The following is a 72,089-nucleotide window of genomic DNA, read 5'->3' as shown; positions in this document are numbered from 1 at the left end:
TTTTTTTTTTTTTTTTTTTTTTTTTTTGTAATCTAAAAAATATAACATGTTACGTGATTATTAGTGTTTGTGTTCCCACTGTATCATGGCATAAGAGGGGGACGCCATGTAAATGGTGTCTATAAACAACAAGAAATGTGTGAGAGAAGTCGATGGTGACATGATAAATTAATAAACATGAGCTTACGATGTATATAATTTGGAGTTGAAATCAAGTTTAGAAGATCAAGCAACCATCTTTTAAGTATGGAAGATCACGTGGTAAGCAATTTTCAAATCTAAAACTCAAGTTTGAGTTAATTAAGGGTTCTTGAATTGTAGTTAAATTGAAACTTGATAGGAAACACAAAACCCGCATTTATGTATAAACAGGCATTATAGAGTTACATAATAAGATGTGGCAAAATGCTAGAAATAATGATGTTTTGATGTTTGTAGATTAAAATGATGTTATAGGTTGATCCTTATGCATTTTTGATGTAAAAGTCGGGATCTTTACGTTGAACAAGCCAACATCTAAACTTATCCACCATTGACATATTTTAAGGTTTAAGCACGCGATACTTTGATGATACAAAATCTGGTACTTTTCAAATGTACATCTCATATTTCGTCCAATAGCTTTCACATGATTAGTTAACACGAAAAGTAAACTTATCATCTAAAAAGTCGAAAGAAATGCACGACACACAAAATGTTAGTAATTAGTTAGCGAAACATGTGGTGTTGAATGTAAGATATTATAAAGTATATAATCTTGATGGAATTCAGAAAACCATGAGATGCATTACATGAACATTTGTGGAAAGAAAAATACGTAACTTAATTTCAATATTTCACTCTTTATTGAGTCTTAAAATTACAAATGTCACAGTTTTTATGTCTTAGAGATCCGATAAAATTCTCACAATTCTAAGCTATTTAAAGGTAACTAATAGTTTTCAATGATATTAAGGGGGTGTTTGGTGTTGCGTTTTCAAAACTGCATTTTGAAAAAGCATGTAGGTACATGCTTCTCCAAAACTGCGTTTTGGAGGCAGATAATCACTTTTTCATCCAACACTTTTTTAGATTATTTATGTTTTACAAACGCAATAATCAAATAATCACTTCAAAACGTAATCTCAAACACCCTCTAAAAAGTTCGAGATACCGCTAAAAAATACAATTCTAATACCCGAAATATCTAAATTGTTTTTTTTTTTTTTAAGTTTCTAAAACAAAAGCCGACCAACTTTTGTTGTCTCCTTGACGATTATATGGATTGGTTCTTACATTAAAGCTTATACATAGCAAATGAATTTTAATTAATTTAAAAGACAAGAAAAATAAAGGACAATCTTAGCAAGTGGAGAGGGAATCACTCCTAGAAGATAGTCAGATAAACTATTATAGACGTTAAAAATATAGATGATTCGTATTGTTCCAACACAACATGAGGAGCCATTTGTTGTCAAAATCAAAAGAATATATTTCCTTCTTGTCGATTAGATATCTAGCAAGGCAATTAACGGATGTGGCGATTAGTGGTCGTGGTGACAGTGATGATCCGATCAATCGTTTTATTTGGTAGATATGATTACACTTTCTAAATATAGACTCAGGTTTATCTTGTTCCCACCTTTGATGGATTATACTTTTTTAAAACTTGAAAATATAAATATAACACACAAAAATTACTTGTCCACAAATTGCTAGGGGTCATTTATATGACACAATACATGTATGTGGACTTAGTTTACACACGTTTATTGATGGGTTTTGAGGAGGGTACGTTCTAAACTATTTGTTTGACATAGTAGATATACTTTAGAATTTTTATATAGTGATAACATTGTAATTAATTGCTATAATTATAAGTTATAGTACTTGTTTTATATAAAATCATAAATTATGTATGATTATTATTTACAATAAACTTATGAATCATGAATGCATGATATTGCCAAGAATCCAAGTGTTACTAGTGATATGAGATGATAAGAATGAGAGGTTTAGACCATGTTTAGTAAGATTGAAGTTCAAGCCTCTTCTTTGGGCATTATACGACACGTGATATTCTAGTCAGTAAAGGGTATTATGGGACTTGAAGTTTAAAATTGGTGTGCATGGGTCGGTTATGGCCAAAAACCATAACCATATCCACGATTTCAGTTAATGGATAATCATTACCATAACCGATCGGTTATGACGGTTTTGGTTATAATCGGTTTTGAATGTTATTACGGGTCGGTAATGGGCGGTTAACCATGAATTTACGTCTTGCTAAAAATAACTCATTTTTTTGCCACTGAGTAAATTGTTATTATACCTTTGTATATATTAATATATTATATATTAAAAAACATATATAATCTATAATACTAATACCAATTATTTATGAATATTCAAACAAAACGATATGATAAAATCCAGAAATTCTAACACACATTTAATCAACATCAATTATTGAAAAATGATGAAAGGTCCAAAATCAAACAAAAAGTTTACTTCATGTTGATTCGGTTCATTATGTTGGGCATGAAAACATTGATAACCATAACCGACCCGCTACTTTCGGTTTTCAAAAAACAATTGACTGACCCATCAGTTTTTTATTTGGTTCGGTTTTATTAGTCAATTCAGTTTTTTCTCACCCCAACAATTATTATTTTTTAGAAAAATAAAACAAAAGCAGCCCTTGCCCCATGATCCTACGGTTGTTTTGTTTTGTGTTTTTTTTTAACCAACAACAAAAGCAGTGTTTTAATGGTAACGCCGGGAGCCAAAATTCGAAAATCACGTCGCGGGAGACGGTGGTTGGGCATTATGGGACATGAAGTTGGCCTCTTCACACCACTTCATTTTCCCACTACACATGATGTACTGATAGAGACTCAAGTTTCAAACTATAATGGGTATTAAAACATAACCCAATCATAACAAATGACGAAAGTACAACAATTTATTCATGTCCATAATTTAAATAATGATCATTAACAACGTGTTCAAATTCAAATTAAGGTAGCTCGTTTGTTGACTTCTTGAATAAATTAATATACCAATTTTGAGACTTTCAGAACACGGAAAAACAAACCAAACCATAAAAAGTTAAAAACTAAACAAAAAATAGGCAAGTCATCGAGTCACAAGTTAATTCAAGTTAAAAATGAACTGAATACAATCTAAACTTCTTGCTCGAATTAGAGATTATGAGCTAAGCTAATATTAAGGGTCGTCTACGAAAATCACCAAAAAGATTTTGGCTCTGTACGAGATAAAAAATTTGGACCCTATTCGAAAAATTTCTATGTATTATAAACTTATCAATTATTCAATCACTAAAATTTATGTGGAAGTAATTTAAATAGTTGTTTTTAGCTAAGTTTAAGTAGTAATTTATTAATTAAATAGAAAGATATAGTTGATAAAATTACGCATTAAATGCCATATGCAACTAACAAAAAAACCAAAAAATGAAGCTAAAATAGAGAATTTGGAGACGCTAGGATTAGAATTCACATCTCCTGGCCCATTTAGAACCTGTCCTGATCGAAGGCACCTGTCCTAAGGTTTGTGATGTGGTTGCAAATATTAAGTCTTGGTCGTTTTTATGGTTGAAAAGTAGGTCTAGATTCACAGACCTTCTTTGGAAGGAATGGGTGGTTGATCCGTTGTATATGTGTCTCTGTTAGTGTTGGCGGTCCTCGCTTTGAGGGCGCATCGTTTTTTAATGAAGTTAACCGTTCAAAAAAAGAATTCACATCTCCTTGTTGTTTAAGCAAGGCAGTAACCACCCCAACAAGATCTTGTTTATGTCATCTATGGATTCAGTGCATATAAATTATAGCTTATATAACGTAAATTTTATACAAAATTAAAAAGATTTGGGCCCCTGGAAGGTTTGGGCCCTGTGTCGTCGCCTACCTTGCACCCCCTCCAGGCCGGCCATGCTAATATTACTATGAACTAAACTTGGATGTAACAGTCAAGTTTCGTTGAACAACCTTATATTTTGCAAACTTGTATATCTAATTATAATATAAATTTGCTTCGCTCAACATTAAGAAAACAGAGGTTTTTTGGCTGACATGCGACAGGTGGAAAGGTCAGAACGAGCTTTTCGCGAGAGGGATTGGTAGACCAGAGAGGGGGGTTAAGCTCCTTGGTGGAGCCGTAAGCCGTGATCCTAGCTTTATTAGGGAGTTGGCAGGGCGGCGGGCCTCGGGGGCGGTTGACCTCATGAAACTCTTGCCTTGCCTTAGGGATCCCCAATGTGAACTACTTCTACTAAGGTCGTGCATGAGGGTTGCTAAGTTACTTTTTGGACGCGGACTTGTCAACCCCATTTGATGGGGGATGCGATATCTCGGTTTGATGATGGCCTCAGAGAGATTATAGAAGACATAGTCGTAGGTGCCGACCCCTTCTTTGGTGACCTCCAGTGGCGTCTGACATCTTTGCCAATCCGTCTAGGTGGTTTGAGCCTCCTCTTAGCTCGAGATGTTGGGGCTTATGCCTTTGTGGCGCCTAGAGCTCAGTCTTGGAGACTACAGGATCATATCCTTCGAAACAGTGGGGTCGTCGGGCTTGACCCGGACTATCAGCAGGCGCTCGAACGCTTAAATATCTCTCACCCAGACTTGTATATTAGCTGTTTCTCTAATAAGGACACCGCCCCTTCGAAGCCACAAAAAACTTTGGCGAATGATTTGTTTAGCAAAATCGCTCAAAGCCTGAGAGAAGTTTTTGTTTTGTCATCCCGCCGGAAGGCGGTGTTTGAGTGCCTGAAGGGTCCCCATGCTCAGGATTTTTTGACCGTTATCCCGATTGAGGGGTTGGGACAATGCATGTCTGCAATAGAATACATAACCATTCTCAAATACCGGTTGATGATCCCTATGTAATCGGAAGATGAAACCTGCCCGATATGTCGTAAAGCTTGTATGGATAAATACGGGGAACACGCAATTCATTGTAAAGAGCTCACTGGGTTCAAATATTGGCATGACTGGGTGCGGGATGTTTTGTGGGACATCTTGAGAAGAGCTGGGATCTCTGCTAAGAAAGAGGTCCCTGTGAATTTCTTCACGAATCCTATGAAAGGGAGATCTACTCTGCGACCGGCGGATCTGCTCGTCTTTGGCTGGGCTGGAGGGGAGGGGGGGGGGACATGCTTGTGTGGACCTCACAAGGGTTATCCCTTTGGTTGGTTTAAGGGAAAACAGGTTTGTAGCTGGATAAACAACAAGAAATGCAGAATCAAAGAAAGTGGATAAGCACGCTAAAGCTTGCGCAAAGAACCAACACGTCTTTGTCCCTTTTGCCTTTGATACATTTGACTCCCTAGGGGCAGAAGCTATCCACTTCTTGACCAGAGTCCAACCGGTCATCCACAGCAATTGTTCAACTCCAGGGGGCGGGGGCAGGGGTTTGTCTTTGGAATGTTAGAGTTTGCAATTCAGAAAGGAGTGGTGGCACTGCTTATTGTCCGTCTACCTTTTGTTTTGATGTAACTTGACAACTTTTTTGGTGAAATATATTAATCTTTTACGTAAAAAAAATTGCTAATCAAAATTAGCCTCACGTTATCTCAAAATTGAGTTTTTTAAGTAGTTTTTCTCGAGTACAGCTACAAGTTGAGACTTGAGCTTTATGAATCGGTGAAATTCCAAGATCAGATTCTGAGCTCCAATTTCTTAGAAGGAATCCGATTATTGAATATTATGCTAACGCCACCTTGCTATTGGATGCTCAATTAGGGACTTTTATGTCTGCTCGCCACCTGTTCGATGAAATGCCACATTCAGCTTTTATTTTTATTTATTTGTGATAGTTGATTACAAACAACACACCACCAGGTTGGTTGAAATGCCAAATTCCATTTTTATTTCCTTTCTAATAGTTTATTACAAACGTGTGTATGCTTCTTTTTCTATTAAACAAACATATTTTTGCATCATCAATAGACAAAAAGAAAGATTGGTCACAAAGCCCTATTTTAACCTTTTTTTCTTTGCATTATGTTGATTTACATTTATATAAACATCTATAAAAGAAATACGTTAAAATATATAGAATCTAAAATTGCTTTTATTGTTTGAAGTTTATATATTCGTTGAAGCGTAAAACCGTCACATCAGGGTTTCGGATTGTTAAGCACTCACGCCGAATAACGATGTTTACATTTTTTGAATGAGAATAATGAGTATATACATACTTATTGTTGGGGTGGCATTGAGTTACTGTCATCTATAGTGTAACTGCGAAGCAATATCATGTAATTGCCGAGTCATTTTGATAGTGGTCATCATGGAGCATTAAAGTGGGATGCGGGCGTCCTGACTTAATACCGAGACGCATTCCATATCCCATGTTGCTAATGTGTTCTAACTCAGGGTGAATAATAAATGTTATGCGGTTTGTTGGTCTGGAGACCTTAGTTTGGTATGGAAACTATTCATGGAGACAGTGGAGTCGTACCTTAGTTAATGATGAATTAGTGATGATGGGATGATTCGGGTTTCTAATCCACGGGTCAGATTCGGCTATATAAAATTTGGATGTTATCTCTTAAATTGAATGATAAATGTTGTGTGTTTTTAATGAATATGATCATTCTAAGAAATAGATCGATATATCACATAAAAAATACATCCTTGCATAACGTATGTAAAACTTAACACTACAATGGATAAGATGAAAAGAGTGTAGCATGCTATAGCGAAGCATAAATCAAGAACCCTTCAAACTGTTCTCACGGGACGTAGTGAGATGGTAAGGTGCATCCTTTTATTCAATACGTGAAGGGTTCAAATCCTACAATGTGCAGATGTAAAATTATTAAAAAATATGTTAGTTTGTCGCAAAAAGAAAAAAAAAAAAAAAAACTTAAACTGGTGAAGTAAAAATCAAAAGTAAATGGAGTGTGAGAAATGGTTATGTCATGGATGGGTGTATCTATTGAAATGAGTAAATTGACTTAAATAGGTTAATGCAAACGGTAAATATATCATTTAGTTTTTTTTTATTATATTATAATTAGTTTGCTTGGGTTGTATCAAATCCAATGTATGTGTTTTTAAGATAATTAGTGGTTTGCTTGGGTTGTATCAAATTCAATGTTTGTGTTTTTAACAAAATTCGATGCACACAACTTTAAATCATAATATCAAATAATAACTAGTATAAAATTACACATCCAAATGCCTCATAACACCCGGTGCAACGTTAGTCACAACAATGCTTGAACTAATTTTACATACATATGCATTGTTTGAATTTTTAATAAAATAATTGCGAAGCTTAAAACTTATTAGATAGACTGTATATCATGTCACCATGCATGTTTGTTTTACGATAATATGAAGTGAGATCTGATCATCATCGTCCCTCCCTAGTGTATGTTCAACGATAATATTACTTTCTTCGTTCCTCAGTATTTCAACACGAGTCTCAAGTATTTGTATCTTAATCCACGTCGTATGAAGTCCCAACAGCATCACACTTTGAGTTACAGTTACCTAAAAGGGAATACAATTATTGAATATTATGCTAACACCACTTTGCAATTTGATGCTCAATTAGAGAATTTTGTGTCTGCGCCTGTTAGATGAAATGCCATATTCAACTTTTATTTCTTCTTTAGCCGTTGATTACAAACAACACACAACCACTTGTTCAATGAAATGCCAAATTCAATTTTTATATGTTTTCTTATAGTTGATTACAATGTGTGTATGCTTCTTTTTCTAGCAAAGATACACATTTGCATCATCAATTAAAAAATGGATGCATGGTACCAAATCATATTCGCCGATTCTTTTTCTTGCATTACACTATTATAGAATCAAATAAAATCTATATACAAATATGTTAAATAGATCAGTGGCGGACCCAGGAATTTTTCCATGGGGGTGCGGAACATTTTTTAAAATTTTAGGCCCATAGGTATATAAGTAAAAAAACGGTTCGTATCGGGTCGGTTCGGGTCGTGTCGGGTCGGGTCATGTAAAACAAAAGAAATCACGCCATAACGTCCCTACTCATGGTTCCTATCACAAACAAATTGATCCATAAGTTAATCGCTCCATAACATAATGTTTCAATTTTAATTTTCAACCCTAGAAATCGTGTGTAGTCACCCTAAAAATCATCTAAACAACCGTAAATAACGTCAAAACACATGAAATTTCAAACTTATTTAAGAATTTTGTTACTCTTTGGTGTCGGACGGCGGTGGTTCGCGGCTGCTGATGACGTGCTGTTGTGGTTGCTATTGTGTTCGATGATCGCTGGCAGGAGACGACCCAAGAGAGGGAGGGCGGGAGGAATTCTAAGGGATTATTGGGCTTATTTTAATTATTATAGTTTGAACTTAGGTTGAGTTTGGTTAATGGGCTAGTAATTAGTGGGCTAATTATGTTTAATGAAATAGTGGGTTAAGGTATTGGGTATTTGGGTTAAGTTGGGTGGTATAAGTTTATATAATTTAGGTTGTTTTTTTTTAATTAGAGTTTACTAAAAAATTTAAAATATAAATCGATAACATTTTTTACCTAAAGTGTGTGGACGAAAAATTTCAAGGGGTGCGGATGAAAAAATCCAAGGGGTGCGGACGGGATTTTCAACGAAAATTAGCATTAAATTTTTTTTCCCGGGGGTGCGCCCGCCCACCTTAGGGCCCACCTTGGGTTAGGGGTAAGTCCGCCCCTGAAATAGATATAAAATCTGAAAAGGTTTCTATTGTTGGAAGTTTTTTTATAATCGAACATCAAAGTTTTTAACGAATATTATATTTCTAAGAAATAAACAGACATAAAGAATAAATAAAAAGTTATACATCACTATATAATGTGTAAGAAAGTTAACACTATTATATATTGTTGTTCGTTTACCTACCGTTATTACGTAATTTCCTACTTATTTAATGAAATACATAATTAACGATTAAATCCTTATAGAGATGAAAATAGATTATTGTTTGTGATTTTAGTGGTGTTAATTGCAAGTTTGTTCGAGATTATTGTGATTTCTAGCTTCTAGGAACCTCCGTGGTTCAATGGGACTAAGCCCCTCGTACCATGAGAGTTCCAAGAGAAAAAACCCCTTGGCGAGGTTCTGGGTAATGACCTTGCGGAGTTTAAGGGGCAAAGATTTTATATTACCTTATTGAATAACTCAACTTACCCGAGGACAAAAAAAACTGATCTTTTTACGAATTCAAATCACAAGATCAAATCATTAAAATTGCGCATCCAGAAAACTATCCAGGGCAACATTAGTCACAACAGTTCTTGAACCAACTTCACATCCATTGTATCCGTATACGTAGATGTGAAGACAGTTTTGACCCATGATATTCAATCCGTGTAATACACAAATTTTTAAAATATAACTTTTTTTTATTATTTAGTATGTAAATTATATTTATTTAACCCATACAATACACTGGTTCTTAAAGATATATTTTTTTATTATTTAATATATTAAATTATATTCATTCAACCTGTGTAATAAATAAGGTTTTTAAAAATATATTGTTTTATTATTTAGTATATAAAAATAGAATTATTCAACTTGTGTAATGTAATACACGGGTTCTAACCTAGTTATGTTATCTTAGGGGCTGTTTGTTTACCTCTTAATGAGGCTCTTAATGGTTCAAATCTCTTACTGGTTCAACACTTAATGGTTCAGACTGTTTGTTTTACGAGCAGATGTCTGAATGGTTCAGACATTTGCCTCTGAATGGTTAAGCATTATACAGAGTCTGAATGGTTAAGACCTCTAATCTGAATTTATCAGATATTTGCCTTTGAACGGTTAAACATTATACAGACTCTTAATGGTTCGGACCTCTTACTGGCTCAACACTTAACGGTTCATCACTCTTACTGGTTCATCACTTAATCATTCAGATGTTGCCAAATAACACCTTAATGTATAATTCACAAATGAATCGTAATAATAGTCTATAATATTAAATCCGGCTTTTCTCGGTTTGAACCTACACATGCTTTATTATTTGTTTTTCACGAGTAGGATTTGAGTGGTGTTTGATGGCTGTGGAGTGCGGCCTGTGGGTTAGACTTTTGGGCCTGGTCTAAAAAGTCTGTCTATATTCTAAAGCACTTGATGAGGCCCATTACGAAATTGGGAAGAACCCACGTGGGGCTTTTGAGTGGAAGTTTATACCCAGAATATACCGTTTCTTTAAATACTCGTGCTTCATAGCGGCGCCCTTTTCCAAACATTTATCATACCTATTTTTGACTTTTTTATATTTAGTCAACCTTTTCCATGTTCCTTCAACCTAGGGTCAAACGTCTCAAACACAACAATGGGCTCACAGTTTCTTTTTTTTAGTGGGTGATATACTAATGCTCAATGTTTTAAAAACCGGTTTAAACCGGCCGGTTGTACCGGTTGAACCGTCCGGTAGAACCGGTTGAACCGTCCGGTAAAACTGGTTAAACCGTCCGGTACATCCAGTTAAACCGTTTTTGAACCAAATTCGGTACGGTATAAAAACCGGATTTTAAAACATTGCTAATGCTTACAAACAATATTGACGGATATCAAAAGAACTTGGTTTAATTTGAACTTTATGAGCTCTCAATCTTGACTCGTAGAATGATAGCCCACGATTTCTGTAATCTTTGTCTAGCATCTTGCTAGTTGTTTATACTTTATAAAATCTCTGTTATTAAAAATACTATATTAAATTAAAATCACCTTCATAAACTCATATGGAGTTACGCACCAAATAAAAAAATTATAGATCTGCACTCTAAAACCTAAACATAGCCGGTGACCTGACTCAATCCATCGAAATAAATTTGGTAATCCAACTGGTAAAATATTATATGAAGACTGAAAAATCACTACCTCGATAAAAAAATCTAACTCCACCGATGCATCTTTCTATACTAATAAATGAAAATCTTTTTTGAACATGTGTCACTTTCTGGTGTTTTCTCATCTTACTTTTCTATTTATCTCTCATATTAAATAATAATTTTAAACAAAAAATTAGATAAGGATTAACATTTGTTTAATAATAATTTTAAACAAAAAATTAGATAAGAATAAATATTTGTTTTGCTATAAATAATTTTAAATAAAAATTTAGATAAGGATAAAATGTTGTTTTTATTATAAGTGTGTGTGTGTACACATACCCTTTGGAGTTTGGTAATTGAAATTATTGTAAATTAGGAATCAAAGGTTTTCGTTTGATACTTTGATGTATACTTAATAATTGTATTATTGTTTCTTTTTTTCCACTAGAATTGAATAATTCTTCTAGGTTTGATACTTAGATAAGGATTAACATATGCTTCTATCAAATTACAAGTGTTTTTAGACGCATCGCTATAATGATTTGGGCTCACCATTATAATCGCACAATTATTTCAAGTGTCAAATCTAGACAACTTAGTTTCACCTTTGTAATGTTAGGCGTAGTGTTATGATTGGTTTAAACACATCTTTTATCGCACATTGCATCAACATTTATAAAGAACATCATATTTAAATATAACAATTCTAGACTCTATTCAAAGAGAATTTAATTATCGATTTTACGGTATAATTCATAAAAAAGAATGAAATGTATAAAAACGTGGGTATCGATCTTCAATTATTTGTAATGTAAACTCTCTTGAATACAAATTTGAGATGAATGTTTTATGAATAAAATAATGAAGGTGTATAAAACTAACTAAAATAGTTGTATCTCATAAGTTGAATGTATCATAAAAACGGGATTCAACACTATGTAATACATGTATTTTTAACTTAATAATAAAGTAAAATGTTATAATAAGTAAATAGTATATCAAAGTTCTTTTTAAAAATAAATCTTGATAACTGTATGTGTTAACATATGACATTATAGTTTATTCAGCACGTGCAATATACAAGTTTTTTTTTTTAAATATATCTTTTTTATTATATGTTATATAAAATTACATTTATGTAACTCGTGTAGTACATGGCGTTCTAACCTAGTTTCATAATATATATATATATATATATATATATATATATATATATATATAAACTTGGGGTTACTAAAGAGTCACGGAATTGCAATGACGAGACAACATTTAAAAAAGTTGTGCTAAACGTACAAAGTCGCCTATGATTTCTCCTCCTATTAGATGAAGTACTCCTCTCCTCCTATTAGATCATCGCTTTGCCTTAAGTATATAATATAAGGGTGCATTTAGGCTCTCTCAATTTAAATTTATAAAAACTAAAAAGCTATAAACTCATCCATATATGTAATATTGTTGTTATTATTATTAATATTTTATTGCAATCATCCTATAACATTTTTTAACCTTACCCTAATATTATGTAAGAACTAAATTGAATTTTATAATTTTTCAGATTGAACTACCTGAGAAGGTCACTTAGCTAGCAAAGTGGATTTCCATTTTTTTCTTTCAAAGTGAGATAATATAGATATGACATCAGAATATTTAGGTACACTTGAACACGGTGGATATCTAGTTGGATCACTTCACGAACTGTTAATAATAAAAAAGATATTTGGCATCCAAAGTTGATAAAACAGTAAAAGTGTTAAAAATATGTTTTCAAAATAGATTTCCTCATCTAACATTCCACATTGCTAAATGCATCATCCCTAATTGGGGCGTTTTTGTTCATTTGTAAGAGATATGACGCAGACGTAAAAGAGAGAAGATACAAATGGTGGCTTCCCAAGAAACAAACATGTGACCGTGAGAAAGATTGTAAGATTGAGAGGGGGGAACCCAAGGATTGAAGAGAGATGGCGATGTAGTCGTGCTTTCTTTGACATCCATGACTTCTCTAAAGAAACGTTGTGTTGAAAAAAAAGTCTTTAAAAGAGCCCCCCAACCCAAAATCGATTGACCAGACCATGCCAAGTTGAGTTTCGGGCAAGGTGCTTGGTCTACAAAAAAGGCATCATGGACATGTTACCAGGAAACGGGTTGGAACGAGGCACCGTGTTGGAGACTTGGAGCGGCGTAGGGTGTGTGCAACCTGGCATGCTAGCAAGCCATTATAGCCACGTTGCCCAGCAACGGGCTGGAACGACGTGGGGTACGCAAGGCCCTTGGCAAGTTAAAAAGGCATCGTGTCTAGGTCATTAGTTATAAAAACTTTTTAAATATTTCAAATTTAAGAGTCCTAAAGCCTTTACAATTTTTAATAAGCAAAAGGCGAACCTTCAAACAATTAAATTAGACAAAACTAAATCGCTGGATTTGCTTAAGTGAAAATCACATTTAATACACCTTTTGCTTGTAGTATTGTTAATGTTACTGATTTTAAGATCAAACAAGACATCAAAGCCACTTATTCCACAACAATCCTATTTTAAAGACACCGAAAATGTAAATATAATTGTGACGTATGATTAACAAGTGTTGTTTAAAACTTTAGGTTGACCTTTGACGTGGTGTAATAGTTGACCTCCACTTATTTACTCCACTAGGCCATTAAGCCTACCACATTTGTTGTACTAAATTGAAAGTTGGTGAATGCCTATCCAATAACACTTCTAAGAATCATCGTTTTGTGGGGCCAATTTATCAGTGTCCTCTATAATTTTTTTGAAAAAGGCGATTTTATTGAGAATAGAAAATAAAATAACCAACCGTAGCAAGGTGCTACGATAGTTATCGGTACAATACATCAACGAAAGGAAAACAATAAAACTAAAACATGCTCCTCATACTAAACTTTGAACTCGCTCCATTCTTTCCAATCTAGGTCCTTTTTACCGGTCCGTGCTTTGACCCATAGAAACGAAATCGCTTTGATGTCACCAACCGCTCTTGAAATCTGCGATGTTTTGCTCCTGAATATCGCATCATTCCTAATTCGCCATATTGTCCAACATGTTGCTGCAATGATTAGATAAACCGCCTTTTTTCTTTTCTTGCGATGAGTTGTATGCTTCAATATGTTCAAGTAAACCCACCACACTTAGTAGATATCTTGGAAACGGTATTTTGATCCACGATGAGATTGCCGACCAAAGTAGTTGAGCGTGTTGACAGGATATTAACAAGTGATCCACCGATTCATTCTGAACATTACATAAAACACATAGTTGCGAAGGAATATATATATTTCTGATTGCTAGAGCATCTTTTGTTGGAATCCGATCCAGAACCACCCTCCAAAGAAAACAGTTTATCTTCTTTGGAATCCAATTAAGCCATCTTAGAACCTTCGTTTCTGGAATCACGCTAATTCCGTCGAATTGTGACCGCAATTTTCCAACCCTGAACTCTTCTCGTTGATCATTTTGTTTCCAAAGCCATTGATCCGATTTCTTACTTAGTTTCACATCCCGCAGCCGGTTGACACATTCATCCCACATATTAGAAATCTCCGGCTGAGAACTCAGAGAGTTACCGCCCCAATTCCAGTTAGTGAGCCCGTTCATAAGTGAATAGCGGTGTTGAACCAAACAATACTTGTCTGTTTCTAATGCAAAGAGTTGAGGGAATTGATCCTTTAATACAAAATCACCTGCCCATTTATCTAGCCAGAAAAAAGTTTTGTTACCTCGGCCCAGCTGTACCTCTATAATTAGTTACAGAAAATAAGAATGCAACCACTTTGGTTTGTGTCACAATTGCTCACTAATTATAATTACAAGGTATATTTCGGACAATAATAAATTAAACTAATCAAATCATCTATCTATTTTTTTTTTTTTTTTTGAAAATTAAACTTCATTAAAAACACACCTCCGACCCAAACGGGCAAAAGGCCAATACAAAACACCACCCCCGACCCAAACGGGCAAAGGGCAAAATTACAACATATACATAGGGTATTTACACAACTCCTTCCAACCAATATATTTACGAAAAGATCTATTTTTAACCCACATGAATCCTTTCGATTTAATCTCTATCAGAATATCTTGCGGACTTCTATTGATCTGCTTAAAGACCAACTCGTTCCTACCTTTCCAAATGCACCAGCAAGAGATAATGACCAAACCATGAATAATCTTCTTCATTTTTTCCCTGAATAGAATTATGAATATCCATTTTCTAATCGTGAAATTGTTTTTTACAATGCAGTGTATATTAACAAATAGATTGTGTGAGATTAAATATATAAAATGTAATATTTAATCTTGTAGCCTATATAATCATTTATATTATATTAGATCAAAATATATTTATTAACCTATTAATAATTAGTTGGTAATTGTTGATGGACCATATTACCCTTATTAACTAATTGGGTTTCCTCTTGGGTGTATAAATAAGGGGCTTATTAGAGAGTTAAAGGGTTACACAGTTACACACATTACACAATCACAACCCTCATAACATCAAGAAATCGGCTCTCTCCCCAAAACCGAAATCACCCTACTTTCGGTTTCATCACCATCATAACTTACACCCTAAGGAGGAACCAGATCATCCTGACAATCATGTCGAACTCAATGGCTGCATCTCTGACTGGATTCTCTGCTGGCCTGTCTGCTGTAACAGGTATTATTCATATTTTCCATTACATTTAAACAGAACTGATCCAACATGTGGTATCAGAGCATATGTTGATAAACCAGTTCTGTTTTCGTATCCATTATTCTTGGATCAAAATCTGGAAAACGGAAGTTTTTTAAACCTTAAAATCAAAAACTGTTTTCGGGTTGTTTGTGACCGAAATCCCTGTTTTCGGAAACTGTTAATTGATAAACCGACTCGAAATTATAAAGATTAAACTTATTATCACGAAATCCCTTACAAAACCATTAAAATCAGGTTTCGGATTTCCAGATTGTGTTCTTATTTTTGTTAGGGTTCATCATAATGTTCTAAGAAAACTTGAAAATTCCCTAAGATTTGGAATATAATTTAGATTAGTGGGTGTTTTTCCTGTTTTTGATCTTATTTTTATCTAATAAAATTCCGAAAACTGTTAAAGAGATATCAGTTATTATTTTCGAAATATTTTGATAAGATTAGATCAGCATTAAAACAGGAAACATTATCCCACAATCCCTTAAATTTCGAGTTTTCAGTTATTATCACAAAACAGCTGTTAACGAGGTTGCTACTCGCAACCATGAGGTTGCTACTCGCAACCATGAGGTTGCTACTCGCAACCATGAGGTTGCTACTCGCAACCATGAGGTTGCGACTCGCAACCATGAGGTTGCTACTCGCAACCATAAGGTTGCGACTCGCAACCATAACGTGATTTATCGCAACCAGGAGGTTGCGACTCGCAACCATAACGTGATTTATCGCAACCATGAGGTTGCTACTCGCAACCATGAGGTTGCTACTCGCAACCATGAGATTGCGACTCGCAACCATAACGTGATTAGTCGAGACTAAGGTTGCGACTCGCAACCATAACAGCACAACTCGAGACTAAGGTTGCAACTCGAGACCAAGGTTGCGACTCGAGACTAAGGTTGCGACTCGAGACCATGAACTTAAGCTGTTTAAAAGTGAACTATTAAATACTTGGTTTTGTTAATACTTAATTCATTAATCAGAATCAGATAATTTTACAAAACCAAAATAGCTTTACTTGAATGAGCTTCTGATGTATTAATTCTGGCCAAAGCTGATTTAATACATCTATTTATTGTTCAAGTATTATAAAAGGCTATGTTAAGCATGCATTACAAACCTGAAATGTCTTAATTCTGGCCAAAGCTGATTTAATTCATTTATGTTTAGCATGCTTGACAAGTGCATAACTAAAGTGATTGTCTCATTTCTGGCCAAAGCTGATTTGTCACGATTGCTTTGCACACATACTTAAATGATTACACTTCTGGCCAAAGCTGATTTGTCTTCGTTTAAGTAGAATTTTTACTAAGTCTATTATTTTGATGTTAGTAATAGACATTATCACAGCTTCATAATTAAAATGGTCATTATTTATGCCTGCCTTAGTATAACATGCCCATTAGATCACATTAGGACTTCTTCTTTTGTATCATAACTTGCTCATCTTATTTCCACTATCAGCACCCAATTGCGGGATTCCACCTTTGACTGGTGATAACTTTGCTGAATGGAAGGATGCTCTCATGCTTACGCTTGGGCTGCTGGACTTTGATTATGCCCTAAGAGAGAATAAGCCAGCGGACCTTACCGCCACCAGTACTGCTGCTGAGCAGATAGTCCATGATAAATGGACTAGGTGTAACCGCATGTCTCTCATGTTCATGAAGCAGTCTATTCATAACTCAATCAGAGGAGCCATTCCTGATTCTGAAAATGCTAAAACCTATCTGGCTTCTGTGGAGGATCAATTCAAGGGAACATCAAAAGCACACGCTAGCACTCTTATCCTCAAGCTGGTGACAACTAAATATGATGGGAGGAGCGGCATTCGCGAACACATCATGATGATGCATGATATGGCCAATAAGCTGAAGGGCCTAGAGATGGAAATCAGTGATGGTTTTCTCGTTCACTTCATCATCACTTCGCTTCCTTCATCCTATGAAGCTTTCAAGATCAATTACAACACTCAGAAGGACAAATGGACGATGAGTGAGCTGATCGCTATGTGCGTGCAGGAGGAAGAGCGTATGAAGATGGATCGCACTACTGATGTTGCTAACTTCACCACTTCCAGCTCAAAGAAGAGGAAGAACTCTTATCATAGAAAGGATGCTTCTAAGGTTCAAAAGCCAAATCCAAATCCTAATACAAGTACACCTTCCAGCTCTAAGAACTCCTTAGGCAAACCCTATTGCAAGTTCTGTAAGAAAACAGGACATAAGCAAAAGGAATGCCCTGACTTTAAGGAGTGGCTGGCTAAGAAAGGTAACGATTTTTTCATGATACTTGAGTCCTTTAATTTAAATGTTCCTGCTAATTCTTGGTGGTTTGATTCTGGTTCTATGGTTCATGTAACCAATTCACTTCAGGGATTCCTTACAATCCGGAAGCTGGGAAGAAACCAAAGAACACTTAAAGTTGGGGATGATCGGGAATTAGAAGTGAAGGCCATAGGAACATTACAATTATTTTTGAAAACTGGTTTATGTATTAAACTTTATGATACCTTATATGTTCCTGAGGTAACTCGGAACCTTGTATCAGGACCAAAGTTAGACATGGACGGTTTTGTCGTTTCTCATGGTCATCGCAAACTCTCTATTCTCTATGATTCCGTTGTTTATGGTACTGGCATTCTGGATGGTGGTCTCTATAGATTAGAACTAGATGATAATTTTTCCAAATCTTTGTTGTCATATAATATTAATGAATCACTCACAAAGATGGAAAAGAAACAAATTCGAGACTTAGAGACTTCATCTATGTTGTGGCATCAACGTTTAGGCCACATCTCAAGAGAACGATTAAATCGTCTCGTAAAGGATGAAGTCTTACCTCCTCTCGATTTCACCGATTTTGGAACATGTGTCAAATGTCTTAAAGGCAAAATGACATCAGCGAATAAGAAAGGTGCCACTAGGAGCTCTAATTTATTAGAACTCATTCACACTGACATTAGTGGTCCCTATCAAATCGCTGGCATCACAGGACATACTTCATTTATCACTTTCATTGATGATTATTCTCGTTACATGTACTTGTATCTTATAAAGGAAAAGTCTGAATCTCTTACAACTTTTAAAGATTATAAAGCTGAAGTTGAAAAGCAATTAGATCGTCAGATTAAAGTTGTGAGATCAGACAGAGGCGGTGAATATTATGGAAGACATACTGATGTGGGTCAAGCTCCTGGTCCATTTTATGAGTTTTGTAAGGGCCAGGGGATTGTGAACCAATACACCATGCCTGGTACACCTCAGCAGAATGGTGTCGCTGAACGAAGAAATCGTACCCTTATGAACATGGTGCGCAGTATGTTAGCCAACACTAATTTACCATTATTCCTCTGGACTGAAGCATTAAAAGCAGCTGTTCATATACTCAATAGAGTTCCTTCTAAGTCTGTCCCTAAAACTCCTTATGAACTTTGGACAGGAAGGAAACCGAGTCTTAAATATATGAAAGTATGGGGCTGCATTGCTGAAGCAAAATTATATAATCCTTTCCTAAGGAAACTTGACCCTAAAACAGTTACCTGCTTCTTTATCGGGTATCCTGATCATTCAAAGGGTTATCGTTTCTATTGTCCTTCCCATGTCACCCGTATTGTTGAAACCAAGCGTGCTGCGTTCCTGGAGGATTTCAAGGTCAGTGGGAGCAGTACTAACCCTTACGAAGAATTGCAAGAAGTACAAGACGCGGGGGGGAGAGACTCGTCGCTTACCATTACTCCGTTTACTCCTCTTGTACCACATGCAACTGCACCTGAAGCCACTGCACAAACTCCAACTCCACAACCAGAACCCATTATACCTCATAACGAAGGCACATCAAACGCTCAAAACCAAGACAACGCTCAACCCGAAAATCAGCTCAGGAGGTCATCTAGGCAAAAACGGCCTACTAATTGGGATGATTATATTACCTACCTGACTGAAATGGATGCTGGAAAGCTCAATGATCCTATCTCTTATAATGAAGCCATTAGCAGTGATCAGTCTTCTGAATGGAACAAAGCAATGATTGATGAGCTTGAATCCATGAAGAAAAATGACGTTTGGGATTTGGTAGAATTACCCAACGGTGTAAAACCTGTAGGTTGTAAATGGGTGTTCAAAACAAAACTAGATCCGAATGGGAACGTTGAACGCTACAAAGCGAGATTGGTTGCAAAGGGCTACACTCAGAAAGAGGGAATTGATTATCAAGAGACGTTTTCACCTGTCTCTCGTAAAGATTCATTAAGGATCGTTATGGCCTTAGTAGCTCATTTTGATTTAGAGCTACATCAGATGGACGTCAAAACTGCTTTCCTTAACGGAGACTTAGACGAAGATGTTTACATGAAACAACCTGAAGGCTTTAAACCTGAAGGTCAGGAGCATCTAGTCTGTAAGTTGAAGAAATCCATTTATGGGTTAAAACAAGCATCACGTCAATGGTATCTCAAGTTTGATGAAGTCATGAAGAGGCAAGGTTTTATGAAGAATCAAGTGGATCAATGCACCTACCTCAAGATGAGTGGGAGTAACTTTACTATACTTGTCCTTTACGTAGATGACATTCTATTGGCAAGTAATAGTTTAGACATGTTGCATGAGTCGAAGCGGTTACTCTCGCATAACTTCGACATGAAGGATCTCGGAGATGCTTCTTACGTCATTGGCATCGAAATTTACCGAGATAGACACAAAGGGATCTTAGGATTGTCTCAAAAGACTTACATAGATCGTGTCCTTACACGTTACAACATGCAACAGTGCAAACCCTCCGTCGCTCCAGTAGTTAAGGGAGATGTTTTCGGTTCATTCCAGTGTCCGACAACAGAGGTTGAAAAGGAGCAAATGAGCCAGATACCTTACGCGTCAGTAGTCGGGAGCCTGATGTATGCTCAAGTCTGTACTCGCCCAGATATCGCTTATATTGCTGGAATGCTAGGCCGTTATCAGACTAATCCTGGCCTAGATCACTGGAAAGCAGCTAAGAAGGTCCTCAGATATCTGCAAGGGACGAAAGACTATAAACTGACTTATAGAAGAAGTGATCACTTAGAAGTGGTAGGTTATTCTGATTCTGACTTTGCCAAATGCAAAAATGACAAGAAATCCACTTCGGGCTACATCTTTATGTTAGCAGGCGGACCTATCTCATGGAAGAGTCATAAACAACAGTTAACTACAACTTCCACAATGATGGCAGAATACATTGCTGTTTACAACGCAACCTGTCATGGAATGTTGCTTAGAAATCTGATCACTGGACTCAAAATTGTTAATTCCATTTCTAGACCATTGAAGCTTTACTGTGATAACTCAGCTGCCGTTAGTTTCTCGAACAGTAACAGTTCGACTGGAGCTGGTTTATATCTCGATACAAAGTACTTGTTCGTACGTGAACGTGTTGAGGAAAATAATCTTTGTATTGAGTATATTAGTACTAAAGATATGCTAGCGGATCCGATGACTAAAGGTCTCCCACCTAAAGTTTTCGAAGAACATGTATCGAATATGGGACTTACTAAAGACCTTGTTTAATGGCATATTGTACTAGCTTATGTTTTAATTAATAAAATTTCCTCAGTTTGATTTTGTATGTCTCTAACATATGTTCTGCCGGTGTAATGACATATAGACAAATATAAATACAAATCAGACGCTAAAGGGCTTATACATATTTTGATCGTAACTGTTAGGTTTTAAATTGAGGCTATAGTATGACTAATGGGGGTCCTGAGTCGAATGATGATTCAACGGCTGTATTTCTCTGCTATAGTTCTTGGTTTAAAGCTAAAATGAGTGTTAACTCCTGGCCAGGCTTACCTAATACTCATGATAAATGATTACTTGGCTAAGTGGGAGAATGTGAGATTAAATATATAAAATGTAATATTTAATCTTGTAGCCTATATAATCATTTATATTATATTAGATCAAAATATATTTATTAACCTATTAATAATTAGTTGGTAATTGTTGATGGACCATATTACCCTTATTAACTAATTGGGTTTCCTCTTGGGTGTATAAATAAGGGGCTTATTAGAGAGTTAAAGGGTTACACAGTTACACACATTACACAATCACAACCCTCATAACATCAAGAAATCGGCTCTCTCCCCAAAACCGAAATCACCCTACTTTCGGTTTCATCACCATCATAACTTACACCCTAAGGAGGAACCAGATCATCCTGACAATCATGTCGAACTCAATGGCTGCATCTCTGACTGGATTCTCTGCTGGCCTGTCTGCTGTAACAGGTATTATTCATATTTTCCATTACATTTAAACAGAACTGATCCAACAGATTGTATTTAAAACACCTTCATAGTTTGAAGTTTGAACAAGAGGAAAGCGGGTGACAAAGAGCAAAAAGACAATGAAAAGTTGACATAAGAGAATCAGTCAGTCTTGAAGAAAAAAATAAAGTTTAAATTAAATGGTTATATCTTTTATTTATAAACGTGGTAAAGAAATTAAAGCGCAAGCAATTTTAGACACGTACACGAATACATGACACGAATCTACACAAAGTTAACAGGCATCGTGTATAGCCTTTACAGGTACTAAACAGGTAGACACAAAAATATCTGTTAACTTTCGTGTCTAAACAGATAATTATTACATCATAATTATTGCATCATAAATTATAAATAAAACGTGCAACATAATTTTGGATAAGGGAATTCGGCCCTATCCGAATAATCCTAGTACATCTCAATCGAATCAAGGTGTATATATCACCACATTAACCGTTAATGATTAAAGTGTTTAATTTTAGTCAACATCTCTACCTGAGATATCATTTAAAAACGTGGTAAAGAAATTATTGCATCATAAATTATGAATAACTTTTAAATAAATTAAGGGTCTTCATCCAATTATTCGAAAGGTTGAAAAATGTCCCAAACAGAAATACGACATTACAAGCTAATTTTATGATTAGACCATATCTAATGGTGAGGTCTTTTTCAATACGTGGTGTCTATGTCGTCTTAACCAAACCATTTGGCTTGATATATTCTCCTTAAATGGGGATGGCTATACTATATCTTCGCTAAAAATATGATTATAAGTTATATAAATTGCACACAAATATTAAAATATGACACTCTTGGACTTTTACCGTCATGGTGATTATCAATCAATTATACGTCTCTAATAATTATCAAACTTCATAACCTGGCTAATACGCAATGCGTAGTTTTATGCAGTGACCGACCAAAAAAAAAATCACGGGGACGGAATTTTGTTAGGGTAGTATGTTTATCGTTAGATAATAATTTTTTTTCGATCTAGTTCGGGTTGGATCATATTAAAAAAGATAATCAGACTAAATTTCATATACACAACAAAGTAAAATAAACATTCCAATATTCAATCATATACTATTATTTTTAGTTAACCCTAAACCCTAATCAAATAAACTAAAACAATTAAACAAACCATGTCATGAATACAACTTTAATTTTACATTCACAAATAAATGATCAAAAATTTAAACAATGCAAATTTAGCGCATGTTGATTAGCTTTATTTTTAATATTTGTGTGCTTTTAATACCCCCTTGCTTTTAAGGGGTGCGATCAAACTTTTTGCCTAAAAACTATTTTTTTATCAAGGATGACACACACTCCCCCCACCATCAAGTGTAGGTCCGCCCCTGGTTTTATGTGTATTTTATCGGAGTCGCATGACCACACATTTACTTTTTTGAACTTAATCATTCACCATAAAATTCACAAACAAAACTAAATCGTTTCGTGTTTGGTATGTAAGACCACCCCCACCCACAAAGGCAAACTGAATTGAACGAATGGAAAAAGGTGTTATTGCTTTATGCCCCCCACAAATAACAACTAAGTCATATTAATACAAATCGTGATATTTCATGTTCAAATATTAGAGGCTATTTTCTTTCCAACATTTTATGCCATCAACTCAATAGCTATTTTGGTCAATTAAATCTCATACAATCCTAACTCAAATCAAAAGTAACCATCTTTTGTGGAATGTAACATAAATTTGTCCATGAATAATTACATCTAAAATCTTAATAGGTTGGTTAAAATACGTAATAACGCCCATAAATTTCACCGGTTATTTGTCTTTGTTTGACAAATGGCAATACTATGTTAACTAGTTCGTAAAATGAACATATTTATGTCATTTTTTAAATGAGTTAACTTTATTGTTTTTTTTTTTTTTTAATTGGGAAGGAAACTTTTCAAGTGGTCACGTATTATGATAATAGTTGCACAGAAATACGCTAAACTATGAAACTATTATTTCGTCTACAACCAACGAGTTCAAAACATGATGTTGGTATTTGAGACCATACATTCCTTAAGCTTCATCATTCTTCGGTCTATGGTTGGTATGTGATCTATCAAAGGTGTCTCTCTTATGACTCATTGTTCAATGTTTCAAACCATGAACTAGTGACTTTGTATCTAATAGTGTTTGGTATGCAGGAATGAGAAGTGGAATGGAATGAGTGATTACGAAGGAATGAAGAATAGAGTGTTTGGTTGGTCAATGGAATGGAATCACCTATTCCAAAAGGCATTCCATTCCCTCAAAATCATTCCTTCCACCCTCCATATTTTTTTTCCATTCCATCCCCTCATGCACCATTCATCAACAACACCACAACCTACGACCTTCGCCACAACCCACCACCACCACCACCCACCACCGACGCCATCGCCGCCACCCGCCATCGCCGCCACCCGCCACCACCTCACCCCGACAGCCACCGCCGCCGCCGCTACCCACTGGCCACCGTTATCACCCACAGCTGCGATCAACCGCCAACGCCACTCGCCGCCGCCACCCACCACCATCGTCGACGCCACCACCAACCGCTTCCACCGCCACCAACCGCCACCTTTGCTGCCACCCACCACCAACGTCCACCTTGTCGTCACCACCACTCGTCGTCACCGCCTCACCGCCACTCGCCGCCACCACCACCACCCATCGCCGCCGTCGACACCCACCACCGCCACCTATAACCACCCACCGACCACCACCACCACTCACCGCTAATTTTATTACTCCGTTTTTCTTGCCTACCAAACAATACACAATAATAATGCATTCCATTCACATGGTAACCAAACAAGACTTGGTATGGTAATGATCCATTGCATTCCCTCGTCCATTCCATTACCCCGTCCATTCCATTCCTTCGTACATTCCATTATGCCATACCAAACATACCCTAAAATTAGCCTAATTGTGGATTTCTTCTATCTTATATGAGCAAATCATACATTATGCGTTGAGGATATTTAAGGTCATATGTATTTATGGATACACCATCTCTCATGTTTACCTATATAAAAAAAATACATAGATATACGTGTATAAAAAATACACTTATATTAATCAACGTTATTAAATTTGCAAGTGAAACGTTTACTTTTATTTTAGAGTAAACTGCCAAAATAGTCATTGAGGTTTGATCAGTTTTGTCACTTTAGTCTAAAACTTAAACATTTTGAATTTCGGTCCCTGTGGTTTCAATTTTGTTGTCATTTTCATCCAAAATCAAAATATGGTTAGATTTTTTAGTTAACATCCAGTTTTTTTTTTGTCTTTTTTCCTTCCTTTTAATGAAGGGCAAAATGGACTTTTAACATTTTATTATAACAAATTAAAAAAATCTGACCATTTTGCTCTTCATTAAAAGGGAGGAAAAAGAAAAAAAGTTGAATGTCAACTGAAAAATCTGACTAAATTTTGATTTTGGATGAAAATGACAACAAAATTGAAACTACACGGACCCAGATCAAAAAAATTTGAGTTTTGGACTAAAGTGGCAAAACTGACCAAACCTCAGGGACCATTTTGGCAGTTTACTCTTTATTTTAAATATTAATAATCTTGGAATTATAAACACCATTACAAGTGATGTATAATTATCGCCGCACTGGTTTGAAGAATGGTGTTCATCATAAGTGACATAACTATATGGAACACCCAAATAGACATTTTGAGTAATATTTAAAAGTTCCACCAAGGGCCATCTAAATTTCGTTCAATCGGTCAAAAATATATGATGACAATTGATGCATAACCAAATTATTAATGTCTTAGAAACTTGGTCGATTAATGATCGGGTTTCGTTACCGATTCACTAGTTAGAGTAATCGAACCTGGTACAAGAATTAGACCAAACTATATGTCATGATTAATTTGATAAATATACAAGATACAAGATTTTTAAAACACATAAGTTATATATAAAGATTAGGTAAAGATTGAGTCGTTCAAAATCAAATAGAGTATATAAAAGATAACGCCAAGGCTGAGTCTGATTAGGGATGACAAATAAAACCCCGAACTAAAGCATTAGCGACGGGTTTTGTTAAAAAAAAAAGTTGTGGGCTCGAGCATGTTGTTTGGATTGATACCCCAAGCCATACACCCAAAAGTTCAATGTTTTGTTATTTTCCTTTAACTTTCGTCTAATGATCATGTATTCTTGTAGCTACCTTATATTAAAAAAATTATTTGGGACATGTATTTGATGATATTATTTTTACTCTGTATGCTATGAGAAATTAACTTATCTCTTTGGGCGTATACAATTATGAAATCTTAATCTTTTATATATTTCAAACATTTGATGGTGATAATGATATGTATGTGATTTATCATATGTTAATTTGTTGTACTTATTAAAAGCATTAAATTACATAAAAACTAGAACCGTAAGGAAAAATAATAAACTTGAATATCTCAAATGATTTTTCTTAACAAACTAATGAGTATACACGATAGTTGACGAATATAGGACCCATACATCCCTAGGTCTAGACAAATAATCTTACCAATTTTGTCATCTAATCAAAAGGAATGCTACACCCAAAATGCTAACAAAATGTCAGAAACTATGAAAACATTGAAAGAATTCAAGGTTTTTTTTTTTAACGGCATATTATCTACATCGACTCATCGCACCTCCCTATTGAAGGCTCGGTCCCGCTAAGACCAGGCGAGTTCATTACAACAGGCCCAATGAAAGAATTCAAGTTAAGTGGACAAGTTAAACCTCATATCTCATTTTGCCACCAACTTTTTGTATAGCTTTGTTGGTTTGAGGGCATAAAAGTTTGGTTAATCAGTTTGGAAGGATCTTTTGTTTAAACTTGACGACGTTAAATAATAACAATGAATTAATATGACAATGACGTGCTTAAGCCTAATGTTTAGGCGAATAATGTTTCTGAGCCCAAATCAGATGAAAGAAAGAAACCTGGGTTAAGCCCAATGTTTAACCCATGTCAGTATGTCACCTCTTTGCCCAATTATCTCATCCTTTAGTAGATTTTTTTTTATATTTATTTCACAGGACCTCCCTTTATAGACATATCTTGACCCTTGATTTAGTTTTAAGATCATAAGGGTAGGATTGTAATTAGTAATTTAAATTTGATTTATTATTTAATTATAATCCAAATTTGAGTTTAATTTAACCGGATCAGTTTTCCATTTTTTATGTAACTGCTTCCTACTTTCTTGCAACTCAATTAAAGTAACGCATAATCAAAATTTTGAATTCAGAATTTGTGACAATAATAAACTTGAAAGGTATTTTATTTTCATAAACCTTAACTAGTTATGTAACTTTAAAGTTTACCAATTTATTGTTCTCGACATTCAATGTATATTATTTTTTAATACATATATGTAATGTATTAATTTCATCACAAACAGAACTTCATAAAAGTGGACCATCCAAACATGGCATTATATGAGATAAATTGTAACTTTGGTAGTACATTATATGTTACACGTATGTACCCATTCTAAATTGTCCTTTTTTTTTCTTTTTTTTTTGTTCTGGACATCACACTTATGTATTATTCTTGCAATACACATATGTATAAAATGTGCTTTCATCATCCACACAAGTTCACAAAAGAGAAACATCCAAACCCGTCATAAAATATGATAAGTTGTATTCAAGTTATAGGCAGCAACTGAAAATAACACAATCTATAAATTTAACCACCAAAATAATGGTCGTAATCATACTACATTAAATATCCGAATAAAGCATCCCAAACCTACCATAAACGATTTCCACCAAAACAATTAGAAAGGCAAATCGTAAGTGTAAACAACAAACCAAATAGTTCACAAACTTCTTCCTAAGTTGTGTTATTTCGGTTTTCGTTTTGGACTCATCAGTTGGGAATCGAGCGTCCCGGCGCCCTTCAACGATCCCATCCAGGTTTCCATGTAGCGCATCACATATACACCGCAATCAACATAATTTCCTACAGTCGCCCAACTAATATCCAAATGTACATGCTAGACAACTTCAATCTCATAGAAACGAGGATGTCCCACACGCTTCAGGTACTTTACCACCACATCTTTCTACACACAAATAATACGGTATATTGTATCAGTAGCTGTATATATCATTATACACGTTTCTAGATAAAGTACACTTATGTATAAGACATCTATATAACGAAAATTGTGAAGTATATGACAGTTAATACACATGTGTATCCGTAAAGTACACTTGTTTACAAGACATGTAAAATACACATGTGTATCCGTAAAATACACTTATGTACAATACATCTATATAACGTCAATTCTGAAGTATATGACAGTCAATACACATGTGTTTCCGTAAAGTACACTTAAACAACAACATAGGTTTTAAAACACAGACCTCTTGTTCAATTAGATGAAACCTAAATTAAAGAACAAAATGGTCAAAATCAGAATAAAACTACCACAAAAAACAACAAATCAAAGTTAAATCAAGCATCTTAAACAAACCTCGCTAAACAAATAAAGCTTTTTATATGAAAATTCAATTAAAATATTAGCTTTTTACATGCAAAAAACAGAGAAAAACCCAGAAATATTGACAATCGGATGAAATAGAGAATTGTAAAAAACCGAAATTCACTATATGGTTGTACCTTGATATGTAGAGTTAAGATGTAATCTGCGTGAAAGATGATGATGTTGAATGATTCGCCGGAAGAAAAACAATAGGTTGTCGTTTTTGATCTTCGAGAGAGAACGAGACGAGGGTTTTTTCTTTGATCAATGATTTGATCTAAGATAATTGATATTAGCATTGAACCAGAGATTACAAGTTTTCAAGATATGGAATAACCATCTTTCCTAGGATTTGAAGTTGAAAATAATGGAAATTTTACTAATTAGCCCTTGCATCATTTAATTAAAAAAACTGTAACATATAAGAATTACAAAACTGCCACTAATATTAAATCTCAAGATCTCCTAAATCAATGAACAAGATTTGTTCATTTTGTTCACAAAAACACTATGGTTCACTCTTGAACCCTATCCTTATTTCACATGCTTTTTATATTTTTATATAAGCTCATGAATATGTACCAGCGTATAAGTTACAGTCAAGGTCTCCATAAAACAGTCAACGTAGATTAAGAGCAAACAAACATTAGTAGATAACGATTATAATGTAAATAATTACCTATTTTACATAACACCCAAATCCTTAATTTTCAACACTCTTTATTTGCTCATTGATACAAGCTTTATAAATAATTAAGTATTTTTAATGACAAAAACCTTCACACATCACATATTTTGATCCGAATAAGACTTGGAACACGTATTTTTTTTTTACGGTCGGTGCACCAGGGTAAGATTTATTTTTCCCCAAACATCCGTACCCGTATCATACTTGTATTGATACCCGTATCGATTTTGAAAATTCGGTACATGTATCATACTAAGTTTTATTGATTTCGGTATTCGGTACCTTCGGCGAGTAGAGGTAAAAAATGGTACTGGATCCAAGTTTTATATAGAATTTCTGGAGTTTTTTGTTTGAATACATATATATTTTCTTATTATGGTACTGGTATCAATTTTACTTATTCGGTATCCATACTCTATTGTTACTCAAACCAACTTTACCTATTTGGTATTTGTACAAGTGTTCAAAAGATAGAAACACAAAGTGGTACCAAAGTGGGTACCGTACCGAAATATCGGTACTGAAAACCGTACCGTACCATATTAATCAATACGGTATTCATCTGGTACCGATTTGATACTAGTATTTTCAGTACGAGTACTGATACTGTATCAATCTCATCCCTACGATCCACAACGGTATACAGCTAAATGATTAATGTATTTCATACGATAGATTCGTTAATTGCAACCCTTAGGATTATTATTAACAGTTATTAAAGCGTTGTATTAAAAAAATAGTTATAATAAACTATATATTTACATTAAATAAAATGATTACAATGTGATTGTTTTTAACGGCATAATTTTAATAAAAAATCTGATAATGGTTAAGAGAAATAATCAATATTAAAACGAAAAGCAATAGTATGACAATCTGTTCACGTCCCTAATTTAAAAAAAAAAGCCACAAAAGCTATTTAAACTAACTTGCTTGTAAGCCGTTTGTAATAATCTCATTGTCAACATGGCCAAGTTCAAATCAAGGTAGTTCGCTCATTGACTCATTGAATCTACTACTTCTAATAAAGCAAAATAATTTTTTGCCACTTGTCATTAGCTTAACCCATCAGTTGACATGTGGCTTTCTATTGTTTCCCCAATTTTTCAATTGTCCGCCAAAACCATTGTCTACATACGCTTCTCTTCTTTTCCTCTGTTCTTTCTTAACCTAATTAATATCACAACCGTTTCAAAATCATCTCTTCAACTCCTCTCCAATCTTCTTCCAAGAATACCAAACCTCTGAATGTTACGCAATCATCTACAATCATTTTCATTCTAAATTTGTTATTTCAAACCAACGGTGGTGATAGGATTTCCTTAGTTGTCAGCGGCGGGGATGCTTCTAAGGTAGTGGTTGTATTTATCGGTGGTTTTCAAATGGCCAGATTTGTCTCCCAATGGCTAGGTTTCTTCCATCAATCACTTATTCTACTTTTAAAAATCTGCTCCAGATTTTTGATCCCTTTCGTTCACACTTCGTCACGTCTAATTCGAATTTAGGGTTTTCAGATATTTTGTTTGGAATAGGCTTTCTATTCAGGTGCGTTTGGATTACGTGCATTACAATTTCAATGTTATAATTGCATTTTTCGATTGGGGATTTAATGATTTTAGGGTTTTAACAGGTTTAATGAACACATTTGTGTTTGTTTGTGAATTTCATACCAGGTTTCAATTATTTTATTTCAATATTCACTGCTATGATTTATTTTTGTGTTAATTGGAATTTGGATATGGTTGTTCTGGATTTCAAAACAAGTGTTTGTATGTTAGTTGTTTGCTAAGAAGGCTGCAAAGCAGCAAGATTTATTTATGAGGGATTTCATGTTCGTTAGAAGGGGTGATGGTTTAATCCAGTTAATTCCATGCCGATTAATTGTGTATGAAAACAGAACACATGCTTGGGGTTTACAAGGTGTGAATGCATATTGGGGATCTTAGCTTTTCTGTTAGTTCAATAAGGTATGTGACTGGTCTCTCTATAGAAATAAAGCTACTGTAAAATAACCTAGATCAGGATTAATGTAAACATGTTATGATTACGTTAGCTTGATTACAAAGTAAAAAACGTTAAAAAGGTCGTGTTTTTGGGATTATAATTATTGAATTTGACACAAATAATTATGTTGATTGTGTTTGGTTTCAACGATTTGATCTTTGTCTCTTTCAAATGAGTGAATTACATTTATAAACATCTTAATCATCTGACTTAAAATAACATCTAAGGTCTGGACTTTTATGCATTTAAATGTTTTCAGGTCAAAAGCACAGGGAATTGAAGGAATCACTACAATGGGGTAAACACATGATTAACAGTATCTAAACCATAATTGTGCTATCCTAACAAATCGAATGTTACCTTATTTCAGGTTTGGCTGCGGTTATGTATTCAGGTATTACATACTGATTGAAAGAGACACGTGGAGTTCATGGTTGGGTAAGGAAACGATTCAAAACTATGTATAATTCCAATTTCAGATATTTAAATTAAAATTTGTGTATGATGGGTTTTTATCCATGTCTGATAACTTGCGGATCGTTTTTGCTTGAAAAAAACAGTGCCATGGCAAGAGGGATCACGAGTGCAGCCTTCGATTCTATCTTCATCGCTACATCATCTTCATCATTGCGTCTTCTTTTTTCATTTGAACAGGTTCCTGAAACTTTGATTCTATCTTCACCATTGTGTCATTTGTTTGATGAAATGCCTAACTGGAATTGAAAATTTGTATCCTTTATTTTTTTATGTGAAACTTTGGTGACATGAAGAGCAGAATGAAAACAAGATCATTTAGGGCTCAAATCTGTTTCGTAAGCTTTATTAAGCCTTCAAATTTATCACCATCTTAAGGATTTTGTGTGGATACTTTTGACACTGTTCTGAGATTTTTGTATTGAATTTTCTCACTTTTTCCAATATATATATATATAAATATATATACATATATATTGGGTTTTGATGTATAATGATTGTATAATGTGCTTTTTGGACCATTCTATGAAACCCTTTTATTGTTTTGGTTGGCCATCGTAATCTACTTTCTTGCCATCTTTTTTGATAAAACATGTGATGATTACCTGCATAACTTTCTCCAATTATGAACAAATACATTTGTTGATTTTGAGGGACGTAGGTAATATGTTCAAGTTTTCCTTCTACTTTTACTTCCTCAAGTTCTCACGTGTTATTGTTAATGCACATCTGTCTAGGGTTGTGAATGAGATCAACAACACGAGGAACAAAGAATGGCTCTAAGGTTGCACACCAAGTGTTCGAGATATTTCCCGAATAAGTAGAGTTCAATTGATGTTATGTGCATTTGTCCATTGACCCATGTTGAAGGATGCCATATGTTTCCGACTATACGAAGATTGCCTCCTGGTTATCATCAGGTTAAATATTAAATTAATATCGTCTCATTCGTTGATAAGGTTATATTATACTTAAGCCAGTATGGTGAGAAAGTGTATTGTTTTAAACATGTATGATGTCTAATTGGACATGTTGATAAGGTACAGGACCTGGGAAGCAATTGTTATTGAAGATGGTGATGACACTCATGATTTGGATTGGTTGGAGTCGCTTCTTAAGGTGCAAACATGGAGAAACGATGCGAGATTTTGATTATAAAGGAGTTGGGGTACAATAATTAAGTTATATTTGGTATGGCTGGCATGATTGATTCTTTGTTTATTTAACGTCATATATTCATGTATCAGAAGTGGCATATGAAATTTTGAATTTGCAGGTAACATGATCTTATGGTTTTTTCATTTTAGAGGAAATTTGGTTGTGTAAGTTGCAATTGTGCTTTTATTTTATTTAATCTATTGTTTGTTTGCCTTTAAAGACTAAGTTGGTAAACCGATTCCTTTTTCCATTTCAGTGTTACATTTTGCGTAAAAATTGGAATTGTGGTATTTGTTGAAACCATGGTGATCACTTACAAATTACAATGTCGTCTATAAAGATAGAAGCTTTTCACAAGGATGCTTCTTTTCGGCTATGGATCAAAGGTAAGTAAAAAACATATCCAAAGGCTACACTTCATCGATTCATTTCAGATATTTATTGTTAAACCAAAAGGTGAAAATATGCAAATATATGCTAAACATACCATAAAAATTATCCTCCGAGCAGGCTGCACCATTACTATGTGCAGGCTTGGTTTAAAATGTGTGCATCAGGAGCACATAATGCGCACATCATATGATGCGCTCATGAGGTTGCGAGTCCAAGATGTACACATCACATGATGTCGTCTATTCTGGAGCATGATGCAATTACATCTTTTATTGAATATTTCTGACTATAGATGATGAGAATATATTATATTTTAGTGTTTAAAGGTTCACAAGTTAAAATGTGAGCTATACATATTTTTTAAGTATTTTTAAGTAAAGAACACATCGCATACGTGATGCGTGCGCTTCGCGCATTGCGCATTATGCATCAGGTTTTTGGATCAAAACACATCTGATCGCTACACACATTTTAAAACCAAGTGTGCAGGAGTGGTGGCTTACAGTCTTTTAAAAGAGTTCATCGACTCTAAAAAGGTTATAAAATCAGGAATGGGTCATCTTGGTGCGATAGTCATCAGTTCTTCTAATAAGATAGAAAACGCACCGTATAAGAGCTTTTAGTTTTGGGCTTTTTTATCTTCTCTGCCTCAGTTTAAGTTTTCTTTTTTACTTGAACCTTCAGTATTTCTTTCTTACACCTATGTGGGATTAAAACTAAATATTACTTTGGGGTTGCAGTTTACTAATAAAAAAAAAAAGCAAATGGATTGTTGAAGTATTCAAATGACAATGACAAATTATGTTTAAAGAATGGATGGAATGATGACTAATGAGAATTGATTAGTGGAAAGATCTACATATTTAACTGAACGTGAACTTGGACCACAAACCAAAGTAATCATTTAAGTTTCAATTCTTAATGGACTTTAAATATACGTTTGGATTACATTAAACTGGGTGAATTTTTGCCGTTATTCATGAACTCAGCTTGGATTATGGATTTGAGGCAAGGAAAACAAGTAAGAAAAGATCACAAGTCACAACTTTAATGAAGAAGTCGGCAATTTAGTTTAAAGATTGAATTTAACTGCAGTTTTGGGGTATGGTCTTATCTCCCCTGCCTCATTTAAGGTTTGCTTTTTTACTTCAACTGTTGAAGTGTGGTTTTCAATATCATGATTATAGTTTGCAAGTTTTTTTATCACTATTATTTTGCACCTTTAGATTATCGGTTTATGATTAGAGTTTGGTGTGGTTGTGCAAGTCGGAGTTGCATAGCTGTTGTTTTGTTCAAGGATTTATGCAGAGTAGCAGCATCGGTTACTTATGGGTTAGTGTTTTAATAAATAAGCTTATTTACTCTTTTGGGGATATTGTTTGAAATTTTGTTCTTACAACTGTTATTCTTCAAAACGTTTTGTGGAAAAAAATATGTGGGTTTTAAAGTTTGGGGTTTTATGGATACAGGGGCTTTGTTAAGCATTTATGCATTTGTCTATGTATACTAACTCTTTGATGTTAGACAAGTCCAATATGACTTAGGTCAAAAACGATTAAACTCAAAATAGGTTTTGGTCATAATGGACCGATTTTAAACAATCCCAATTTGGTTCGGGTCAGTCAAAACGGGTTCTAAAAACCAAATCATGTCAATATGTATTCTGCTCAATATATGTTCAGGTCAAAACTGGTTAAAATGCTTTATTTAAGAAAATATATATCAAATAACCAAAGTTATAAAAAAATAAATGAAAAAACGAAATCTATCCGGGTTCTAAAATTTGCTATAAAATCATTTGTACAATAACATCTCAATTAATCAAAACATATTTACCTAAGTGATAAAAATCATATTTTTATACGTTTATATTGAAAAGTTATTTCATTACAAAGTTTATCTCATTTCCAGTATATATTATATGTTTGTGTTAACCCATCAATCCGTGTGGTTTCACTTTCGTGACCATTTCGTGACCATTTCAGTCCCTGTGGTTTCATTTTCGTAACCATTTCAATCCATTTATTCTGTAAGTACAGGGACTGAAATGGTTACGAGGTGGACTGAAATGGTTACGAAAGTGAAACCACAAGGACTGAAATCGCAATTTTCAAACTAATGGACTGAAATAGTGATTTTTGACAAACCACAAGGACAAAAACAATAATTAACTCTTTTTAATAATCTAGCTATAGAGCTTTAAATTCTAAGTCGTCCTGATTGGAATTGATAATGTCAGAGGGTGAATGCGATAGTGGAGTTAAAGAAGAGATCATGAAAACATAATGAAGGTTTAGTTGACAAAAACTTAATTTGTAACGAACATTATGTAGACGTACTCTTGGGATGTGCTCAACTGTCTCAAAATATTAGGCTTAACAAATCACACTTTAACTCTTCTACGTTTAAATTATTTTATGTGTTTAGTTGGTGTTTAGCCACCCGCGAAGCTCGCGGGGTCTTAGGCTAGTAAATTTATATACTAACTTCTAGTGTATAATGATAGTTTGATGTAGTGTAGGGCTGGCAATTTTACACGAATACACGACACGAACTTACATGAAGTTAACAGGTATCGTGTATGGCCTTAACAGGTATCATGTACCAAACAGGTAGACACGAGATTACCTGTTAATTTTCGTGTATAAACAGGTTAAATACATGTTTATCTGTTAATACTCGTTAGTACACGATAAGAAATTAAATTAAATAAAATTCATCAGCCATGTGCGTGTGGGTTCCTTAATTCCTTTCTATTTTCATTCCTCATTCAATTCAAAAAAAAATAAAACCCTAAACTCCCTCTGTAACTCTCAGATAGCATGTCGTGCTCGTGTTTTTGTTCGTGTTAACAGGTATTAACAGGTAATTTTCATTTATATCGTGTCGTGTGCGTGTTTGAAAAAAAGGACACGATAATTTGAGACTTGTGTGAACAATAAAAACAAACCAAATCAACAAAAACTATCACAAAACTAGGCAAGTAACCAAGTCACAAGTTAACTCAAGTTAAATATGAACCGAATACGATCTAAGCTTCTGGCCCGAATTAGAGATTATTATCATCATTATCATATTCAGTAAATCTCACCAATAACAAATCTAAAGTCCCGGAGAGTAAAATGTAGATAGCCTTACCTCTAATAGAAAGGCTGCTGAAATTTGGTTATGATCCACGTCATGTGAAGTTCCAATATCACACTTTGAGCTCCAATTTCTTAAAAGGGAATCCATTCATTGAATATTATGCTAACACCACCTTTTCTACAAAGAACACACCACCTGGTTCGTTGAAATGCAAATTCCATTTTTATTTCTTTTCTAATTTCTAATAGTTTATTACAAACGTGTGTGTATGCTTCTTTTTCTCGTAAACAAACATATTTTTGCATCATCAATAGACAAAATGAAAGCTTGGCCACAAAGCCATATTTTAGTTTTCTTTTTCTTTTTCTTTTTTTAATCTTTGCATTATGTTGATTTACATTTATATAAACTTCTATAAAAGAAATACGTTAAAATATACAGAATCGAAAATTGCTTTATTGTTTGAAGTTTTTATATTCGTTGAAACGTAAAACCGTCACATCAGGGTTTCGAATTGTTGAGCACTCACGCCAAATAACAATGATTTCTTCAAAAAAAAAAAAAACACCATTGCTGGTCTCGCCGCATTGAAATGACCAAATTTTGACGTGAGAAAAAAATATTTGATTTGTTAATAAGCAAGTGTTAGAGTAAGACGGTTAACATTTTTTGAACGAGAATAATGAGTATATACACTTATTGTTGGGGTGGTGTGGAGTTACTGTTATTTATGGCGTAACTGCGAAGAAATATCATGTATCTGTCAAGTCACTTCGATAGTGGTCATCATGGAGCATTAGAGTGGGACGTGGGCGCCCTGAGTTAATATCGAGACACATTCTATATCCCATATTGCTAATGTGTTCTAAGTCGGGGTGAATAATAAATGTTATGTGGTTTGTTGGTCTGGAGACCGTTAGTTTGATATAGAAACTATTCATGGAGCTATACCTTAGTTATTGATGAATTAGTCATATTGGGGTGATTGGGTTTCTCGTCCAAGGCTATATAACATTTGGATGTTATCCCTTAAATTGAATAATAAATGTTATGTGTTTTTAATGGATATGATCGATCTAATAAATCAATCGATAATAACTATACCATAAAAATACATCCTTGTATAACGTATGTAAAACTTAACACTACAATGGATAAGATGATAAGAGTGTAGCACGCTATAGCGAAGCATAAATCAAGAACCCTTCAAACCGTTTCTCATAGGACATAGTGTGATGGTATAATACTAATGTGTATCCTTTTTTATCCAAGATGTGAAAGGTTCAAATCCTACAATATACTTTCTTCGTTCCTCAGTATTTCAACACGAGTCAGAAGTATTGATATCTTAATCCACGTCGTATGAAGTCCCAACATCACACTTTGAGTTACAGTTGCCTAAAAGGGAATACAATTATTGAATATAATGCTAACACCACTTTTCAATTTGATGCTTAATTAGAGAATTTTGTTTCTGCACCTATTCGATAAAATTACAAACAAACACACCACTAGTTCAATGACATGCCAAATTCAATTTTTATTTGTTTTCTTTGGGGAGGCGGGGTGGCAAGTTAATCCACCGTGATAGCCATTTATCACGCGTGAAAAACACAAAACTTCCACGTCACCTACAAACCCAACACGTGATAACATGCATACAGTGCCGTTTCTACGTTTGCGGAGGCCCTAATCGAACTACGAAGTGGAGGCCCTTTTGCAAAATTATTATTTTCAACATATTTAGTAACAAAACCCTCCTCCTTTATCCGGGCTTGGGATGGGCAATTATAAACTAAAAAGTTTATAATTGGCGTAGTTAATTTTTTTTTAAAGTCATTTTTTTGACTTTTTACATAACCAGATTCAAAAGTTTGGATTCGATTTAACATATCAAATAGCCTAACTACTATCATGGTTTCTAACAAATATCAAATAGCAATTGAAATCTAGCAAATCTCTTATCACAGTTTCTAACTATTATCACAATTTCTAACACAACAATCCCCAATTTTGTAGCAAATATCAATTAGATATAGCCTAACTAATAATAAATAGCAATGAGAGTTTCTAAGAAATATAAAATAGGAACCGAAATCTGAATTATTACCTGTGCAATAGCCACTTTTCACTATTCTCTTCTCTTCTCTGAAAGTCTGAACATGTTCTCTGCCTTCCAAACACAACCCAATCTTAACTTGCAATCACGGTATCAATAATCAATTGCAATTCCACAAGCAAAGTCACAATCTCAAACACAATAACAAAGACAATACCTCAATCAGAGATTTCAAATTTTAAGGCAAACATTGATAAAGTAAAAGACACATGTATAAACCTATACCATATATTTCTTAACAAACGAACATGAACAAGGTCTTGTTCATGTTCGTTCGGTTGTAGCCCTAGTTTCCATACTAAATGCCAAGTGACACAAACACTTGTAATGATAAAATTGGTTCACACTTGACAAGATAAAGATAATCACATACTTTAATTGTTTCCATTGATGAAAAAAACAACAAAATCAATGTCAAAATTGTCAAAAACCTTATGTAACTATAAAAGGGGAAACGTGCAATAATAACCTAATTTTGTAACACGATAACTACTACTTTAATCTCCTAGTTTAACCGCCTACTTAAACTCGTAAATTTGGATGCTTACCATTGAGATATGAAGAGTGAGAGTTGGAATTAGGGCTCAAAAGCCACGAAGGAGGTGTGATTCCATCGATTACGAGTCTAGAAGCGAGTTGTTGTGTGAACAAATCAGAGAAAATAGATAGGGATGAGGGATCGATCTTCCATCTTGTGTGTGTGCCTGACATGTCTGACAATAACATACAACGTAGGATAGCAGCCCCAGATATCTCAGCGCTTGGACTAAGTTAAAAACGGAGGCCCATATTCAATACTTAGGCACTTAGGCTTGGAAGCTAATATTATTGAAGAAAGAGGCCCATAATCCAAAATCTTGAGGCCCTTAAAATTTGGAGCCCTAGGCCTTTGCCTAGATCCACAAGCCCATTGGGCCGACTCTGCATGCATATATTCAAATTCCGTTATTTTTTAACGCGTGAAGGTTTTATTTTGTGAGTATAATTGTTGGCTGGGGGGAAATTGTTGGGTGTGGTGGTGAGTGATGACCATTGCCACTAAAAAATGATGTGAGTGATAGAATAATAGTTGATGACATGGCGGAACTTGATTGGATGTTTGTGAGTGATGAAATTCTATCACTCCCAATATCCAATCAACTCATGCCATGTCATCACCCACTATTCTATCACTAGTGATAGAAATGTAGTGGGGGTGGTCACTAGTGATAGAATTCCATCACTTCCAATTTTTTTTAATTTTTATTTTAAAATTAGAAATTAACAATAAAACACTAAATTATAAATTTCATTAAAATTAAAAAATAAATTACATAGCAAAATAAAAAAAACAACTAAACATTGGAAAAAAAAAAAAAAACTAAACGGGTGGCATCTCCCAACCCCACCTTTCGCAAATCTCACGCTTTTGTTGAATTACAACCGACTTAACGGTTCGTCGAGATGGGCAATTAAAATTTATATAAAGATGAGGGACCTGAATTGCAATTAAAGGAAAGCTATTTAAAAATAGCTAACAAAAGTTGTGGGACTTGAATTGCACTTTTCATCAAACTTGTTATTAATTCAATTACTAAACGACAAAACAATCTGAATTGCACTTTTTATCAAACAATCTTTTCACGCGTTATGGTTTTAATGAGTTACTTTTTTCAACGAGTGATAGAAGGAATGGCGGCGGTGTACGTTATCTTTCCACGCGTGATGGGAGGTCCATCACGGACCGTCCCGCCTCCCCTTATAGTTGATTACAATGCTTCTTTTTCTAGCAAAGAAACACATTTGCATCATCAATAGAAAAAGATGGAATCATGGTTACCAAATCATATTTGCCTAATATTAAGAAGTATGGTTACAAAACTATAATCGCAGATTCTTTTTCTTGCATTACACTAATACAAAATTAAATAAAATGTTTCTGTTGTTTGAAGTTTTTATAATCGAACATTTGAGCTTTTAACGAATATTATATTTCTAAGAAATAAAAAGACCGAAAAAATAAATAAAAAGTTGTATGTTGTCATAGAATGTATATGAAAACTAACACTGTTATAGAGATGAAATAGATTATTACCGGTGATTTTAGTATTATTTACTTCAGTTCAAAATGAAATGATTATAAATGTCGTCGTTATATATAAGGTGTTGATTGCACGATTGTTTGAGATTAGGCCATGTCGTTATATATAAGAAGGTGTTGATTGCACGTTTGTTTGAGATTAGGCCATGTGTAGTCGCTCTTTAGACCATGTGTAGTTGAAGACACAAATAATGCCCCGAACCTTGGGCGTTTTGCGCTATGTGGCAGTCCAGTCAGTAATGGGACATTGTTGGGCATTATGTTAAAAGGGTGTAGTGGGGCTTGAAATCTTGTGGGCATTATATTATATTATAATAGAATTGAATAAAAAATAAAAATAAAAACCATACAAAAAAGGCTATTGGCCAAAGATTGGGAAGGTGTGTGGTTATTGGCCAAAAAAATTGAAGGCATGGATTTAAGAACGCCTGGGACCAAAAATTTGAAAAAAAAAAAAAACTTCCAAGGGGGGCGGGTTAGGGGCGTGTTTGTGCTTTTTTTTGGGAAAAACGCTAAAAACCCCCTACTACGGGTGGTCTTTGGGGCTCCATCCACTATGGGGCGTTATGTGTATAGCGGGGTGATGTGTGTGGTTTCTCTCTCTCTCTCTCTCTCTCTCTCTTACACACACACACACATATATATATATATATCTATATATAATAGAGAGTTCAAATGAGAAGAATCAAAAACTAAGAATAAAAGGAATAAAGGATACAAAGGTAATTTGAACAAATCATTTAATGAATCTATTATATATTTTTGCTATTCAAATTAATGAACTCTAATCATTTAATGAACCTATCTTATAAAATAGTTGTGCATCTTACACAATAAAAACAATCTTGCACATGATCTTACATTTTCAACGTTTAATACACCATTAAAACAATATTTTGGTGTAGGATACAAAATGTGTAAGACCATTACACATGGTCTTATTGTAATTTCTAGCATCTAGGAACCTACGGGGTTCAATGGGACTAAACCCCTCGTCAGGGCCGGCTCAAGGGGGAGTGTAATAAAGCAAGAGTTTTAGGCCTCCATTTTCCTAGGGCCTCAAGTTCTAAGAAAATATATTATATTTTGGTAATTTTGGCTTTGAAATTGTTAACATTGAGGTTTATGATCTATAATTATGCGTATACAAAGATGATATATGAATAATAGATTCATAGCAAATTTTTTCGTTTATAAAAAGGGCCCTAATTTTGCTATCCGCTTTGGGCTTAGAAAAAATTAAAACTTTTTGAGCCGGCCTGCCCCTCGTGCCATGAGAGTCCAAGGGAAAACACCCCTTGTCGAGGTTCGGGGCAGTGACCTTGCGGAGTTCAAAGGGCAAAGATTTCATATTACCTTATTGAATAATTCAAGTAAAAAAAAAAGAGAAGATTGCACCTTTGGAGGCTGTTTGGTAGTCTCTTAATGACCATTCAGATGCTACCTCTTAATGGTTTAAAACCTCTGAATGAATAAGAGGTAACCTCAAGTCTGAATGGTTAAGAGGTAACCTCTGAATGGTAAATCATCACATGTCACATTCTTCTACCTTCTCATTGGTAAAATTCTTAATGGTTCCATTAAGAGGTAGTCTCTTAATGACCATTAAGAGGCTACCAAACAGCCCCTTGGTCTTCTCCATTCTAGAAAGAGAAGATTGCACCTTTGGTCTTCTCCATTCTAGGTTTCCAGGAAACAAGTAAGTTACATAATAAGCATTTGAAGAAGAGGAGGTGTCACCAACATCTGTGATCAAAAGAGGTAATCATCTCGATGCGTCGTCAGTCTCCCCCACGCTTGCTAAAGTTGCTTCAGACTTTTTTCCTTAGATTATGAGGTATGGGGCGGGGGTTGGGGTTGGGATTGGGGTTGGGGCGTGGGTTGGGTACAAACGCCCACGTCACCACCTCGGGTGGGCTTGGGTTTGGGTATGGCCCCTTGGGCGGGGGATTCAGCCCGGGCGTTGGGCGGGGCTACCAACATGACATGGCAGAACCTCATTGGCCAAGAGCACTAGCCATTTGAAATTGGCTTTTTTTTTTCCACGCCACCCCAGCCACGCCCCACCATACCCCTTTGAAATTGGCTTTTAGTCTTGAGTTCCCCATACTCCACGTGTCGCACCATGTCCCAACTCCACATGTATAATATAAGTTTTATACATAACATGACGGTGTTTGTGCCAATGCCCAATTGTCGAGTTCTTTTACAAGGACGTACGTCGTCCATCGATTGTTTTAAATAAGCGTCCTAAAGGACTATTTGTACGTAAGACACGGTGGATATACTTTATTATTATTATTATTTTTTGAATAGTGATGATATTGTAATTAATTGCTAATTTTTAAGTGTATGTTGATGGTTTGATGTTGTGTAATTTAAATTCTATATAGTTTTGACATTGTTCGTAAGCTGCTCTTTGAGACAAGTTGCAACCGAGTCACAAGTTAACTTAAGTTGAATATGAACTGAATACGATCAAAGCTTCTAGCTCATCGATAAAATTAGAGATTATGAGCTAAGCCAATGTTACTATGAACTAAAGTTGGAGGTAACATTGATGTTTTATTAAAGTTTCGTTGAACAATCTTATATTTTGCAAAACTTTTTTCTTTTTCTTTTTAACCATTCTTCATGTACCTGACTTTTTAACCATGTCATATGAAGTCCCAACATCACACTTTGAATTCCAATTTCTTAAAAAGGGAATCCAATTATGCTAACACCACCTTGCTATTGGATGCTCGATTCGACCTTATTTCTATTATTTTGTGACAGTCGATTACAAACAACACACCACCTGGTTCGTCGAAATGCCAAATTCAACTTTTATTTCTTTTCTAATAGTGAAATGCAAACCTGTGTGTGCTTCTTTTGCTAGTAAATAACCATATTTTTGCATCATCAATGAAAAAATGGAACTTGGTTACAAGTTAGCCATATTTGCCGAATCTTAAGTAACATGGTTAACCTTTTTTCCTTTGCATGATATTGATAAAATTTAGAGTGAATTGCAAGTTTTGTCCTTTATCTTTAGGCCATTTTGCAAGTTTTGTCCTTTATGTTTAAATTTGACGAGTTTTGTCCTTTATGTTTGAAAATCAAGCACGTTTTACCCTTTGGGGCAAAACGTGCTTGATTTTTAAGGACAAAACGTGCTTGATTTTTTAAACATAAAGGACAAAACGTGCTTGATTTTTATACATAAAGGACAAAACGTGCTTGATTTTTAAGGCCCAAAGGGTAAAACGTGCTTGATTTTTAAACATAAAGGACAAAACTCGTCAAATTTAAACATAAAGGACAAAACTTGCAAAATGGCCTAAAGATAAAGGACAAAACTTGCAATTCACTCTAAAATTTAAATAAACATCTAAAAAAGAAATATATATATTAAAATTAAAAGGTAGTATATAATCTAAAAGTGCTTCTATTGTTTGAAGCGAGTACCCTCACATGAGGGTTTCAGTTGTTGATCAACGGATATCGGGTAGAGCATTCCTGTCAAATAACAACGATGATTTCTGCAAACTAATAATAATAATAATAATAATAATAATAATAATAATAATAATAATAATAATAATAATAATAATAATAATAATAATAATAATAATAATAAAAGAATTAAGAAAAACTATTCCTGGTCTCGCCACAGTGAAACGGCCAAATTTCGACATGAAAATACATTTTCGATTTTCTAATAAGCTAGTGTTAAGTAAGACGGTTAACAATTCTTGAACCAACTTCACATTCATTGCATCTTTATATACATTACTTATGCATTATTCTTTGAATATCTTAAAATAGTTGTGAAGACGGATTTTGACTCATGACATACATAATATGTTGAATACGATTAGGATAATATTACATTACAATTATAGATTAATCGTAATAATCTTTAATGTTTTAACCTACACTCTCTACGCCTGCTTTATTATATGTTTTTTACGAGTAGGATTTGAGTGGTGTTTGATGGGTGTGGCCTGTGGGTTAGACTTTTGGGCCTTGTCTAAAAGGTCCATCTATATTCTAAAGTACTTGATGAAGCCCATTATGAAATTGGGAAGAACCCACGTGTGTTTTAGTTAAGGAGCTACACTGTGTCATTATTAAAGTTGAGGGGCTAAAGCTGTTTATACTTAAAATTGAGGGGCTAAAGTTGTTTTAGTTAAGAGGCTAAACATGTCATTATTAAAGTTGAGGGGCTAAAGTTGTTTGATGCTCACAAAATGGCATATTTATAGTTTTTTTTTTAACGGAAAATTTGGATCACTGACGGACCACTGGAGTATCATCATGCCACCAGCAGAACCACCCGATCATACCCATCTCCACTAGGCAATAATGCCTATACACCAATTCAGGAGGAAACCCAATAAATCTGAGAAAAACCTCCTTTATGGGAATCGAACCCATGACCTAATGGTCATAAGCCTTATCCCACTCCCAAGATACCACTAAGCTATAATACCAATTTACCATGATAATTAATAAAAAATTCAAATGAAGCAATTTAGGATAATACATAACCCTTTCTCGTTTTAACTTTTTTTTTCAAATCAACACGTTTGCGAGAAAACTAAATGAGCCGAAAACGTGACCACTAGAATCTTTATGTCAGAAAATATTGTGATAAACTAATAATGTTTAATCTTATAAAAGGCGCTTTTATATAATGTAGACTCTTTTGTGGAGTAGATTACAAAAATCTTCCTTTATGTTACACCAGATTACAAATCATGTCCTTTATCTTCAAAAAGTACAAAAAACATACTCGATGTTTGCAAACCCTTGCACATTGTGTCCTTTAGCTATAACTCAGTTAGATTTCATGATTAAATCTGACCAAGTAAACCCCACATGAGGGTATTTTAGTCATTTTACCCTAAACATTAAAATAAATAAAACTCACCCACCCCACCTACCATCTCTCTCTCTCTCCCCCCTCTACCACCACCATTACTACAACCATCACCAGCCCAACCATTTACAGATCATAAATAATGATACAAGCAAGCAATTGACAATTTACAAATTATAATCTTAACATAATAAACCTTCCCAACACAACAACTGAACTTTAGAAGCATTTATCCCACAACTCAAACATCAACACAGTCCCCAAGCTCAAAATTTCAATCAACTAACAATATTATCATCGCACATTACAAAACAAATCCCCAAAATCCAAAATTTAATAAAACCCACAATTAATCCAAATAAATTTAAATCAAAAAACAAAAAATTAAACCTTTCTGCAAGGATCTTGTTGCATTATATCCCACTCTTTATCATACACCTCCTTAGGCATACTGGTGATTGACTGATTGCTAACTTGTACCGTGTATTCCCCCGAATATAACCTTTGGATGGAGAACATTCGGGTTCAGATTGATACGAGCTCAAGAGCCATCAGCATCGTGACCAACGTGAAGTAGTTGATGATGGCAACATTCAGATCTGGTGCGGTTTTGAGGATGCTACGAACCCATATCGTTCTTCAAGGAATAAAGTATGGCCATTTGGGTTGAATATGTTCAGTTATAGATCTGAATATGTTCAGATCTGAATATATGTGTTGGGGTCGGGGATGGCAGCGGGTGGGGGTGTTTATGGTGGTGGTTGAGGTGCAGTGGTGATGGCGGTGCAGTGGTGATGGTGGTGCGGTGGTGGTGGTGTGGTTGAAAGAGAGGAGATAAGAGGGATTTGAAGAATAGGAGAGACACTAATTAGATTTTGTGTCTATATATAATTTTTAAAATCTATTCTGTTTGTTTATTAAATACTTTAAATTAATTATTAATGGGTAAAAGACTAATTTTCCCTCATATGGGATCTATTTGATGAGATTTAACCATGAAAACTAACTAAGTTAGGGTTAAAGGACATAACGTGTTAGGGGTTGCAAACATCGAGTACGTTTTTTGTACTTTTTGAAGATAAAAGACATGATTTGCAATCTGATGTCAACGTAAATGACGATTTTTGTAATTTACTCCTCTTTTGTGGGTTGAAGAGGTTAATAATATATGTTTCTACAGGGAGATGTTGACAAAGACGGATACTTAAACTATGGAGAATTTGTTGCAATTTCCGTTCACTTGATCAAAATAAAAGTGGATATGTTGAGACTGAAGAGTTAAGAAAAGCCTTATCTGATGAACTTGAACCCAACAATGAAGAAGTTATTTCTGCCATTATTCATGATGTTGATACTCATAAGGTTTGTCTAGTCTTATAATTTTCGCGTATTTCATCACCTTTTTTTTATTTTGTAGGATGGAAAAATAAAATAATTTCAATGGTTTCTTAATTTCTGTAGGATGGAAAAATAAGTTTGAAGGAATTCACATCGATGATGAAAGCAGGGACCGATTGGAGGAAGGCCTCAAGACAATACTCACGAGAACGTTACAATAATCTTAGTTTGAAATTATTCAAAGATGAATCGATGAACTTAAACTGATAATTAGGTAAGCCAAACACATATTTCTGGTAGCCATAACTTCTAATATTGTTGTTTTTATTTTAGAGCATTTTCTGTTCTTGTAATATGTTGTTGGGGGTTTATTCATTTCATTTTTTATTATGTTTCTTAAATGAGTGGTATTGTGGGGACTAAACTATAGGGATTTTTTGGGTGTAAATATTTATCTTGCGTATGTAATCTGTGCAATGTACACAAAATTTGAGTTGCAAGTTAATATTTTGGTGTTTTTTTTTCTTTTGTTAACTGTGTATGTGTTTTTTTTAATTGTTATTGTTGTAGATCGTACATTTTCTTTTTAAGTATATGTCAATAATGTCGGGTTAGTGGGTTGAATAGGTGAACGTGAAAACGACCTATAAATTTATTCATGTGAAAAGAAGGAACCTCTAACTCAGACACACTTAAAATCATGTTGTGTTCATGTTTCAAGATGATCCGTTTAATGTTCATTTGTGAGGTTGAAGAGGTATGGCCCCAATTTCATGCACACATGACAGGGACCACACCACTTTCCTCGTCCTAGATGGCGCCTACATCAGTAAGCAAATCCAGAAGCTTCTGGAAGACGTCAAGGTGGCACCGAAGATGCTCTTCCGGACAAAAAGGACGACACGTGTCATCACTAATCGGACGCCATGTAGACTTGCGACACCACCTGGGGGCAGACCGACAGCTGCGGTACGAATTCTCCTACGTGGACAAATGACGGCGCGCCACGTGGACCACTATCCTGACTATAGCAGAGGAGACCAAGAGGATATTCTCCTTGGTCGGACAGCTGGCGCCCGATAGCAGCTGACAAGGTCACTCCTCCCTCCTTCACCCTCCGACTACAAATAGGACCCTTCATCATTCAGGTTATTCACTCGGTTCTCCCTACATTTTCACCTATAACACACACACTCTTTTCTCCTCAGGACAGTACTTATTCTCATGCCGGAGCCTGGTTAAGAGGGAAACCCCCATATTCCCCTCTTAACGAGCTAACGGTGTTGCTGTTTTGCAGGATCTCAGTTTTTGGCGAGCGAAGAACGAGATTGAACCCACTCAAGAGACGACCCAGCTAGTTAACCTATGTGTTAACCAGTGTTTCATCATTGGCGCCCACCGCATCTTTTGCAAACCATTTTCATCTCCTTTTCCTTCAAAAACACTCTCTAAATGACTGAACCAAACCATTCTCCTCATGAGGACGGAGAATACTCTTCCTTTGAGTTGCTTACGGACACTGCTCACGTCCAAAGGCACCAAGGGAACGGGACCGTCAGAGAAGGACAAGTGAATAACGAGATACCTAATATCTTTGGAAGCACTTCCAGAGTTATCAACCAAACCACAAACGGAGCTAATTCCCAAACACCACCTGGAGTAGTTAACCAAACAACCCCAGAAACTCCAACACCAAACCATGGGGCTGGCCCTTCAGCACCATCGGCGCAAGTACAGTTGAACTTCTCGGCACTCTTAGGGCTACCTGAAGGAGAAACTTTGGCCTCATGGTATGCCAAGCAAACAGCGTCTCTGAATCTTGTCTATGCGCAATTAAGCACACAACAAACATTGCTCCAAGCGCAAGCTAATCAATCCGCTTTTGTTACTCCACTACAAAAGCCTCCAAGCACCCATATCCCTCAACAGACACACGCGCGGAACCAGCAACCTGAGAAAACACCCAACATAAGAAAGCAAAGTGTGCACGACACGCGCGATACTTATGGTGAAACTGAAAGCAGTTATGTGCAACACACTCACCAGCAGAAGAAATCAGCACACAGCCGTCTAGGCCGGCGCAGCATAAACGATGAATGGGATAGCTACAATGAAGATGATGACACGACGTATAAGAGAGAAAGCATGGTATTTAGCAGGTTACCACCAAACCATGAGGCATATAAACCCCAAAAGCGCGCAGGATACAATCCAAATGCGGAACATGATTATTCGTTAAGCTATCGTCCACAAGGCATAGCTGAAAAGTCGAAGTTCATCAAAGAAATTGCAACAGCTGACATCGACAAGACAAAACTGCCACACAATGTGGGCAAGTACAATGGCTTAACAGATCCTGATGACCACCTACAAGTCTTCAACGGCGCGGGGTTAGTAGGTGGTTGGACATTACCCACTTGGTGTCATTTTTTTGCACAAACCTTTGTCGGCGCGACGCGCGTCTGGTTTGATAGTTTACCCGAAGGAAGAATCAAATCCTGGATGGATTTTTGACAGAAGTTTCTCGCACATTTCTCCCAACAACGCAGGCACACAAGGGACCCAGCAGATTGTCTGAACATCTGGAGGAAAGTCCATGAAAGCGTTGAAGACTTCATCACCAGATACAACAAAGAGTGCCTAGAAATCGAGGATGTAGGGGAGAATATGATGCGCGCACACTTTATGAGGGCTGTAAAATGCGATGACCTGATTAAAAGAGTTAAAGGAAGAGATGGAGGTCCCAAAGACTGGGATACCTTCATCGAAGCAGCAAAAACAATTGCAAGAACCGACAAACAACTGACCAGCGATGATAGCCGTCAGTACAATTATAACCAGCATGATAGACGAAACAAGAAAGGCAAGGGTCAACCCTATAAGACATATGGTTATAGAGAACGAAGTCCGCCAGCGGAGGACGCGCGCGCCACCATCAATCAAATCAGTCATCGCAAGGAAGTCAAAAAGAAAACAGGGAGAAACAATGGACTCCTTTGACAAAAACTCATTTTGAAGTTTTATCAACAGAGAATCATCAATTCAAACCCCCTCTGCAGATGCGCAACAAGAGGGGATAGGATCCAACTCTCTTCTGTGAATTCCATAAAGATACAGACAGTTTAAGGCAAGAAATAGAAAAAGCTTTGAAAGGCGGTAAGCTCACACATCTGGTCAAAGGAAAAAGAGACAATCGCCAAATCCAAAGAAGGGAAGAGGGCCCAGATAACAAGAAACTCCGAAAACTAGAAACACATATGATCCAAGGGGGCTCAAGAAGACCCCAGAAGAATTATAACAAGCGCCCCAAGACGACTCTTGGCGCGAAAGACAAGTCGTTTTCCCAGTGGTACGGGGAGGCCCAAGGGAGCGAAGACCCATAGTCATTCCTGGGGTGCTTGGCCATTACCAGACTGACTACATTTTCATTGATCCAGGGAGTACCGCGGATATCATTTATGAACAATGTTTTAACCAACTCGACCAAGAAGACAAAGCGCGTCTAGAGCCAGTGGATTACCCACTCACTGGTTTCTGCAATGAGGTCGTTTTCCCTCTTGGTCAGATATCATTCCCGGTGCTGCTCTCCGATGGAAGGAATTCAAGAACGGAAGAAGTCACATTCATGGTGCTACCAGCAAATTCAAGACATGATATCCTTTTGGGAAGGGAGGCCTAATGAGATTTTAGCATGATTTGTTCAGGGCCACATTCAGCTGTTGGTTTCCCAACAGAAACAGGGATAGCAATAATTTATGCAAGCAAAGAGGTCCTCGCAACCGATGAAATCAGACCAACAAAAACAAGCAAGCCCACACCGCGCGCAGAACCTGAAAAATGGATACTAAACAACCAGTATCCAGAGCAAACTGTCACCTTGGGACCAACAATGCCCGACCTTACGTGCGCGGCGCTAAAGAAGTTACTATTCGAGAACATGGATGTGTTTGCCTGGACACCGGCCGATATGGTTGGCGTCCCACGGCACATAGCAGAACACAGACTGAATGTTTCCGAAAATGCCAAACTAGTGGTACATACAAAACGCCATCTGGGAGACATAAAGCACGATGCCATGCAAGAACAGATCACAGAATTGCTAAACGCAGGTATCATTAGAGAAGTTCGTTATCAAACCTGGGTAGCCAGCCCAGTAATGGTCCCTAAAGGGAACGACGGATAGAGAATGTGCGTGGAGTATAAAGATTTGAACAAATCATGTCCGCGAGATTGTTATGCCCTACCAGAGATTGACGAAAAAATCAATTCACTGGCGTCTTTCCGATGGAAATGCTTCCTCGATTGTTATAAAGGATACCATCAAGTGCATATGGCTATCCAAGATAAAGACAAAACGGCATTTTGCACATAAACAGGGTTGTATTGTTATACAAAAATCCCTTTTGGTCTAAAGAATGCAGGCGCAACTTATCAGAGATTGATGAACGAAACATACAACGACGCCATCGGTAAATACATCGAAGTCTACATGGATGACCTGGTCATCATGAGTAAGGAAGAAAGTTTGATGCTGGTGAACATCCAAAAAACGTTTGATACGTTGCACGGGGTAAATATTAAACTGAATCCAGCAAAGTGCTCCTTCGGGTTGGAAGAAGGGAAGTTCCTGGGTTTCATCGTTACCAAGGATAGGTTCAAGGTCAATCCCGAAAAAGTGCAAGCGATAGAGCGAATGCCTTCACCATCAATGATAAAAGAAATGCAGAAGTTGGCCGGACGGTTAGCAGCACTAAACCGTTTCCTTGCCAACCATGCAGCAAAGTCGTTTCCATTTATCAAAACCCACCGCAACTGTGTAAAGAAGAACCAGTTCCAATGGACTCCTGAAGCTAAGCATGCATTCCGAGAAATGAAAGACTGCCTCATACGATTGCCAACGCTAACAGCACCAACGAAAGGTGAACCGCTGGTCATGTACCTATCAGCATCAGAAAAAGTGGGAGGGGCAGTTCTAATGGTCGATCGACAAGGCGTGCAAATACCAATGTATTATGTATCTCGCACCTTGAATGACCCAGAAACAAGATATGCCATAATGGAGAAGCTGGCCCTTGCACTGATTCATGCGTCCAGACGATTGCGCAGGTACTTCGCTAACCATGTCATTCATGTTCTGACAAATTACATCATCAGCAACATCCTCGCCAGACCTGAGATATCCGAAAGATTAGCAAAGTGGGCTATAGAACTGGGAGGCCATAACGTGGTCTTTAGACCAAGGCCAGCAATCAAGGGTCAGGTGTTGGCTGATTTCCTGATAGAGGTGCCCGACGATAAAGACAGAGAATGCAAGGCAATGGAGAAAGCCGAAAAGCAACGTTCAGAAGAACCATGGTTGCTATATACGGATGGCGCAGGCGCAGGACTTAGACTGGTAAGTCTAGAAAAACATGAGTTCACATACGCCATCCGGCTAGACTTCAAGAGCACAAATAACAAGGCCGAGTATGAAGCTTTTCTTGCTGGGCTGCGGTTAGCAATCAAGATGGGAGTCAAACACGTAGAAGCGCTCGTGGACTCCATGCTCGTAGCAGGACAGATCAATGGTCAGTACGACGCCAAAGGAGACGTCATGGCATTGTACCTAGAACAAGTAAGAGCTCTGCTTCAAAGCTTTAATTCTTACAAAGTGCTTCACATCAACAGAAGCGAAAACAAGCCAGCAGATGCACTGAGCAAACTCGCATCAACCAGTTTCCAGCACCTGGCCAAAGACGTGCGCATTGAAGTTCTAAGCAACCCATCAGTACCATTAAGGCAAGTAAACGTCATCCAACTTGGAACAACATCCTGGATGACTCCGATCATCATGTATCTCCAGTCTGGAATACTGCCAGAGAACAAAGCCGAAGCAAGAAAGATCCAGTACAAGTCTGAACACTACCAAATGTCTGATGGCATCCTGTATAGGAAGTCGTACCTCGTACCGTTACTGCGATGTGTAGATCCAGAAGATGCCAATTATTTAATTCGCGAAGTACACGAGGGCATTTATGGCATTCATGCCGGACCAAGAATAGTGGTAGCAAAAGTAATGAACGCGGGTTATTATTGGCCAGGGATGCATCTGGATGTAGTCAAGGTTTTGAGGAAATGCAGTGGTTGTCAGAGACACACCCCAAAGACAATGCGCCCAAAGAATGAGCTAGTCCCCATAACAACGGCATGGCCATTTCAGCAGTGAGGAATAGACATGGTTGGTCCTTTTCTAGAAGCCCCAGGAGCGGTGAAGTTTATCATAGTCGCAGTAGACTATTTTACCAAGTGAGTGGAGGCAAAGGCACTAGCATCAACCACGTCTACAGTGGTCCGAAGGTTCATCTGGGAACAAATAATTTGTCATTTCGGGTTATCTCTGAGAATCATAACCGACAACGGGACAAACTTCACCGCTGAAGACCTCCAGAACTGGTTTAAAGAGCTGAACATCGAACACACCTTTTCCTCGGTGGCACACCCACAAGGAAATGGTCAGGTAGAAGCAGTAAACAAAAGTATCGTGGATGGTATAAAAGCGAGGCTCGGAGCACAGCGAAGAGGATGGGTTGATGAATTGCCCAGCATACTGTGGGCCCATAAGACTATGCCAAAGACAAGCAACGGTGAAACACCGTTCAGTTTACTCTATGGGTCTGAAGCAGTGATACCCGCAGAGATCGGTCTGCCATCTCCAAGGATGCTGTCAATAAATGTTGTCAATAACGAAGAAGAAAGAAGGTTGGATCTGGACCTTCGTAGAAAGAAGAGAGATGGCAGCAATCAACGAGGCAAAATACAAAACCAAACTGGAAAAATACTACAACAACAAAGTCAGAATCTGCACATTCAACCCCGGAGACTATGTTTTGAGAGACAACGAGGCGTCCAACGCCGAAAGACCGGAAAAACTGGCTCCCAAGTGGGAGGGACCTTACGTCGTAGATGAAGTCCTAGGGAAAAGAGCATACAAGATACGCACACTTGAAAACAAAGAAGTCCCCAGGACTTGGAATGCCCAACTTTGCAAGAATGCCATCATGCGTCGTTTTGGCTCAACTTTGCAAGGATGCCATCATGCGCCATGCGCTGTTTTGGCTCAACTTTGCAAGGCTGCCATCGTGCACCATGCGCTGTTTTTGCTCAACTTTGCAAGGATGCCATCATGCGCCATGCGCCGTTTTGGCTCAACTTTGCAAGGCTCCCAACATGCGCCATGCGCCGTTGTGGCTCAACTTTGCAAGGCTACCATCATGCGCCATGCGCCGTTTCGGCTCAACTTCGCAAGGATACCATCATCCGCCTTACAGAGATAAACAACAAAGACCATTACCCTTATAAGTCCAGAATCCCTCCTAGACGATCAACTCAACTAGAAGGCGCACTAGAATGGGAGGACTTGAAGAGGTATGGCCCCAATTCCATGCACACATGGCAGGGACCACACCACCTTTCCTCGTCCTACATGGCGCCTACATCAGCAAGCAAATCCAGAAGCTTCTAGAAGCTTCTGGAAAGACGTCAAGGTGGCACCGAAGATGCTCTCCCGGACAAAAAGGACGACACGTGTCATCACTAATCGGACGCCATGTAGACTTGCGACACAACCTGGGGCAGACCGACAGCTGCGGTACGAATTATCCTACATGGACAAATGACGGCGCGCCACGTGGACCACTATCTTGACCACAGCAGAGGAGACCAATAGGATATTCTCCTTGGTCGGACAGCTGGTCCCGATAGCAGCTGGCAAGGTCACTCCTCCCTCCTTCACCCTCCGGCTATAAATAGGACCCTTTATCATTCAGGTTATTCATTCGGTTCTCCCTACATTTTCACCTACAACACACACACTGTTTTCTCCTCAGGACAGTACTTATTCTCACGCCGGAGCCTGGTTAAGAGGGAAACCCCCATATTCCCCTCCTAACGAGCTAACGGTGTTGCTGTTTTGCAGGATCTCAGTTTTTGGCGAGCGAAGAAGGAGATTGAACCCACTCAAGAGACGACCCAGCTAGTTAACCTCTGTGTTAACCAGTATTTCCTTAGAGGTAACTTGGTAACAATTTAAAAAAGAGACGACCACGACTAAAATGAACATTTCTTTTAAGAGGAAGAAACGACGAATAGTTAAGAGTAATGAAAAATTGCTCAAAATAAATAGTTTAATGGGAAAATTAATATTAAGAGGAAGAACTAAAAATCAAGATATTAAACTTTAAATGTTAACTATAACTCCGTCTAAACCGAAATATAAACTTTCTTACAAATCTTTAAAGTTAGAAAGTTAACAGGTCAACCCGTTTATTAAACATGTTGCATTTGTGTTGACCAATTTAATAAACGAATTATATTGGCCAACTTAAAACCTGATTCATTTTGGGTCGTGTTCGTGTCATGTTTAAAGTTGTAAGAGTTGTTAGTGCTACTTGTGGCAAGATGGTTGGGTCGGGTAAGGAGACAAAACAGTCTTGGGTTTAAACGAAATGATTTCTAGCACTTTAGACAATTAAAAAATAACTCAATGACAAAAATTATCAAAAAAAAAAAACTGCAATTAAACATTGTAGAAGGTTACATGCATTGGAAATAGACATCAAAGATTTATAACTTGCTTGACATGTTCTTGTTTTACGGATTTGAGTTACCACCAACGTTCTACAGTAAGTTTGAAACGTAGACTATCATCATTATACTCGGTAAATCCCACCAATAGCAAAGCTAAGGAAGGGTCCAAGGAGGGTAAGATGTAGATAGCCTTACCTTTACTCCGTAGGAATAGAGAGGCTGCTTCCAGTGAGGTCCCCTACCTTGGACATAAGGCACATAACACTCAGCAATTGAGACAAATTCCGATTAGTCCATGTACCCCCTTGTCTTTCGCCTATCAACGCCACCACATGATGCATGATTAACCATCCCCCTCTTTTAACATTATTTTCACGAAATTAGTAAAATAACGTTAAAATTAGTGCACTTTCACTTTTGCCCCCCGAGCGCCCACACATATATACATTATATGTGCATAGCACAAATCGCGAACGTGCCGATAAAAAAATCGCGACATGAAGGCATATTCAAAAGTCACGGAAAAGTTACATCGTTGTATATGAAAGCCAAATTATTTGAATAAAATTAACACCAAAATGCGTATATAACAATAAACACAACAACCGCACATTATAGCGGGCTGGTTTAAATCTAGATTAATTAACACGTCGCAATGGTGTTTTTAGAGATGAGCGCCGACCTGTTTAAAAAACCAAAGCTTTAAAAAGTTTAAAGAAACTGGTCGGTTTAAAAACAACGTTACGAAAATTCAAATCAAAACGTAGGTAAAAATAACACGCGGGGAGCGTTGATATAAAAAAACGGAACTCGTAAAATATTCACATAACAGAACATCATAAAAAACTCAAAATGATAACTTTATTAATGTTCAGGGGTTGTAGTGAAAATTGGTTAAAGGAAAATGAAAACAAATCAACATACTAAATTGTACAGGGTGTAAACGAAAATTCAACTAAAGTGCAGGGAAAAATAAACCAACTAAATTGCTAGGGGTGTAAACAAAAATTAAACTAAAGTGGAGGAGATTACAAAAAAGAAAATTATAACTTTATTAAAGTTGATGGTCAAATGTTAAATTTATTAAAGATATTAAAGTTGATGGTCAAATGTCAAATGTTAAATTTATTAAAGATCAGGGAATGTATATAAAAATTAGTCACTAAAATACAAAAATACCATTATTCATAAACACACTCATTTGTTAATATAAACTAGAACAGTGACCCGCGCGCGTTGCGCCGCGGCCAAAAAAATTGACACGTTGTTGATCAGATTCACATTTACAATGTGTTAAAGATGTTTTTGTCGGTTAAGGCTGTATAACTATCTTATACAAAAAAGTAATTCACCAAATAAGCTCAATACAATTAATGGTATCATAATTACTACGTTACATGACTTGTATCCATATAAATAACATATCGTGTTAAGCCCCTGCGTTGCGACGGGGGCATAAGAACGTGACAAATAGCACCAACGCCACACTATAGTCAACGACCACCAACATTGAAGTTGTGGCTTTTTTATGTGGAGAAATTAGACCGACATATAAAACATAAAAAATAATAATTAACTCGATTTAGGACTCGCGCGTTGTGACGAACTTATTAAAAGGGAAAAAATAGACGGCGTAAATACATTGAACCACACGCGTATGTTACGCCATGTTCACTCGCAAAATTTAGAATGAAGTGTATAACAAAACGTAAAATTGTTTATTCACACACAAATTGTGCTGTGTTAACTCACAAAATTTAGAACCAAAGGTAAAACGAAAAATTTTGCAAAATATGAAAAACATAGGGGAACAAAGTTGAAAGTAAAAAAATTGCGAGGTTAAATTGGAAAAACAAAAAACTTTAGGTTAAACCTACAATATCAAGTACTTTTGGTTTTAAAGTGAAAGATCAACATTTTTTTTTTTTTGAAAAACCCCCCAAAACATAGGGTACAACACCTAATGCCTCCATTTGTTGCTAATTTAGATGATGTAAATAAATAATAATAACTAGCTGTTTTTTTTATTCCGTGTCAACATTACTTTTGTCATTAACAGTTATATACAAGGTACACTTGTTTTTACGTCGTTGTATATGAAAGCCAAGTTATTCGAATAAAATTTATATCAAAATGCGTATATAAAGATAAACACGACAGCCACACATTACAGTGGGTTGGTTTAAACGTAGATAAAAAACACGTCGCAATGACGTTTTTAGAGATGAGCGCCGACCTGTTTAAAAACCCGAATGTTTTAAAAAAAGTTTAAAGAAACTGGCCAGTTTCAAAACAACGTTACGAAAATTTAAATCGAAACGTAGGTAAAAATAACTCGCGTGGAACGTTAATATAAAAAACGAAACCCAAAAAAACCAGGTAACAGGAAATTCGTAAAATACTCAAAATGATAACTTTATTAAAGTTGAGGGTTGTAGTGTAAATCAGTTAAAGGAAATTGAAAACAAATTAACGTACTAAATTGTAGAAAGTGTAAACAAAAATTAAGGGAAAAATAAAAAACTGAATTGCAAGGGTGTAAACAAAAATTAAACTAAAGTGGAGGGGATTACAAAAAAGAAAAATATAACTTTATTAAAGTTAAGGAACTAAATGTTAAAGTTAATAAAGATTAGGGAATGTAAATAAAAATTAGTCACTAAAAGACAAAACATTCACTATTCATAAGCACACTCATTTGTTAGTATAACTAGCTATTGCACCGGTTTTTTCATTTCGTCAATGTTGGTGCACTACATCTGTTGATTCCGTCTAGGTGTCTAGGATCAAGTCTTATACCATATGGCATAGCATAGGGCACGAAATACGAGAAAACAGGTGTTTGTATAGCTAGGGTCGCTTTTAGGGTCACACATATCTTGGGTCGCTTTTGTGTCATCTTGGATCGCTTATTCATACATGCTTGGACCGCTAATGTGTCACTTGACCACATGAGCGACCCCAGATCCCTATATATAGGCCATGAGCGATCCACATAGTGGTAGTTGTTGTTTTCCATGCCGAAGCTCTGCCGGTGTGACGTTTGAGCTGTAAACTGTTTCTAATCAATACAAAAGATAGTTAGAAGGAAGAACAAGCTATATCTACTTGCTTTTCTTATTATTCCGCATCTGAATTGCAAGAGATAACCTCTGAACGACTCGTTCGGGTCAGCAAACGATCCTACAAGTGGTATCAGAGCTTGGGAGGAGGTTTTCTGCAGATTATAGCTGGTTTTCAGTGTTGTATCTCACTTCTACACCTTCGTTTCTCATTTCCGAGAGATTTCACGGTCAAAATTCGTTCAATTTTTCACAGATTGTGCGCAATAGTATCAAGATAAACCCTGGAAAGTTTGAAGACAAAATTCGAAGTTTTTATAGGTCAAAACATGTTCGAAATATGGACCGCTCGTAATGACATCATCAGGAACCGCTCTTAGATCACATCTGGAACCGCTCATTCGTACACTTTTGACCTGGACCGCTCCAAAGTAGCCTCTTGAACCGCTCTTTCAAACAATCTTGGATCGCTCGAACAACTCACCTTGAACCGCTCATTCGAACGATCAGGAACCGCTTATTCGGATTTTCAGGGATCGCTCTTTCGGACAAAGTGTGGATCGCTTAATTGACATTTGTGTTGGACCGCTCAAAACACATTGCCTGGATCGCTTATTTGTTCACTGATTGAACCGCTTTTCTGTCTGTTGTCTTGAAAGACGTGTTAAGTCAATATGGATTCTGAGTTTTACAACGCCTTTGCTACATCGACCACTCCAGCCGCGATTGCTCACGCCATGAATCTTGAAAATGAGACGGGTACCACCCAGAAACCCCCTAAACTGATGAGTATTGAAGAATACTACGGGTGGAAGGATCGTTTTGAAAACTGGGTTCAAGCAAATCATCTTAGATCATGGGAATGTATCTTGAAGAAGTATGTGTTACCAAGAACAGAGGTGAATGTTATCAAGCAGATATCTGAATTTACAGATCAAGAACGTGCAATGTACAGAGCAGAAAAAATGATGATCAGTTTGTTACAGCAGGCGATTAAAGAAGATATATTCATTCTGTTAGAACACGACAAAACTGCTAAGTCAATATGGGAAGCTCTTAAAATCAAATTCGAGGGAAGTACAAGTATGGTTAAAAGTAAAAAGGCATTGCTTAAGAAAGAGTTTGATCTTTTTAGCAGTCTACCAGGAGAGGATACTAAGACGCTGATTGAAAGATATTGTCACTTAGTGAGATCATTAATAATGATTGATGTTGATAAAAAACCTGAAGAGTATGTGGATAAATTGGCTGACGCGTTACCTCAGAAAGAGTGGGGAACGTATTTGATGATATTGAAAAACACGGGTGTTTATGACGGACTGACAATTGGACAATTTATTGAAAAATTAGAGGCTCAGAATCTTGAACAGCAAAAGATCGCTAGAATGAACAGTTCTAGTGGTCAACAGGATGTTAAAATGTACTATAAAGGTAGTGTTCCAGTTTATGAAGCTGAAAGAAGTCCAAAGATTCAAACCGCTTTCAGTGTTGGTGATTCATCAGAAAGAGCTGAGCAGAGTTCAACCAAGATTAGCAGCTGGTTTTCATCATTTCCGAGTGTGAATCCGAAAGAGACTAACACAAGTTTTCAGTCTCAGAGTACCAAAACCGGAAATGGATACGTGATTCAGTGCAACATAGCTCTCAACCTTCCAGAAGGTCAAAGCTTCTCTGAAGACACTGCAAAAGACCACATGGCACTTCTGGGTTCAGTTCTGTTATCTTATGAAGGTCTTGTTGCTGGTCGGATCGGAAATCCTATGCTCACCAAAGAGGATTACGATCAAATAGACGTCGAGGAAATGGAACTTATGGATATCAAATGGTGTCTTGCGAGTGTTCTTCGTAGAGCTGAGAAATTCAAAACTATTACCGGGAGAAATGACTTTCTTGATGCACATGTTTCTACTTTAGGTTTTGATAAATCTAAAGTTACTTGTTTTCGATGCAGGGAGAAAGGCCATTTCAAGCGGGAGTGCAAAGGAAGAGAAGCTAGCGGAGCACATAATCCATTCGGGAAAGATGATTACTACCGCAAAGCTATTTATCAGCAAGTTGGTCAATCCCAGGAACCTCAGACAGCTCACGAAAGAAGGATTGAAGATCCGAAAAGAGCATGCTTGGTAGATTTCAGCTGGAGTGATTATATATCATCCAAAGACACTGCAGCACGAGTTATCGATCAAGATGATGAGACACTACCAGAAGGTTTCAGTTGGGATATGTTTGTGGATGAAAATGGAAGTTTTAAAGCTTTTATTGCCAAGATCGTTCGAGAGCCAGATTTGTTTGCTACTTGGATGAAATCGATTGGTGTGAATGTACCAAGTGAGGATGGAAAATCTGTGTCATCTGATGAAAATTCAGAAAGTACCGATGAACTGTCAGAAAGATCTGGAGAAATTTCAGACGGTTCAGATGAGAGTTTGTCGAGTTCTGATGAGAGTGTACAGAATGAAATTGTTTCAGAAAAACCAGTTGTATTTGATAAAACATCGTCTGGTTCTGGTGTTTCTGATGGTGATTCTGAAAAATCTGTTCAGTTTGATCAGTCACTTGATCACAGCAGCAGTGATGATGAGAAAAAACATATAAATGTTGCTAAGTCTCATCTTTCTCCTGATAGTTTTCATTTATATTTTGCAGAACGGATGGAGAAACTGAAGGAAAAACAAGCTGCTCAAGAACAACAAACTGAATCTGAAGATGATATTCAAGTTGTTGAGAATGTTGCTGAGAAGATTACTGAGGTTGTAAAAGAAGAAGAGAAGGTGATTGAAGTAGAAAAGGTAGTTGAAGTTATTAAAACAATCGAAGTTGAGAAGATTGTTGAAGTTGTCAAGCCGTGCGAGAAATGCTTGAAAGCCTGCAAAGAGTGTGCAGCAAAAGACGACATCATAGCTGAGTATGAGAAAAAGAAAGAGCAGTTATTGTTTAACCTCAATTATGTGAAAGAATCGTACGATATATTGAACAAAACAGTAACTGGTCTCCAAACAACAAACTCAGAAAGAGAACAGGCACTGACAATGATGAATGCAACTTTGATGTCAAAACAAAAAGCGATCAATTTCTACATCGAAGAGAGTGCAAAATGGAAGCAAGAGTTGGAAACTGAAAAGATCGAAAATGAGAGAATTAGACGGTTATTGTTAAGCTATACTACTTCTGATTATCTCATTGATCGTGTTTACCCAACTGTTGCAGGTTTGGAAGCTTTTCAAGACGAGAAGCCAAATAAGAAGAAAGACTGTGGTAAGAAACCGACTGTTAGCTATAACAAGTGTCCACCTCCAATTTGGGATGGGTATTCTCCTAGGAAACCAAATGAGGAGCAACTTGAGAAAGCAGTCAATATAAAGTTAAAAACCGACACAACTGACGTTTTACCAGACAACATCGATGTCACGTTTACCTCGTCCGATACTGATCATGAGTCTGAATTAATCAAAAAGGTGGTCGATCAGGTGTTGGACACTGATGAGGAGACAGAATCAAAGTATGAGTCTGGAGGGTCAAAGTCGTCTGTCAACAGTCAAAATTCGTCGGTTAAACGGTCTTATAGTAAAGAATTTTTGTTATCAAAGGCAGTTTTGGATGATGAAACATTCGAAGTTGTTTATACTTTGAATGGTTCTGACAAATTATATTACAACAAAGAGTTTCCAATTTTAAGTGTTAAAACGGATCTAATCAACAAAACTTTTAAACTAATAGAGGTTAATATTCCTGAATTAAAAGTTTTGAAAAATTTTGATAAACCTAAAAAATATACTTCTAGAGTTCAACAACGTTTAAATAAGAAAAAGGGCAACAATTCTGGTTCTGGTTTTCAAAAGAAACCTCACCAGAATAGTAGCTACAAAAAGAAAGGTCTTGGTTTTATTCCACCAGAAAATGATAAAAATATGAAAAATTCTAAAACAAAATATGAATTTGTGTCAGGTGGAAGCTCGGATGAAGAACAGAAGAAATCGTTCTGGAGACAATCAAACCAGGAGTTTCTTGCTGAGAAAAGGAAAAATGGAGATGAAGTGTTTTATCAAAGAGAGACTCGTACCTGTTACAGATGCAATGAAGTCGGTCACATTGCATGGAACTGTACACGGAATACCAAAGCAAAACAGGGAGTTTCTCAGAAGTTGAAAGAGAAAGTTGTTGATGTTGAACTACCGACTGAAAAACTTAGAATGTTTGAGAATTCAAAATTCGAGGTTGGTGAATGTTCACAAAAGAACAAGTATGAGAAAAAAGGAAAAGACAACCAGGTCTGGGTTGCGAAGAAAGATGAAGTGAATGTCGGCGATGAATCTGGTTCCACAAAGCCAGAAGAGCCACAGGTTGAGAAAAAGATCCCAGTGAATGATGAGGAATTTCCATCATTGAAGTTTGAGGAAGTAAAGAAGAAAGTGGGAAAAACTGAAATTTTGATTCAGTTTTACAAAGAAAAGAATGATTTTGATGTCGAGAAAACATTCAACGGGAATGTTAAGAAGATATTTGGGAAAATGTTGAGTGGGAGAGCAAAGGGGGTCAAAGATTTTTACGCCACAAAAAAGGCTACATACAACCCAACTGCTCAGGAGTTGAAATCCATCAAGTCTGAGAAGACTTGGATGGATGTTTGTTTTCCATGATAGTCTTAGGACTACGCCGGAGATCCCAAGTTTATATCGTGGATCATGAATCGGCATTTTTCTAGTATTTGAGAAGTTTGAATGTTTGTGTTTAATGTTTGAATGTTTTGTTTACAGGTGGAAGGACTATGCCGGAGCTTCCAGGTGGTTAATTGCGAAGCAGGAATCGGCATTCTGATTGATAAAATGGTGATGTAGACGTAATATTCCTACACATGGTAGTTTTTGGATATCTTCAAGTGGTAATCTTGATTCCACAGGTGGTATTTGTGGTTAAATTTTGAGATGTTTGTATACTTTGAAGTGTTTACATTTACAAGTGGTACAGAAGGTTCTTAAAGGTAAATGGTAAATCAGGGACATTAAATTGTACTTGATTTACTATTCATGGCAAAAGATAGACAAGATGATGAACCACATCCCCGTTTTTAAAATTGATAAACCTACAAGTGGTTGTTATCAACACAAATTCATTTTCCGGAAAAATCATTTTGATTAAAACAAACTTAAGTGTTTTGAAATCTAAATGAGAAAATGGTTTGTGATAGGGGGAGTTCAGATTGTTTATGCCTAGTGAATGGCGATTTGATGTGATTCAGTGTCAGTTGTCAAGTTTCTGTACAGTTTGTTGTTGCTTTTTATATTTCTAGTAGGTCAAAAGTTTAGAAGTTTTCAAATTTTCTTTAAAATGTGTTTGCATTTTAGGGGGAGTAGGGAAATTTCAGAAAATCCAAAAACATTTGAAAATTTGAAAAAGCCAAAAACATGATAAAATTCAAAAATGAGTTTTGTTGCGAAAAAGAGAAAATGATAGTACATCAGTGGACTATCATGGCACGTTAAAGACATGTAAAGTTAAAAAGAGTTAAACAATCTTACTGCGGGTGTGTCAGTAGATTTTCGCACATTTAGTAAATTGATACGAGATATAAACCTAAAATCAAACTTGCTTGATTCGTGGGTAACTATTCTTGGATATATGGGTAACCCCCGAAATCTTGTTTGAAAGGTCCCGTATTCTGAGATACTAGGTCTTTATACTCAGTGATATCTGGGGTATTATCCCAGGACTTCTGCTGTATGGAAGTACTGACCTAGTCCCCGGATAATACTTTCTGCAAAAGCTTTGAAACATAAGCTTCGCCCTCAGCATGCTGATGAAACAATAAAATTGATAGTCGCTGCTGTTGAAATGCAAAAAGATCCTCTAAAGGGGGCCCACCAAAAGTCGAGCCGTCATCTCTCTGCTGAACGGAAGTTCTGACCTGAGCTCTCACGGTTTCGCATCTAACCCCTTTACAGATATCAGTTGTGGTATACTCACCTGTAAGACTGAATATTTGGGATCTGGATACGGGAGTATATTCAAGTGGAGTGATACACAATTAAGTTTAAGTCTCTAAAACATTAAAATCGTATCTCGAATCGATTGAAATTTGTGTTGAGAATTTAAGAGGACAAACATACTGACAATCTAGGTAAATTGTTTAAAGTTTAAAATGAACTCAAGCTTAACGGTGTTGGTGATAGGTTTCATAAACTGATATGATCCTCTTGCACGAACTCACAAAAAATATTGTTTGTAAATATTTTATTCTTTGCATTTTATTTTCTCATATTTTCAAAATACAAAAAGATTTTGTGTGTGTTTTAGCATAAATTTTAAAAAATTCAAAAAGATTTTCGACAACTGATGTTGGAAAACTGATTTTCAAAATTCCGAGTGCTAAACATGATGAACAGTATTTGAGGGGGAGTGTTTGTGTAAATCTAACTGTTTTCATTAAATCTAGCCTTCTTCAAGTGGTTCATCATAGATTGTTATGGGAGTCATATGTTGGTGCAGAGATATCTGATATGTGATCAAATTAGAAAATTTATTTTTGGGTTAAGATTGTGCAGGTAGCCAGGTTTCGATCTCAGAAATTAAAGCTAAAGATTTTTGATAGAGCCAGGATATTTGATTCTAAAAGTCTGTGAAGATCAGATTCTGATTCTGAAGATCATGACAAACTGATGATGCTGATGAACTTAAGGAATCAAGAGATCTGATCAAGAGAATTAGAGTGTTTGAATGCCAGACAACGATCCTGAAGATGTTACTGAAGAACAAAAGAATACCAGTAAATCGAGAGGGGGAGTCTGAAGATAGAGAGAAAGAGAAAGCCCAGAGACTGATCTAGACTGCAGATGTGAAGACACAAGTTTACAGTCAAGGTGTGTTGGCGACTCCATCAACATCTGAGGGGGAGTCTGTTGGTGCACTACATCTGTTGATTCCGTCTAGGTGTCTAGGATCAAGTCTTATACCATATGGCATAGCATAGGGCACGAAATACGAGAAAACAGGTGTTTGTATAGCTAGGGTCGCTTTTAGGGTCACACATATCTTGGGTCGCTTTTGTGTCATCTTGGATCGCTTATTCATACATGCTTGGACCGCTAATGTGTCACTTGACCACATGAGCGACCCCAGATCCCTATATATAGGCCATGAGCGATCCACATAGTGGTAGTTGTTGTTTTCCATGCCGAAGCTCTGCCGGTGTGACGTTTGAGCTGTAAACTGTTTCTAATCAATACAAAAGATAGTTAGAAGGAAGAACAAGCTATATCTACTTGCTTTTCTTATTATTCCGCATCTGAATTGCAAGAGATAACCTCTGAACGGCTCGTTCGGGTCAGCAAACGATCCTACAGTCAACGTTACTTTTACCCTTAATTGTTATATATAAAATACATTTGCTTTATGTGTGCAGGTGGTATCAGTCATACAATTGGTTTATATACAAAATGCACTTAAAACTATTGCGTTTAATAGTTATATACAAAGTACACTTGTTTTAGGTGTGTAAGTGGTTTCAAATTTAGCAGACTTCAAGTATACATATTTTTAGTGCATAAAAACCTCTAATTCTAAGAACTTTAATGACTTTTTAGTTGCAAATACAACGTAAACCGTTCCTATTTGACAAATGCAAATTTCTAAGGTCTCGGGATGAAAAGAAGTGAAAAACGAGCATAAACAAAGTAAAAATCCAGGATTTCAAGGAATTCAGCATCTTGCTAGATAGGCACGACTATGCTAGGCTATGTGCATGGTCGTGCACAGCATCCAAGAGCTTAAAGTCAACAAGTCAACCCAAGAATGGTCAACAAAAGGCCACGATATGTGGAGGCACAGTTGTGCACACCTAGGCACGCTCGTGCTTAGCTAAAGACAAATCGTCGAAGCTTCGAGAACCGACAAAAATGTTGTATGTTCAAGCCCTGTTGGGACATCTGTTCATGCACGGCCGTGCACCCCCTTGCCTAGCCCAAAAACCAGCAAAATTAAGCTAGACAACAGTGGAGCACGGTCGTCCACGCCCGTGCCCATCTGCTGACAGTGGGATTTAAGCACAACATGCATTGTTTGGGCATGGCATGCCCATTACACCCTGGATTAAAGCTTCATGAAGTTTTCTACATGAGACAAAAAAGGCAAGAGACGAAAAGGGACAAGAGTACACACAAGGACCATGTTTTGTCTCCTCAAGGACAATGAGCTTCTAGAACTCTTTGACCTTCAAGCCAAAATCTCACTATAAATAGAGGCCTTGAGTACTCATTTCTCCTCATCCCTTCATTCCCTGGAATACTAGAATCAACAACTCTTCTTCAAGTTGCTTGATCTTATCATACTTGATCCATCACGATCCACTCTATAATCATTGTTTGTGGACAAGTTAGGCCTGGCTAAACCCTTTGTGTTGCTTGGGTTGAAGATGAAGCTGGTATGAATTAAAAATAATATTTTTGAGGGATGATATAGTGTTGACATGTGGCATTGTATGGAATCGTTTACTAGAATTTAGATAACAAAATATAAAACAAATTAAGATTGTTTATAGTTACCTCCAAGACTTTTAGAAGCTTCTTGTATCTCCTTTCCAAATTCCTTTTCAGTGGCAGCTTTAGTCAATTCTTTTCTTGCAGCCTTTTGCTTCATTCTTCCTTGAAAAACTTTATTTTTTTCTTCTGTACCAATACTCTTGACAAAAACAATAACATCTCTTCCAGAAACCAAATCTTCACCGTTTGCAAACTTAAAACTAGGCAAAGTTGTCTTCAATCAAAAGAGCTACATGACTTATTATGAGTTGCGCAATGAAATTCCTATGACCAAAGGGGAAATGGTTGTGAAGACAATTGAAGATCGGCGATCTCGCTTTGCTCGTGTTTTCTATTCTGCAATGTTAGAGAATCTGAATGCTGGAATGGATTTTGGAGAAGGGGCTCTAAGTGTTTGTTTGACTCAAGATGATGGTGGCTTATTTTTCGTATTTGAGTTGGTGGGGTTTTCGTATTTGAGTTGGTGGGGATCGATGAGTCAAACAAAATTGAGTTGGTGGGGATCGATGGTGGCTTATTTTTCGTATTTGAGATGGTGGCTTATATATAATAAATTTTAGGGCCCCGTAAAAAACGGGCCTCGGCCAGGGGTGTGGCTCCCCCACGCCCTTGCTGATTATCTAACTTGGTAAATGTAAGTTTATTTAGAGCCCAAACTTTATTTCATTAATCAGATGTAAGATAAAATCCCCTAATCCAACCTCCTTGGTGGCAGCCACCTCAACAACACCAACACCATACTTTTCTTCTGAAGCGAGATCAATAGGTAGCATTATAGAAACTTCCAAGTTAGCATCGATAAGCGGATTTGTTTTCACACATGGGAGACAATGAACGAATGTAGGGGCAGGGCCAGGAGTGAGCATCCATTGGTTTTGTTCATCGTTTACATCTGTTTTAAAAAATTCATTCGACAAAGACTGTTTCCTACATATGGCCAGGCTTGTATCGATAACCGTCACCGCAAATGGACCAGAAACTGAAAGCGGGCCATCTGTTCCAAGGGATGCCCAAAACTGAATTATTCCTAAGGTGTCCCATACACCAACGTTATAAAACGCATATTTCAACACCTCATCAATTGGCCGTTCATCTGTAAGAAATTAAAAACTGAAATAAAGTCACTATAATTAAAAAACACACACAGTTAAGTACTAGAATGGAAACTCACCTGCAGATGCATTGGCATCCCAAAACACCTATGGTTTTGGTTGATCACCTTCAGATTTGTTGTAGAACTCCAAGGGAATTGTAACGGCTTCAATGAATTCAGAGATTGTTTCGGTAGTCATGCTGTACTTGCGATGATGCTACATGCAACAAAATTGTAAAGTCAGTGTAAATTAGTCAACAACAACAACCCTAAGTAGTGTAAAATTAGTCAACAAAGAACCCTAACTTAAAATTGAATCACAACTAATAGCAAATCTGATTCCCTAGCAATCAAAATTGAATCACAATGATGCTATCCTTACAGCAAAATCGAATCACAATTCACAAGAACCCTACAAAACGAACGGAATAGTAGTAAACCAGTGGAATTACCTCGTGAAGTTTAATGGATTGTGATCCTGGAACCCTAAATTCAAGCAACCGATTGTGATCCTGTGATCCTGGTGAAACCCTAAATTCAAGCGAAAGGGGACATTTACGTTGAATATTATTTGAGAATGATTAACTTCTTCCCGCTTTCAAGAGTGTATTTCCCGATGCTCCCTATGATTTGTTAATACTAGGGTTGTAGTTACCCGTGCGTCGCGCAAGGACGCGGTTGGAATTCAGAACGTATAGCACACAATGACAACTGATAAATAAATTTGTAAAATTAATTAATATGATATATGAAATAATAACAAAAGCCAAAACGATATAGTAAATAACAAAGGTAAAAATAAGGTAAACGAAAAAGAAAATGATAGTCGGTTTCGGCGCGCTCGTTATAGTAAAGAAAAAAAAGTTAAAAAAGATGTACAAAATAGTATCGGCGTGTTCGTTAAAAAAATATTAAACTAAAAAAACATTTGCCACACTCGTTATAGCAAAGAAAAAAAATTTAAAAATATGCCTAAAACGGTATTAGTTTATTCGTTAAAAAAACTATTTAGTGGTAGAAAAGTAATTTGGTTAAAGTAAACGAAAAAAATACAATAGTTAAACTAATGGGTTGTAAATGAAAAGTTTTACACTAAATGACGAAATAGAATAAAGAACAAAAAAAACTAATGAACATAAAAACGCCCAAGTCACCACCCCGGGTGGGCTTGGGTTTCAGCGTGGCCCGTTTGGCGTGGGATTCAGCTCGGGCGTTGGGCGGGCCTACCCACATGAAATGGCGGAACCTCATTGGCCAAGAGCACTAGCCATGGCGGAACCTCATTATGATGTGGCTTGGCCACGCCACCCCAGCCACGCCCCACCATACCCCTTTAAATTGGCTTTTGGTCTTGGGTGCCCCATACTCCACGTATCACACCATGCCCCCAACCCATGCCCCACCATACCCCACGGTCTAAGTATACCTTGAGAAGCTCTTCAATGACATCTTCAATGGTGAGGGACGACTCTACCAATTAGGGATGTCCAAAGTAAAAAAATTCCATTTTCATATTTATATTTATATTTTGCTCATGTTCCCAATAAATGATGTTTACTACTAGACCACATAAGTATAAACTTGCAATGCATACATGCTTAACATGTCCATAGCATCTTATACAGGGTTGAGATCCTGTACAAACAGTGCTAATTATAAGAACCGTAAGAACAGATCTGAACCATTGTTAATTTAAATCAAGGGTTGATATTGATTATAAATAAAACTCTTATAATTAAAAATTACTACTAACAAATTAGGGGTAATTTTGTAAAATTGCTAGTCATTTGACCATTTTCTATTAAATACAAATTCCACCAAGGTTTTTTAAACTAAAATAACTTTTATATACTTCATTATTTTTTTTAAAAATATATACCATAAAATCAAGTATTTTTTTATCTTTAATATGAGTACCATATTGCTATACCTTTTTGTATTTATAAAAGTGTTTTTTAAAAAAAGTTAACAAAAGGTGTTTTATATTTGTGCTAATAAGGTGCTGATTATGTGTTAATTACAAAATAATACAAACAAACACCAAAAGTAGATATAATCAGCACATCTGGTGTGCTGATAATGGAGAACGATTGAAGATGTTGTGCTAATGTCGTTTATGTTGATAATGGAGAACGATTCGAGGACGATGTGCTGATAATGAAGAACGATTAATGATGTTGTGCTAATTATATAGTGTTGTGCTGATTATATTTTTTGTAATTATTTTTAATTAGTTATAAATAAATATGGTCAAAAAGTCTAAATTACCCCTAAACTAATTTTTTATTGATGAACACTTGTCAATTATGTATTGGTTCTTATGGTTCTTACAAACTTAAGTGTTTGTATTTGATCCCATTCCATCTTATACATTCTCAATCGGTCAAGTGGTTGGACTAATAAAATCAAATTCAATAAGCGAAGAACCTAATAAATTATCTAAAATTTCTTGTCTCTTTTTTGTGTTGATAAGAAAAGGAAATATATTCTTTTGGATTCACTTTTAACATATAGCACAATTGAATGCAGGTAGTCCTGTCTATTTAAATCCATTTCTATTCGATTTGAATCCATTTTTCAAGAAAGATCTTTAGCATATGAGATTTTTGCTAACCGTGTAAATGAGTAAAGTTTGGATTTTTACTTTCTTTTAAGGAGATTTAGCAAATTGGTTTTTGTTTTAAACGAATCTTGTTAACTGACGTAATCTAAAGAAATGAATGATAATAACACCTTTAGCTGGAAAATAGCTATTAAGGAGATAAACTTGGGCAAGTGTGTGTACTACAGCCGATTTACATTGTCTAGAAATACAAAATAACCACCCTTCAATCATATTAACAATAATTGAGTTTATATGCTTGGATGATATGACCGTAATGGTCAAAACCAAAAAGTGTAACTATCCATGAAGATGACTTGGAGACAATGTTTTAAAAACCGGTTTTTTAATCAAACCGGATTAGGCTAAAAAAATAGTTCAGCCGGTTGAACCAGGTTGTATCGAGGGGTTCAACCGGGTTGACTAGCTAACTCTATAATTTCATAAATTACAACATCAACTCAAAAGTTAATCTAAAAATGCATGATTTACATATTAAAAGATGATTCAAAAGTAAATCCATAATAAAAAATAATCCAAAAGATAATAAAAAATAATTCAATTTTCCAACAAGCTCTTTTAAATGAAAGTGTACGATATGTTTAAGTTATTTGAGTGTTGAATACATCAACTATTTTCATTTCATACAATATTAAATAAGAACTTTTAGTTATGAATAACTATAATATATAAAAATTACGTAAGATAAGTAACATATATAATAAAATAAGTAACAACCCAAACTAAAATAACCCTGGGCCGGTACCGGTATTACGTTTCAAACCGGTATACCGGATTTTACCGCCGGTACAAACCTTATGCCGTTTCATTTATTTACCGGTGTGTTTCGTACCAGATTTACATCTGAAAATGGTAATACCGGTATAACCGGCCGGTATTTACCGGTTTTTAATTGCTTGGAGAGATACCTTTGGTGTAACACCCCAACCCGGAACGGGCTGACGTGTCACTTTTACAGAGTCAGATCAAAAACATAATTCCATTAATACTTAAATGTATTACAAGGCTTTACAACTTAATGGAAATAGGATATCTAATCCAGTACATTATTTCTACGGTCTTTTTCATATACTCGAGCACTCTTCTGTATCCCGTCCCATATTGTCTTGATAACCTGACGTAAAGAAGAAAATACAAAAACGTACGTCTGAGCAAAATTTGAAAGTTTTGCCCAGTGTGCGGATAGAGGAAAACAAAAAGGCTTATTTTATTTGAGAAAAAGGCTAAGTTCTTAAAAAATCCTTTGTTTTAGCAAAAACGCTAAGTTTTCATAATTCAAATTATATTAAATATGTATAACAAATATTATCAGAATATGATATACAGATTTACCCGAAGTCCAGAAGGTTCATTTTATTACAGAGGTTGATACAGGGTAGCTAGCCCATGTATCCAGACATGAATGGAGTGTGGGCAAATCACACCAACCATTCACCAGATATCAGACTTTATTAACTTTTTCCTAGGATCGATCCATACGCCTCTGAACAGAAGTCCGTAGACTAAAACAGAAGAGACGTCGTAAACTCAACGTTACGGATGGTGCCACATCCTTTTATGCCACAGTGATGGGTCTATGGTCATCCTCACAGAAAAGGGACTGACTTAGGTAACATAATACATGTACATAACCTTAAACTTGTA

General features: G+C 36.2%; 2 protein-coding genes and 1 long non-coding RNA gene across 29 annotated transcripts; 2 read left to right on the top strand and 1 right to left on the bottom strand.

The window, feature by feature from the left end:
* Positions 1–27,535: 27,535 nt before the first annotated feature.
* On the bottom strand, positions 27,536–39,067 carry LOC110880120. Of its 18 annotated transcripts, none has more exons than XR_004868213.1 (5): positions 38,835–39,067; positions 38,278–38,417; positions 36,219–36,344; positions 28,501–28,640; positions 27,536–27,937 (listed from the first exon to the last, which is right to left on the bottom strand). XR_004868213.1 is itself a non-coding variant. In XM_035978012.1 (4 exons), the coding sequence occupies exons 1-4, from the start codon at positions 39,010–39,012 to the stop codon at positions 27,869–27,871; spliced, it is 474 nt and encodes a 157-aa protein (XP_035833905.1). In that variant the 5' UTR covers positions 39,013–39,067; the 3' UTR covers positions 27,536–27,868. The 18 variants fall into 18 exon arrangements, 7 of the variants coding, with proteins under 7 accessions (XP_035833905.1, XP_021984381.1, XP_021984380.1 ...); XR_004868216.1 differs by having other exon boundaries at positions 36,219–36,339; XR_004868217.1 differs by having other exon boundaries at positions 36,219–36,362; positions 38,278–38,359.
* LOC110880121 lies at positions 30,046–34,753 on the top strand. Of its 10 annotated transcripts, none has more exons than XR_004868226.1 (11): positions 30,046–30,403; positions 30,508–30,724; positions 30,949–31,018; positions 31,315–31,353; positions 31,426–31,493; positions 31,616–31,709; positions 32,267–32,449; positions 32,576–32,720; positions 32,806–32,851; positions 32,944–33,073; positions 34,070–34,753. It is a non-coding gene; the product is annotated as an uncharacterized LOC110880121 (long non-coding RNA). The 10 variants fall into 10 exon arrangements; XR_004868224.1 differs by adding an exon at positions 33,821–33,976 and having other exon boundaries at positions 30,046–30,596; XR_004868222.1 differs by adding an exon at positions 31,831–31,867 and having other exon boundaries at positions 30,048–30,596.
* Positions 39,068–50,262: 11,195 nt separating the features above from the next.
* LOC118481856 lies at positions 50,263–52,776 on the top strand. The gene is made up of 2 exons (XM_035977163.1): positions 50,263–50,680; positions 50,948–52,776. The coding sequence occupies exons 1-2, from the start codon at positions 50,263–50,265 to the stop codon at positions 52,774–52,776; spliced, it is 2,247 nt and encodes a 748-aa protein (XP_035833056.1).
* Positions 52,777–72,089: the final 19,313 nt, after the last annotated feature.

This window comes from Helianthus annuus, chromosome 9, assembly GCF_002127325.2.
Source record: "Helianthus annuus cultivar XRQ/B chromosome 9, HanXRQr2.0-SUNRISE, whole genome shotgun sequence".
NCBI classification, from domain to species: Eukaryota; Viridiplantae; Streptophyta; class Magnoliopsida; order Asterales; family Asteraceae; genus Helianthus; species Helianthus annuus.
The sequence above is the reverse complement of the archived record's forward strand: the minus strand, read 5'-3'. Positions and strand labels throughout refer to the sequence as shown.

Excerpts from the sequence above, each read along its gene's own strand:
- LOC110880120 (XM_035978012.1), bottom strand. The coding sequence starts at position 39,012 with ATGTTATTGTCAGACATGTCAGGCACACACACAAGATGGAAGATCGAT. Across the intron at positions 38,365-38,834 it reads TCACTCTTCATATCTCAATG|TTAAGATTGGGTTGTGTTTG; the intron begins GTAAGCATCCAA and ends CGTGATTGCAAG. Across the intron at positions 28,641-38,277 it reads GAAAAGTGGCTATTGCACAG|ATCAAATCATTGATCAAAGA; the intron begins GTAATAATTCAG and ends CAATTATCTTAG.
- LOC118481856 (XM_035977163.1), top strand. The coding sequence starts at position 50,263 with ATGATTTGTTCAGGGCCACATTCAGCTGTTGGTTTCCCAACAGAAACA. Across the intron at positions 50,681-50,947 it reads CACAGAATTGCTAAACGCAG|GGTTGTATTGTTATACAAAA; the intron begins GTATCATTAGAG and ends GCACATAAACAG.